Source organism: Dermacentor andersoni, unplaced genomic scaffold (genome assembly GCF_023375885.2).
Source record: "Dermacentor andersoni unplaced genomic scaffold, qqDerAnde1_hic_scaffold ctg00000050.1, whole genome shotgun sequence".
NCBI classification, from domain to species: Eukaryota; Metazoa; Arthropoda; class Arachnida; order Ixodida; family Ixodidae; genus Dermacentor; species Dermacentor andersoni.
In genome coordinates this window covers 14923-86729 of record NW_027314763.1, presented here as the reverse complement: position 1 = coordinate 86729, position 71807 = coordinate 14923, and the positions used below count along the sequence as shown (strand labels likewise).

Genomic DNA, 71807 nt, shown 5'->3' with positions numbered 1-71807 from the left:
TAAAGTAGCCTATCTCACCAGAAGCAGCACGCAACGATGGCACGTGCAGCTGCTCAACTTCTCGTACGTCAGCAAGCTCAAGTACTGCGGCAAGTCGGTGCTGACTCCGCTACGCGAGAAACTAGCGGCAGTCGTGCCCCACGCCAAACTGGACGCGTCTGCCGGTTCCTACAGCTGGCTGATGTACGGTTCGGTCAAGCCTCACGCCGTTCCGCCCAAGGACGATCCGTACCGCCTGGTCGAAATATCGGAGTTTGATCCGGTCGCCGGTACCCATCGGACGCTGCAGTTCGCAGGAGGCGCGCCGCCAATGCGACAAATCAGGCGCCTCTTGTCCATGCATAGAATTCCCAACAACGACTCGGAGTTTGTGTACGACGTGGACATGTGCTGTCGCTACTCGTGCAAGCGCGAGCCCAAGAGGGACAAGAACAAGAACAACAACAACAAGAGGAAGAGGGACAACGACAACAACGTAACAACAACAGCAACAACGGCAACGACCGATAAGGAAGATGATCCGGTGGCAGCATCGGCGGTGGCGGCAGCGGCAAACGGCGTCAATGCCAGTGGTAGTGCCAGTAACAGCAGCAGCAGCACCGCCGGCAACGCCGGTAACGCCGGCAACGCGGTAAAGCGGAAACATCCAGGTGAAGACGCCGACGGTAACGAAGGAGAAGAAGGGGAGCAAGAAAACAACCGCAGCAAGAGAAGAAAGACCGCGGGGACCTCTCGAAAAAACGACCACCACGGCGGTGGCGGGTTGCAGTTGGAGTTTCTTTCGAGCGGCTTGAAATTCGGAAGCAAAGCGAACGATGGCGCCGCGGTAGACGAGCAGCCTCTGCCCCCGATCGAGGTCTTTGATCGTTACGACAGCGAGCACGACGGTGCGGGAAGCGGGGGAGAGGCGGGAGCGACTACAGCAGCAGAAGGAGGAGGAGGAGAAGAAATGCAGTGCACCCTCGAGCGAGAGGAAGAGTTGCGGCGAGAGAAATTGCAGAACCATCTGGTTACGATTGAAGACATTGCTAATATCAATAAGAATAATAAGAATAAGAATAACAATAGCAATAACAACAATGGTAACAATGATGCCAATGCCAATCACTATTATGCCAACTCTCCCCTACCGCTGTCGCCTACAGGAGGAGGGGGAGACGACGACGACGACGACGACGAAGAAGACCAGCAATTTGCGCTGGACGTCTCGTCTGACGAAGAAGAAGAAGACGAAGACGAAGACGACGATGCTGCTGCTGCTGTTGACCAAGTGATCGGCGGTGACGACGACGACGGCGGACCGTCGCCTGCAAAAAAGAGACGCACTGCCAAAGATCCCACGGCCGCGGCCAAAACAAGCGAGGAATACGACGCCATAATCCACCGGTACTACAACGACCTGGGAGAGAGGAGTTATCGGAAAAAGAAAGTGGGACCGATAGTGAACAATTTCGAACAATGCATCCAGTACGCCAAGGCTTACAAAAACGAAGTAAAACGAGCAAACGACCTGTGCGGGAGAGCCTTCGCGATGGGCATCCAGAAACTGGTTTACCAATATCGCTACGGCGCCGATTATCGTCTCTGGTTTTCCCGATTTACGCCGCTCATCGCGTCGAACATGGGCATGGCCGGAATGGACATGTACCGCTCTCTGTGCATGCTACCGGACGCCGGCAGAGCGACCCACGACCCGGGGGTGGCATATCTGCGTTGCATTCAATACCTCTGGGAAAGGAGTCCGCCCAACGACGAGAACGGCAAGCCCAAGCTGGTGGTGCCCCCGCGAGCCATCTACCGACTCAAGTTCGAGCCGCCCTTTCAGTTTTCCGACGAGTCGGAGCGGCTGCTGCACAAGTGGATATATATGACCCAGGCGAGCGTCAATTTTAACTGCACGCCATTTTTTGTGAAATACATCTTCCGCATGGTGACTGAGGGCCAGTGCGTCGTCGTGCTCGACACGACTAACGATCGCTACGACACGCTCCGCTACAACCCGAGCCGCGGCATCTACCAACAGGAGGCCATGACCAACATGATCGTGCCCCTTCAGAACGCCATTTTTAAGGTGATTCTCAGTAACATGCACTGCAAGGACCCTTACGGCCCCCTGGACATGATGTTCAAGCTGTATGACTCGCTGGGTAACCTCATTAACATACAGAAACTCATAAAAATGGATTTGAGCAGCGCCGGCATCGGGGACCACCAGTCCAAGCCGTCGGGCGACCGCTACCTCGTCTTTCCCAACAGTACGACGTACGATCTGCGCGAGGCAAAGTTTGTGCCCTGGGACCCGAGCCAGATATGCATGTACCGGGCAGAGATCGATCCGTCGCTCGGGCTGGGCGAGTACATCGACCACTACTCGGTCGAGGTTCATCCGCTGCGAGGCGGCCGCGAGTACCTGCGCAAGATGCTATTCAGAATAGTCGACTGCGCGCACGCCATCTTCTGCAAGCAGGCGCAATTCAAGCAGGAGTACGTGTCCAAGAGCTTCCACCGCGATCACGTCAAGAAGACGATCACTAAGTTGTTCTCCGCCGAGGAGATGCGACGCGCCGTGAACGACGACGAGCTGTTCGAAGAACAGTACATGACCGCCTGTCGCTACCTCTCGGTACGGCACATGATAACTAGCAAGCCCGACGCTTTCAACTTGATCTATAACGATCTGGTGGTATGCGGAATAGAGGACGACGACGGCGGTCCGGTGGTGTTCGTGAAAAAGAGAATGACGTACGAAGAGAAAATATGGGCTATTTTCGACGACATCTTCGGCAGCCGCCGAATGTCGGAGATGGTAATGAACTACTTGGCCATCGGGCTCAGCACCGGCTCCCGCAGCCGCGAAATTCTTTACCTGCACGGCGAGGCGGTGAAAGGAAAGAGCGTGTTCATAAACATACTCTCGGCGGCGCTCGGCGGCAGCGGCAGCAAACTCATCGTGAACCTCAACGGGGAATATTTCACCCGCCGGAGCACTCACATGGACGCGACTTTCCGCAATTCCAACTCCGACCTGCGCTTCCTCTTCGTGTCTGAAATGTCGGTTTTGGAAATGACGTCGGCGGGCAAGGCGCTGCTGAAGCGCTTTACGGGCGGAGACATAATCAATCAGCGAGCCCCGTACGCGGCGCTCAACAAAGAGTTTCGGGTGACGGCCAAGATCGTGGCCACTTCGAACGAGATGCCGTATTTTCACCCGGGCGAGACGGCCGAGATCTCTCGCTTCATGATAGTGCCGATGCTATCTTACTTCTACAACTGCAAGAGCGCCCTCCGCAAGCGTCACCTGCTGTACGCGACAAACGACAGGCACGCGCGCAAAATGTTTGGCGCCGAGTACCCGCTGCTCTTTTCCGAGTACGTGGCATTACTCAACACGCGGGCCAACACGATGTTCGACTGCCCGGCCGAGTCGATGGGTGCCGTGAACACGCTGCTGCCGCTGGACACGCCGACGCTGACCGCGCGTCAGGAGCCCGGCATCAAATCCATCCCGGTGTACAGACACATGCTGGGCGACAGCTCGCTCGGCAACGAGGAAGTGATACGCAAGCTGGGCGCCGCGCTCATGCGCATCCTCACGAAAGACGTCATCCCTCGCATGGGCGGCGTGAACGATAGCAACTACAAGCGATGCACGGCCGAGTTTGAAGAATACATCAGAAAGAACACCGCCGTGTTTTCGTCTTACAAGAACGTGATCGCCGCCATGCTGAGTTTCAAGCTGGTCCGGGTCAGGAGCGCCAATGCTTTCGTGGCGGTCGAGGAGCTGCGCGAGCTGGTGAAAAACGACATTGCAAATTTCAAGAAGACCGTGACGACGGACATGTTTGGAATTATGTACATGGACAAAAAAGTTCCCCACGCCATGGTGCACGCGCACGAGTGTCTCAAGAGTGCAGGAGCCTTCGAGCGAGAGCTGGAGCGCATAGGCATCAAAGTGAGTCGGATGCGGTCGCCTTGCGGCGACGCCGGAGCCGGCGGCGGGGTGCCAGTCGTCAGGGGCTTCATGCTGGCAAGCGCTTACGCGGAGGCCATTGCAAAGGAGCAGAAGCGCACGTCGATTTTGGACGCGGTGGTGGACGAGTCGCATCTGAAACGGTACGAGACGCTGTACTCGCTCGAGGGGCTGGACGCGATCGAGCAGCAAGACGCCTACATCAGAAGGAAGTTTTTCAAAAGCACGGCCACTGGGACCAACGAATACGGGGCCGACGTGACGGACAGCGCGCAGCACATTTACTGGGATACGATGAACAAGAAAAAGAGAAAAGTCCGTGCGGCGTTGCTGGCCGGAGGTGGTGAGGAGGAGGGCGACGATGAGGAGGAAGAACGGGAAGAAGAGGAAGAAGGGGAAGAAGAAGAAGAAGAAGGGGAAGATGAGGGGGAAGCGGGTAATGAGTTTGGTGACGAGGAGGAAGGAGAGGAAGGAATGGTGGATTATCAATAGTGTGTAATTATACAAAAAGCGATAATGACGTAGTATGAAATTATAAAAAAAAAATTTGGCTCGGCACATGTATTCATACCTGCGTGACGGGTGGTTGTGTTGTGTGCTACTTTTGGAAGTAACGATAAAAAAGACGACGAAAAAGTACACCGCGAAGAAGCGAGAGGAGCAATAGCAGACCCGTCATGGACGACGAAGTAGTACTAGTAGAACAAAATGCACAATCGTGTGACACTGAATTGCGCGAGGGTGAATTAGAATATGAATTTGACGACTCGGACAACGACGACGACTCATTTGATGACGAAGAAGACGAGGAGTACGAAGAGTCTGATGACGAGGATGATGAAGGGCAAGAAATTGACGAGAACTTTTCATTGATATAAATAATATGAATAAAATAATTCAATATTCGTAAAAAAAATTCGTCAAAAATATGTAGTACCATAGCATTACATGGCACAACAGCGGATAAGTCAGATAGAAGAAGAAGAAGCAGAAGACGTGGAAATGGTAGACGTGTCGGAAAAAGAACACTATTGCACGGTGACCGACTTGCCACCGTCGGTGCAGCAACATTATCACGCGATTATGGCGCAGCAACATGCGCGGCATCCGCCGATGCCGAGCAAGGGGCAGCCGCAACAGCAGCGGGCTTCGCAAGAACAACTGCCGTCACCGCAGCAGCTGGTGCAGATGCTTCGGGATCCGCATTTACGACAGCAGATGCGTCAGCCGCATCCACGCAAGAAAGCCAATAATCAGCCGTACTATTTCCTCAGCTAGATGGTCGACATGTGAAGAGAAAAAAAATACGTTGAGTGCATAGTGTAGTGCTGCCTACTTTGCCCAGTGCCTACTTCGCCCAGTGCCCTTTGGTGCAGTGCAGTGCCTTCGATGGAGTGCCTTATTCGCGCAGTGCAGTGCCCATTCGTGCAGTGTCTTACCTCCTTCCGGTGATTCGGTGTGCTGCTCTACATACAACAATAACAACAGCAACATTAACAATAGCAACCAAGAATGAGTGAAGAGAAGAAACAATTGAAGGAACAAGCAAGGAATGAAATAAAGAAAATAACACCACTCAATGATGACTTTTTATTACAATTTATTATTGTTATTATTATTATTTACTATAACCTTTAGCATTCTTATTCTTCTTTTTTTTCATTCAATCGGTACTTGTCATGTTTCCGTTGTTGCTGCTGCTGCTGCCGATGTCGTTGCCGTTGTCGCTGCAGCGGCAGCTTTCTCATTTATATGTTTTAATTTCATTGCCAACTCACTAGTAAGTTGTTCTGCTGGTGTCTCCTTCTGTTGGCGTCGAGGTGATACATGTTTTAGCTTTTTTTGTCCTATAATCTGTGGCATCATGCCCCCCGGCTGCGGCTGATTTGCGGCTGATGCGAGTCCTGTGATGGCGTCCGATGCGGGTGGCGGCGGCGGCGGTCCTCGAGTCGTATCCAACAAGTGCTGCTGTTGCTGTACCTGCGGAGGCGTAGGAGCTCTTGTCGGAGGAGGAAAGTTTGGCCCTTGCCCCCCGGGTGTTGACGGTGGCTGATGCTGCGGCCCGCCATGCGGCCCGCCGTTACCACCGTTACCACCATTACCACTGCCGCCGGTTCCACTGCCACCGTCGCCGCGCCCGTTCCCGTTACCACTGTCCCCGTTACCGTCGTCACCGTAAGCCGCAGCAGAGGCGGCGGCGGCGGCGGCCCTCTCCTCTCGCTACTGCGCCTCGGGAGAAACGAACATTGTCGTCGGGTCGCGGCGTTAACCGTCGATTATCGTGTAGTACCGCCCGTCGTTGATCACTCCCGCGTTCACGAATTTGGAGTCCCTACTGTAGTCGGTGCAAGACGCGTCCCAGCTAAAGTTGAGCATGTCGTTGATGCGCTGGTTCACCACTATGCTGTTGGCGTTGGCGAAGTCGGAACCGTCGCCCGTGCCGATCTGAATGTATTTCGTGTGATTGTCGATGTACTCGGTGACCTCTGCGATCTGCTCGTAATACGCGCTGCGTTTCAGGTCACTGCGCGCGTTCTTGGCGAGCTCGGTCAGCTTGTGGCGCAAATTGATCAGCCTGTTTCGAATCACGCTCACCACGCGGTCGTACTTGTTCATCATGTCCGAATAAATGGCGCAGTCCGACCGGTCCACGTACATGTTGATCTCGATCTCTTTCGTCGCGTTGTTCACGATGTACAGTTGGTTGGCGCGACTGGTGCCAGAGTTCTTGTCCACCAAATAGTCTGACGTTAGCTCGTAAAGCAGGTCGAACGCGTAATCGATCTCGCTGTTTGTCCACTCGTCCAGCGTCTTGGAAGTCACGATGCAGTCATCGTGCGTCACGTCGAACGCGTTTTCCTGCATGTGAGTGGTGGTCGGCTTTTTGTACGTGTGCAGCGAGTAAAACAAGCGCTCACTGCTGCGTTCCACCGCGTACACGTTCACGTGGTCCAGCACGAACACGCCCACGCCCCACTCGTTGTCGCGCATCGGCCTGGTCGCAGTCACGGCGCGAAACTTTATGTTGTCGAACAGCTCTTCCACCACGTCCCGTCGCTGGTTCGGGTGCGCGCCGCGCTCCATGTAGCGCTTGCTGCGCATCGACGCGTCGTCCAGCTGGTTGCGCAGTTTCTTCATGTACGTCGAGCCCAGCTCGCGCTGCGCCTGCTCGTTGATGAACGACGCGTGGTTGTAGTAAGTGCGCCCGTTCAGAATGTTGCTGCTGCGAAGGCGATCGCGCAGCATCTGGCTGAAGCGCACCATCAGCGTCGGTCGCGGCTCGTTGCTCCAATGGAACTTGTTGCTGCTGCGGCTGCTACCGCCGCCACCGCCTCTCTCTTCGGCCGCCACCGCCTCGCCCACCGAGGTGGCCACCGCGCCGCCGCGGCCGCACAGTCCCATGGCGTTGTTAATGGCAAAGTTGAAGACGTAAGTAATGAAATCTATTATGGAAAAAGCAGTCATGTTAAGGTAAAACTTTAGAGAGTCCACTCCCGTCTGAAACACGGCCATGAACGACTGGATTATGTCGGCGTAAATGTCGTTCTTGGACAGGGTGTTGCTGCGCCGCAGCCAGCCCGTCAGCAGCCGGCGCGCGTCCGCGATCTCGGCCGCGTGAGCCATGCCCTGCAGCATGCCGTACGAGAAGCGCTTGCACACGACCCCGTCGGCCCGTTGGGTCACGGGGACCACTCGCTCGGCGACCACCATGTTGTTGGCCGTCATCTCGTAGCCTCCCGAGACGAAGGCGTGCGAGCCGTCGCGGGTGGTGCCCATGTTGTACAGGGCGATCGGGTGAATGCCCTGGCTCAGCGCGAACTTGAGCAGGTCCAGCGGCCGCCGGTGAACGTACAGGTAGCGGAAGATGGACTCGATGGTCAGGATCTGGTGCTTGTTGGCGAATCCGTAGTGAGGAATCACGTTCTTGATGTCCTCGATGCTGTTGACGATCGCGCGCTCCCGGTCCTCCACCTCGCCGATGGTGGTGCTCTCGCCCGAAAAGATGCGCTGCTGCTCGGACTTGATCGCGTCCTGAACCGCCAGCAGAATTATGTTTTCCGTCATGGCGTCGTCGGACGAGTCCACACTCACGCCGCAAGTGTTGGCCAGCTGCGCCTGCTTGTTCACGGCCATGTCCACGTACGATTGGATCATCTGGTGCACCTCGAAAGGAGGCTCGCGTCGCAAGTCCACTCTTCCGGGGTAGCCGATGCGGTTGCCCGAGGCGTCCGGCCGCACAGTCGCGTAGTTTCCGTCGGCGCTCGCGTAACTGATGAGCGTACGGTTGAGTATCTCGTTCTCGTTGTTGAACAACTCGTCGTCGTTGTCCGCGGTCAGCGCCTCGTTGGTCAGCATGCTGTTTCGGAAGGTGCAGTCCCAGTGCTTGCACAGCTCGTTCACCTGCAGCTCGCGGCTCACGAGCGTGCCTTGGCGCACGTAGGCCGCGTACTCCTCCTTGGTCATGAAATCGCAAGTGTAGTCGCGCCCGTGAACCTCGTGGATGTGTCGCGTGGCCAGCACGTCGGCGTCGGACACGGAGCGCGCCATGTCGTCGCCGCCGTCGACGCCGCCGCCGCCCAGTCGCCGGCCGCACGTGCCGGCCAGCAGCTTGTTGCGCAGCACCGTGGGAAACATGGGCGACCACGACAGCTCGCGGAACTGGGCGCACTTACCCACGCTGTCGTAGCGCCGGTTCCACGTCAGGTTCAGACGCTCCTTGCGTCGCCGCTTGCGCTCGCTGGGCGGCAGGTTGTGCTCGACGTCGATGTCGTAATCGTAGCGCGACGACGCCTCTCGCTGTCGGCCCAGCGCGCCCACCGACTGGCCGCAGCTGCGGTTGAACTTTTCCGCGAAGCGCTGCACGCGATCGTAGCAGTCCGTGACCACGTTGCGCGCGTTAATGTCCATAAGTCCGAATTTGGTCAGCTCGTCCACGTAGACGGCGGCCAGACTCGCGGGCGACGCCACCTCGGGCACAAACACCGAGTCGGGCGAGTCCATGGCGGCGAACGTGTACTGGCGAAACTCGCTCAGGTAAGAGTTGCACTTGTCGTCCAGATCGTACAGCAGCTCCATGGGCACGCAGCCCAGGTCGGCGTTGCCGTTGCGAATCTCGCGACACAGCGAGCGGAACAGGTTGGCCAGTCGATTAAAGAGCGAGTGCCAGAGGAACGCGTTCTCGGCCACGTCGAAGCGGTTGAAGCGAAGGAACGCGTCGAACACCAGCTCCACGTACGTCTGCGCCAGGATGAGGCACGTGTAGCGCTTCTTGACCGACATGGTGCGCGGCTTCTCTCGCGAGTCCGGATAGATGCCCGTCTTGATCACCTTGAGCATGCGTCGAAACATGGTCAGGTTGTCGCAGAACACGTTACCCGCCGCGTTCGTCACCGGGCGGATGCGAGTCATGTCCTGCAGTATGGCCAGCGCCGTGGTGCTGGTGAGCGCGTGCGAGCGTACGAGCGTCTGCACGGTGGTGTACGAGTTTAGGTTGACGAAGTGAATGCTGTACAGGTCTCGCGGATACACGTTGAAATCGTTGATCAGTTTGATGAGACAGTACTTTACAAACTGTCTGTTTTCCGTCTTTATGTTGTTGATGGTGCAAAAGGGCACGGGAAAGACGATGTTGTTTGCGATGGCGGTGCGCGTGATTTCGTGCAGAAACTGTATGCTGTCGTCCATGTCGATCAGGTCGAATCGGTGCAGGTGGAAATTGATCAGGTTGGTGGTCTGGTAGACGCCCACGCGCGGACTCGTCTCCAGCTTGCTCTGCTTGACCGTGTGCAGCGCCGCGTCCAGATCGACTTGGTCCGGGCTGGCGTTGAGAATTTCGATCATGGTCAGCACCGCGTCGGTGGTGGCGCATTTTTTGTACGCCGGGTACACGTCGTTTACGGTGACCCCGAGCACGGCCGTGTCTTCGCCGTCGCCGCCCCCTTCTTCGTCTTCGTCGTCGTTAATTTCCGCTTCCGCGCCGCCGCGGAGGTGTTGCCGCCGCATGGGCGTCGTGTCGATGACGATCTGGCGCGGAGTTTCCAGCGCCTCGGTGATGTTGGGCGTGTTGTTGAGCGCCGAGATCCACTCGAGAAAGTACTTTACCCACGTGAGGTAATTGGAGTCCTTGGGTCTGTACAGGGTGGGAAATTCGTCGTACAGTCGCTCCATAAAGTCCATTTCGGTGCCGGTCTCAATGTATTTTTGCGCCATCGACTGCAGCTGGGTGGCCACGTTGGACACGAACGTGCTTCCGGATATGTAACTCTTGGTCGAGCCTTCGCGCACCCCGCCTCCCCGGGCAAAGTATTCGGTGGCGTTGGCGAAGCTGGTGGGATCTTCGTCGATGTTGAAAAACATTGCCATGCGCATCACGTCTTCGTTTGTGATTTCGGGAAAGTGGTCGCGCTTGCGATCCGACTTGGCAAAGACGCTCTCGCGCGGCGGCGGTATGAGCGCGTCGCTGGGCGAGTAATCGTCGGCGTCCGCAACGTCCTTTGAGGGCAGCGCCTCGCCTGCCGCAGCTGCAGCGGCGGCTTTGTGCGCGTGTATGGCGGCGCCGTGCAGCGCGAAAATGTTGTTGTTGTTGGTGGTCGACTTTGGGTCTTGGCCGTCACCGGCGCGGCGTCTGTTGCTCATGTTGTTGTTGTTGTTGTTAGCGGTGGTAATTATTAATTGTTATTAAATACCCCTACTATATATATTTAATCTTTTACTCTAAGTCAGTCGACTATACTTGAGAAGCAACGAGAAAGCGATAAAAGGATAAAGGACATTTACACACAACAACAACAATACGTTGATACGTCTGCGTGCTGGAGCCCCGTGGTCCCCAACGTCGCCGGCAGCAGGCGCCCGCAGCAACAGCAACAACAGCAGCAGCAGCAGCCCCATAAGAACAATCAGAATAATCCCAATAATCCCAATAATTCTAATAATCAGAATAATCACAATAGTCACAATGCAACAACTGCAACAACAACAACTGCAATCAAACCGCGCATGCCGCACGAGCGGCGCTACGACTCGGTCCAAGTGCAGCTATTCACCGCCGCCAAAAAACGACTGGACGACGGGGGAAGCAGCGACCAAAAGCAGCAACAGCAGCAAGAAAATAATGGGACCGAGCAGAAACAGCAGCAGCAGCACGGCACGATAGTAGTGGTTGGTAACAATGGTAAGAAGGAGCAGCAGGAAAACGGCAGAGGAGGCGGAGGCGACGACGAAACGTGGAGGTTCTTCACCGAGCAGCTCAAAGCGTACCTCGTGTCCAAAGAAGTACCTTTACCAATTCACCAGCTGTTTTCCGATAAGTACCCGTCGCCCACGCTCAATCTGGCGGTCGAAGCGGCACCCAAGATGATCGACCCCAACCACTTTCTGCTGCTGCCGGGCGCGGACGCAAGACGCGTGCCGATCGCAGTATTTTCCGACACCCGGCCCGCGTGGAACAATTTCGAGCGGCTGCCCACGCACCACAACAGGTGCGGCGCGCTCCTGACCGCGTTCGAGAGTTGGGTGCACAACGCCATCGTGCGGCGCATAGACTTTGACTCGTACCGCCGCAGGTGCGCCGTCGGCGGACATCGCGTGGTGCACTTGGAACTGTCTTGCGTGTCGCCCGTGTGGAAGGACAACCTGGCGTCCTACGACGGGACGCTAGAGTACGTCACGGTGTGGACGGTTTTCGCGAAGGAAACCGCCACCTCGGCCGTGTATCTGTACTCGGAGTCGAGCCGAGACGCCGTGCTGAACGACATAAACGCCAGGAGGAGGAAAACGACGCTGCCGCCGCTCGTGGTCGAGAGCGGCGCCGCCGACCGGCGGGGAGACGAGATTTTCTACTACCGCAAGCTGACCACCTCGAACAACATTAGCAACGGCCCGACCCAGCGCAAGCTCACCATGAACCTGCTGTACCTGATCGAGTCTGCGGTCAACGCCGCCGTGAGCGGGGCGTCAAAGGACGTGTACGTGGTGGTTCCCACCGCAGACAACGGCATGATCGTGCGGGTCAAGAGCAATCGGCAGGGAGACGTGGAGGCGTCCGTGCGCTTCTCCGACACGAAGAATTGGATCGAAGTGTAGAAGCAGAACCCTCCTCGCAAGCGAACCTCGCTCATCTTCAACTACACGTTCGCACTGTCCGTGCAGTCTCGCAACGGTCCGTCGTCGGTCGACGTGTCCGCGGTGATACTGATAAACTCCAAGAGCCGACCCGCGTGCAACTCTGTCCGAGCGACGCTGGTGGGCGTGCTGGACGTCGTTTACGGCAAGGAGTTTGCCCGGCGCCCCCAGCAGCAGCAGCAGCAGTTGCAGCCCCAGCAGCAGCAGCACCCGCCACCGAAGCAAGAAGTGATCACTTTGTGCTCGGCGTCGCCAGATGAGGAAGAAGAAAAGGAAGAAGAGGAAGAAGACGATGAGGAGGAGGAGGAAGAAGAAGACGTAGTTTTCAGATCGGTGTGATATAAGGTGTAATATAATAGAAATAGCATTTTGTATGATGTAACACGCTTTGGGTAATGTAACACATTGGATAATGTGACATATTGTATAATGTGACACTACATAATGCCACATTATTATTATGTCACCTGTATATATTAATATTACTATTGTTAATTACATCTAACTTCTTGCATTGTATTTATAATATACGTGCAATTGTGGTGCATATTTGTTTCAATAAAGAATAACAATGAAGACAAACGAAAAATAAGAACTCGGACCACTTTGTCTTTTTTCTCCCCCTCAATCTTTATTTTTTCTTCTCGAAAGGAAAGAAGAGTGAGACACATATACAGATTATGTAATATATACAGCATATGGTAACAAGGAATAATAATATATAATATATATAAAGCATATGGCATAATAAAGAATAAAGAATAGGAATAACAACAATAATGTGGGTGTGGTGATTATATGCGCACACACACTGAACCAACAAAATAAATGCTGATTGATTATTATGAAAACTCTGCACTACACGCACACGCTTATTCGCACTGTTTGCAAAAAAAAACCACACACCCGCACTGCATCACACACACTCAATAAGTGGCGGGTCCAGCAGCCGCCGTCGTCGAGGTAATGACGGGCGTAGGCGCACCAGAGGCAGAAGTAGGCGGCGCACTAGAAGCTGAGGCAGACGCCGTCGCCGAAATGCTACCGATCACTCGGCCGCCGTTAAATCGCAGGTAGCGCTGCCACGCGGAGGCAGGATAATTCTCCACGAGCTTGGTTATGATCGTCTTGTCGCGGGAAAGGGCGCTCGGATGATCGAGCGCCGGGTGAATGCTCGTCTCGAACATTCTCAGAGCCTCGTCGTAATCCGACACCAGGTCGTCGCCGTCTCCGCGACCGCAGGCGATCGCTTCCTCGTGCCGACGCTCGTACTCGCGCATGGAGAGAATGACGCGACAGCCCTTTTGGCGCAGGTCCTGCATGATGGCGTCGACGGTCGCCGCGGGGTCCAGCGTCAGGTGTTCTCTGTCGAGGGGGCGATAGTGCATGTGTTCGTTCTGGAAACGCACTGTTCGTCGGGTGATGGCCTCGAGCCACCACGGCCGCGGCTGCAAATCGACGAGGGGGAGGCGGCTGCCGCTGCTGCTCCCGCGGCTGCCGATGCTGCTGCAGCCGTTGATGTTACTGCTGCTGCCACTGCCACTACTACTACCGGCACCGCCGCTGCCCATTAGTCGATCGTACGTTTCCGCGTCGGGCAGCGACGCCAGCACCGTGCCTACGAAGTGTTTGAAGTTATCACTGTACAAGTTGAGCTCGTTATCAGAAAACGGCTGGGGCACGGGGCTGTGACTGGAGTCGGGCGACGGAACGTTGCCCCAATATTCTCGGCAGTAGGCGGCCACGGCTTCGTGTTTGTCTTTCCTGGCGATCAGGTTGATTTCTCGTTCCAGGTAAGGAACTACGAGATTACAGACCAGAAATTTGGGCGCACGCACGTAATTGCAATCTGTGCGGTACTCGTCCTTCTTGAGTTTGACCAGCATGCATATGTTGTCTCGCTTGACCTCCGACGTCGGCAGCCGATAGAATCCCTCTCCCGCGTCGAGATTGCGGACATCGGGAAAGTACATTCTGAACAGGGTTCTGAGTGTGTCCTCCTCTTGTTGTACTTTTTCCGGAATCATTAACACTTCCCACGACGCCTCCGAGTGATGCCCAAGTTGGTCATAGACCATGTACGCTTCCGCCAGTGCCTTTGCGGCCATTCTCTTTGCGTTGGTCTCCAACACCTGCTTTGTTTCATCAGTTGCACCCTCTACTGGGAGCAAGCGCACCGCTGTCGCCAGCTGTTCGGGTAACTCAGAACTCGTCATTATCTGACAACACATATCATTTACTTGTCTGTCTAGGTCGTACCTGTACAACAGTTCCAGCAGGTGTCGACGCGTGCGCACGTCGTGGAACGCGTGATACGCTTGCAGTCGCATGGCTTCGCGGGCAAGCTCGGATCTTTTCTTGGTCTTGAAGCTTAGTGGTAGTTCAGCGAGCATACGACAGCACCATCTCTTTAACATGCCGTTCGACGTTGGTAGGTGTTGCAGTTCGTGCGGCTGATCGGCTCCGTATAGAGGAACCATCGGCGTGTCACTCGATATGCACGATGTCCCACTTGTTTGTCAGCTTCGAGAAAGGCGGCACCAAATTCATTTTTGTGATGCAGTTCGACAGTTTGTAATCAAAAGAGGACACCTTCAGTCCGTACCTGCGTCTGGCCGAGGTGGCATCTGCGCCTTCAAACATGGCGTTGCACGTTGATACGGGCAATACGCTGTGCACTGCCACGTTGTAGGTCAGCGAGAGGAACTTCACTCGTTCGTCCCGCACCGTGAGCTGCCTGTCGAGCCACGCGGCGTGGTTGGGGGACAGTCCCGCTGCCTCCGATACGGTCAACCACCGACACTCGAGGTCGGAGTAGACCCGATCGTCTTCGGTTCCGGTGATGAGCGTAATCTCCATGGGTAGATACAGGACGAAGTACGTGGTGGAATCTCTTTCTTGTGCGACGACATACAGCGCCAGGGCGTCCACTTTTTCAGGACTAGAACTGCCATTTACACTTACGGTTGGGGATGCTTGATTATTCAATTGGTATGTTACATTGGCTCCTCCTGGCTTCGTGTTCTTGATCGTGAATGTACTGCCTGCAGAGTAGTCGAATGGCCCAGCCGGATGGCAGTAGAGATCCAACTTTGAATAATCAAGCGGCGCCACAAATGCATCCAATGTGGTTGATGTAAAAATACGATTTCTTACCGCTTGGATTGTTTCCAATTCCTGTGCGTCTCCTAGGTTTAGCAATTCAAAACGATTGAGTATCACTTCAACTTTATGTCGAACACAAGGGATGAACGACGTTGCTCGATTGGTGTAATGTCCATCGAAGGCCTCTTTGAATGTAGTGAAATTCCCATCAGTATAGTACGTCTTTACTGCCTCATTCCAGGTATCACATTCGTCGGCCATCTTTTTTTTTTGTAACCACTGCGGTTACATCTAAGATTCTCGAGAGAAAAAGCACACCCTTAGCGGGTTCTTAGCGATGCCGAGTGTCTCTATCGCGGGCGCCGTATATAAGGAGAGCACCAAGGCAAGTTTTTTCGTTCTCTCTTTGCTTTCTAGGCGGAGAGATGAACAGAATTGAGGAGAACGAATTCCATAGGACGAGACTGAATGAGGGGCGTGTTTTTTTTCGCGCGGGAAAATGAGCCCGCAGAAATGAGTCACAACTTCCAACATCCGTTAAAAGCAAACAACACCAAGAGAAAAGGAACAACGGAAGAAAGAGTAATTGGGATATCTTCTTATTATCATTGTTTTACGCACCACCACACGTCATTCTCTTGCTATGTTCACCATTCTTAACCCACTCTCCTCAATTCTTATTTATATCTTTATTCTTTATTCTTCATCTTCTTTCTTTTTCCTTTATATATATCATATATCATATCGTACTATTTCTCTATTTATTTCATTCTCATTGTTCAACTCAAAACACGCTAGCTTTCGTCAGACCCAGCTCGTACGCGTTGGTGGGGCTGCGACCCGGCGAGTACACGAACGTTTTGTTGGCGCGATGGTTGTTGTTTGCATGATAGCGACGCAATATCTCGTCCCGCCTCTTGGGATCGTCAATTACCGCGTCCGTCAGCAGTTCGTGGTCGTAATCCGAGACCAAAGTGCGGCGCCGCGCGATGCCTCCTACGACGGGAGCGGGCGTCCACCCGCGAGGAACGCACGCGGCGTAGTCTCGCACGCGAAACAGGGACGGCACCTTTACGAATGCCTCCCAATCGGTTTCGTGATCGTACCCCTCGCGCACGGTGATTAATCGCCGCTGATTGGAAAATGACAGCAATACAATGGATCTCTCGAGCACACCGTGTTGGATGCAGTGAGTGTACGCGGGAAGGAAAAGAAAACAATCGCACGTGGTCTGGCCTTCGCCGTCCTCGCAGAGTCGCATTACAGACCCCCATTTCGCAGGGATCCATTTACCTTCTGCTAGATATTTCTTTATTCTTTCACCCACCTCTTCTTTGGTGGTCACCACGGAGGGAGCGATTACAATTAGAGCGTGCGTGCCGTCAGGATCGACTAAAGGGTCGACGCGAAAAAATGCGGGGAGGTAAGTTCCAGTACCGTAAGGGGATATTAATTTTGTTACGTTATCTTCCTCAGTGGACTTAACGTTGATTAATTCTGACGTTTTGCCACCGAAAAACAGTAACAAATATTCCTTGATGCTACGACCCATCTCGTTCGACGACCATCCCATGAGGATGGCAAGGGCATTGCTATCAGGTATCCGTTGATTCGCCTCATTTCGCGGTTGCGGTTGCGTTGTCATTGGGAAATGTTTAAGCGCGTACGCTTCCATCTTGCTTATGCCGTCGTCTCGAAAGGTCTCTGCCTTAATTTGAGATGCATTGTTTCTCCAAGCAGTTACGAATGCATCTTCTTCAGGTGGGGATGGAGGCTCACTAGGACCTGGAATACCTATAATGCATTGCATCTGCATGTAATTGTACTGCTTCTTGTACACTTTTTCCGCCACGTACGTCGCCATCGCCTGGTTGCGCTCCTTGAACACGTCTCGCACCAGTCGCTGCGCGCACAGCTCGGGTAGCAGGCGAGCGAGCGCCAGTCGAGACGGGGTATCGCGCAATATCATATCTGTCAGCACCGAGACCGAAGGTTTCCTTTTCCTCGTGGCGTTTGCCGTCCTTCTTTTTTCACACTCAGCCGCTTCTTCTTCGTTGCCGTGATGGTAGTAGGTCGGAGGCACCACCACGGGCGAAGTGCCGTCGATGCACGACACGTACCGCATCGCTCCGGTCACGGGACATCCCTCGCCGGTGCGAGCGGCCATGTCCAGACCCAAATCGTTGCGCAGCCAATAAAGTCTTTTCATATTTTATTCTACTCTTCTATTACTCTAATGTGATTCCTATTTTTTAAGAAAATACACAAATACACACATACATATTTACATATTTACATATTCACACATTCAAATATTCACATATTCAAATATTCAAATATTCAAATACTATTCACATAATATATACGCGGCGCCCCCCTTTTGTTATACGTGTGCTCCTTTGTCATTGTCTAGTGGCTTCCAAGACAATGAAGAGAAAAAAATATGCACTCTCTCTTCTCTGCATACCTTGCGTAAAAAAAGAAACAATCAAAGAAATAGAAATAAATGGAAGAAAGAAAGAAATAAAGAGAACAGCCGCGAATCACATGCAAATCACTGCATTTATTGTAGCAGTAAAGAAAAACATGCGTGAGAACATTGCGTTCGTTTCGAAGCATCGAGGCAGCGGCATCGGAATTCAAACGGCGGCGCGCAGTGTTGTTGAACCGACCCTGCGCGTCACCGCCGTCGCCGTCTCCCTTCTTTTTTTCCACTTATTTTTTGATTATTTGCCTTAGTTGCTTCTCGTGCCTGTCGTGCTCCGCCGCCTGCTAAGTCGCGATGACGCGTCTGTAAGCGTTGCCGGCCTTATTCATCACTTGATTTGCGGCCCGTCGCATTGTAGTGACAAAGTTCCTTCGTTGCCGCATCGGTGGCCTAGCGAAGCCCACCGCCCTCCTGTTGTTCGTAATGTTACCGGTGTTAGCAGTGGCAGTACCACCTGCGGCGCCAGCGAACTTCCTATTACTATTACTGTTATTACCACCACCACCATTCTTATTCTTATTGTAGTTTGGATCTTTGAGTGTTATCACGGTTTCGCACGCGGCCAGCATGAAAGTCACGGCCGCGGTCACCAAGATGGGTCCGGTGGGGCCAACGGAATGCGAGGGATACGTAATATGCGATGGAGTCGCCGTCGTGGGCGACGATGGCGGCAGCGGAGGCACGTACGTCGTGCCTCTGCGGGGGACTCCCGTAATGGCGCTCGCGGGCAGCAAGCGGCCGCGGAGGGCTTCCCTCTGGGTGCGATCCAGGATTCCTCGGCTGCGGCGATGACCGTCGTCGTCGAACGAGTAGTCCTCTTCGTTCGGTCTCATCGCGAACAGGTCTGGCTTGTAGCGCAGGGCGCGGCGCGACCGGACCCCGCCGCCCGTCGCCAAATCGTCGATGTTGTGCGCCAGCGTGTCTCTTGCGGGCGCATCGAGGTGGGTGCCGTGCAGCGTGACGGACTCGGACATTAGCGCGCGCACCGTTGCCTTTGACAGTGGCGGAGGAGGAGTAGTAGTCGACTGCTGCGTCGCCGTACCTTCTTGACGTCGCGGCGTCCCCGATCCAGTTGAGGAATTTAGGAGCAATCCGAACTGGGAAGACCATATCGACGGTCGCGCGTTGAAAGTCACGCAGTCAGACGAGATAGTGCGAACCGATAGAAACGAATCGTCCGCTCCGGTTATTCCCGCCTTTCTTATAAACGCCCTCAGCGTAGCGGCTTCCGACGTCCGCTCCTCCTCTCTGGCAGGGGGGCGCTGCAACCAACTCTCGACGCTTCCGCTCCGGCGGGTGGCGGCCGCCCGCACGAACGCTTCGTTGAGCGCGCGAACAAACAGCGCGTCGTCGCGCACCTTCTTGCGGTCGGCGTCGCTGTCCGACCCCTCGAGCCCGCGCGACAGGTGATCGAACGTGCGATACAGGGCGCTTTCGCCCCGCTCGCTTCCGGGCACTATCATGCTTGCGCACAGCACCGGAGCCAGGTTTTTCATCCAGTACTGCGCCATCATCGTGGCCAGTTCCTCTCGCTCTCGCGCATTTGTGGGTAGAGGAAATTGCTGTTGTTCCGGCTGCGACAGGGCTGGCAGCAGAGCCGGCAGGCGTTCCAGGGCCAGGCTCTTGACGACGTTCATGGCCGCCTCGTCGCGCTCGTCTTCGTAAAACACGGCCGAAAGTATCAGGACGTCCCGGCGCTAATCGCACCTGCTGCCGCCGCTCGTCAGCACCAGCGGAAGCACGTGCGTGGTCAGACTGGCGAGCGTCGAGTACAGCACCGCCTGAGTTCCCAGCATGGGATTGTCAACGTCGAAGGCGGCCATCGGTCCGGTGAATAGCGATTCCAAATCGTCGGGAAACGCCGACATCGAGGGCTCGTTGTCCAGCATGCACTTGGCCAGCAGCGTGAGCACGGCCGAGTTTCTGAAGGGGCGCGTCGGATCGGGGCGACGCGTCTTGCTGAGCGGCTTGGTCTGCATGTCCATCGGGTCCGCCAGCAAGTGCTCGCTGGCCTCGACCAGTCGCAAGTAGGACTTGGAATAAGCCACCTTTTCTCGCGTTCGCAAGACGTCCGCGATCGCCCCGTACTCTGTGCTGGGGCCCGGCACCGTCTTTTTGGAGAACACGTATTTAAGTAGCAACTCGTCTAAGGATTTAGTAGTGTCGCCTTTCGTAAAGAATATTTCCTTGCGCTCGTAATTGAAACTGATTGTAACGGTAGGCGGTGAGGTGGTAACGCTACCAAATTCTAGCTTTGCTATCGACTTAAACAGCGGAATATCGGTAACTGGGATTGCGGCGCCCGTCTGTGCATTGAAAAACGGATACAATTCGGCGGTGTGTAGCGTACCCGCAGAGTCGTCCGCCGAATTACCGTGGCGGTAAGAGGCGCCCCAATAACGATCCGCAAACGATCCGAAAAACACGATTTCTATCACGGCTTCCAACGACGACGCATCCGATTCGGTATGCGCCGCTAATCTCTCGATGTAATGAATGCCTCTGTCTTGCGAATACGTCACGTCTCTGTGAAAGTGTGGGTGTTGGTTCGGATGACCGGCGGGCAACGCACCGGGACGGGTGCCCGGCGGACCGATCGGATGCGACAATTGTGTAACATGTTCGTGTCCGGCCAATCTACTCTGGCAATGTTACTGGTGCCGTTTCTCTCATTGTTAATTTTTTAATACTATGAAGAACTACACTCTTTCAGTTGTAGAATAAAGTGAAATAATAAAAACTTAAGATCCCCACGTTCTTCCTCCCCTATCCATTTTTTAATTACATTTGCCGCCGCCAAAAAAACACGCCTTTTTTTCATTTATAGACATACGTATACTCACTCTGTAAATCCGTAACCTCCGTAGTACATCATGTATCTTTCGTCGTTACTACTGGCTCTCAAGGAGTCACTCGTGACGAAAATGCTCTACTATTTCTACACTCCTCAACTGTCTCCCTACTATCGCAACCGTCCTCCTGGCGCTCTCATAGACCTGTTGACCGCGGCGATTGCGAGCTGCATCGAGGCCGAATCACGGGATGTCGCTGCTCGGAAAGGAGGATGTTGCAAACGACGCCGCCTCGACGTTGAAAAATCTAAAGACCAAGAAGAACAAAAAGAAAAAGAAGAAAATGAAGAAAATGAGGAAAACGAGGAGGAGGAAACAGAAGAGGAAGACGACGACGGAAACTGCGACGTAGACAACGACAACGACACGATCACTTCCGACGACGTTGCCGGGTGCATGTACAACGCAAACCATTCGCTCACGGTGACTGACGAACGCTTTCTGGCGGTCCTATTCGAGCAGAGTTTGCTCACCGCCACGCGGATGATCTACCGTTGCATCGGTCGCTACCCCAACAACGAGCACTTGACCAAACTGTGCAACGTGGTCTCGGCGTACGTTACCGATCTCAAAGACAAGGCCGACGCCGTCGACGATCCAACGACCATGTCTCCGTCGCAGCGACTGATCGTCGTCCGGTTCAAGTCGCTGTTGACCATGCTCTGCCAGTGCCGAATCCGCAGAAGCGACGTGGAAAAGAGCGACGGTGCCGAAAACGACAGCAACGACCAGACCCTGAAAAAACGCAAGTGCAGTTATTCCGCATCGCGTCGGCATTCCAAGTGAAGCCAGCTTGCAGGGAGACACCCAAAGTTGGCTCTCCCGCATCGAGACCCTCCCGAAGGCGAAGTTATCTTGCGGTTTGTGAACGAAATGCAATTATTCAAGTGTAAGAATAAGAATACGAATAAGAATAGGGCAACAACAACAACATTTTTAGGTGAATAAAATACATTGTGTCATTTATTATTATTATTATTTATCCTCTTATTTTTTCCATTGTTCACACACAACAACACAAATTAATCTTGTTCCATCTTGTCTTCCTTTCGTCCCACTTCTTTTTCTTTCTCTTCATCCTCGTCGTCTCCTTCGTCGCCAGTTGTTCCTGACGTTGCTCCTTTTTCTTCTGCCGCTTCTTCTGCTGCTACTTCCTCGTCATCGTCGTCCCCTTCGACCACTGCGCCCTTCTTACCCCTACCCCTCCTGCTCTTGCGTTTGCGATGCTTCTTGTCGTAACCAGAAGTCACGGACAGGCACGCCGCCTCGGCCACGAGGTGACCGACCCGTCTGGTCGTCGTCGTTCGCTCGTCGTTGGAACCCACGTACAGTCTGGCGGGCGGCCCCGCTCCGGCGCCGACCAGCGCCGACGGATTCTGCATCAATCGCCGGCACATGTCCTTCACGTGGGCGAGGTTGTTGGGGTACATCGCGTTCAGGATCGACCCATCGTCGTAGCAAGAGTTGTTCATCGTGGCACCCACGCCGAAGCACGGCCCGTAACGAACGATCCAGCCTTGCGGCGCACTCGCGCTCGGAGGCATCTTCACGGCTCCCACAAACTTCAGGCCAGCCGCGTAGTGCTCGACCTCCCCTCCCGCTTCTTCGAGGGGCTCGCCGCCCTTGTCGATCAGCATGTTGGCGATCCGGCTGTAGCACGCCGTCAGAATGCGCTTGATCAAGCGAACGCCGTCGATGTACTGGTACTCTCGCACGAACGTCTGCGCGTGCACGCTCCGGTGGTCCACCTGAACGCATTCGCGCAGACTGTTGTTGCGCACGTTGGCGTACGTGACCACCGGCACCGGACACCAGTTGCGAGGCAGCTCCACGTAGCACACGACCTACCTCTGCGACCGACGGCCCCGGCCGTTGACCAGCGCGAGCACTCTTTTGGGCCCCGCCGGCGGTGTTCGCAGCGGTTGCGGTGCGTATGACGCAGTCGTAATCACCGTCACAGTAACAGCAGCGGCAGCAGCAGACGAGCCTTCTTCTCTTGCCTCTGCTTTTGCCTCTACTCCTGTCTCTCCTCCTGCCTCTCCTTCGGCTGCTCCTCCTTCTCCGGCTGCTCCTTCAGCTGCCTTTTTTCTTTCGTCAAAGGTTTGGCGTCGCACCCAGACCTTCTTCATGGCGTCGTTGCGGCGCCAGCCGTTGTAGAGCGGATCGCTCTTGACCCACGGCTCGCTTCGAATCTCCCCGTCCGACGCGTTCAGCATGGCTCTTGCCACTATCGAGTTCTCCGAGTTGACGACGCACTTGAGCTCGTTTCTAACGTCTCGCATGATGCAGTCGTCCGCATTCGAACGAGCGCCCGAAGCCACCACTTGAAACAGCGCCACGTACGGTCCTTGCAGAAACACGTGTTCTGCCACGTCGTTCCATTTCTGCATGCCCATGGTGCGTCTGTAAAAAACCATGTCCAGTCGCAGTGACTTGATCATTTGGTCTTTTCCGCTGGCGCGCGACCCTTCATCCCCGTCCTCCATGGCACTAACACGACGTTCAACGACGTTAAGGTACGTTAAACGACTGAATGAGGGGCGGCCTGGCGAGTGCGATGATACGAACCGCCGTACCCTTCTTATATATATACTACAGTTTGGGAAAGGGGGAGGGAAGAAAGGTAAATAGTGTACAAAAGAAAAAAGAGTAAATGGGTGGGATGAGTAAATGGTGGGTGGGGGGGGGGTGAGAAAACTACCTAACTTAAACTATCGGTAGCGGCGACGACGATTATCGAATGCGGTTGCGTTGTTATTGCGCACGTCATCGTCTTCCTTGCGCTTTTTCGGCGGTAATGGAGGGGGTAGGTAGTTGTTGTTGAGACGGTCGTCGTCTCTACCTCTTCCTGCTCCTCTGGCGTGTCGGTTGTTGTTATTGCCGCCCCACCTTTTGTCGTTGTCGTCACCAGCGACGCCGCACATGTTCGTTCGTCCCGCACTCCTTTTTTATGTAAACGGGCGACATAAAAAACAGAAGTGCTTTATTTTCAAAATGAAAAGAGGACAAAGCAACGACGTATAGAGGACAAAGCAACGACGTATTATTAAAAAAAGACCATCATGGCCCCCCAACGAGAGTCTATCAAGACTTTACTGCAAAAGGTAATGGGCAACATGAAGAAGGGCGGCGTTTCGTTACTCACTCCGAACGACGCGCGTAGAATTTCCATGTTGTTCGGCGGCAAACCGCTCGGCAAACGCATCACGTCGCCGATACAGATGATGAGGCTGGACAACTTGAAAAACACGCGATACGTGGGTGCCGCGGCGAAGGTCGGTAAGAAGAGAAAGCCGACGGCACCCAAGAAGCGAAAGCTTGCGGTCAAGAAGAAGAAGAAGACGAAGTGGCAGCAGCGACGATGAAATTTTAAGGATAAAGCAGAATATTAGGCAGAAGGAAGGAGAAGGAAGGAGAAGAAAGGGGAAAATAACAATCACCAACAACAATACCATACCAACAACAATACCAACAACCATACTAACAACAATACCATACCAACAATAAAGAAACGTTCACACATATGTATGTACTTTTTTCATCAACATCACTCTTCTTTATTCACAATCATTTTTTCACTTGGTGTCATCGGTCGGTCGTTAATTTTTTTAATCAATTCTACTCCATTCCTCCGCCGCTGCCGCCGCACTTGCACGCGGTCGGGCTCATTCGGGACGGCGCCGGCATCGTACACGAGTACCACGAGCAAGGAGGAATCATGCCCCCCCCCGTTGTGGCTGCTGCTGCTGCTGCGTTTGTTTCGCTGCAGTCGCTTGACTCTGCGCAAAATGGATATCACCGCCAGCAGGATGAAGCAGATCGACAGGAAGCTGACGGAGCCGACGGCGATCATAGTCACGGCGGGCACCCATTTGGCGCTGCCGATTTCGGGTCGCCCGCGAAAGACGGGTGACCACCAGAACTCCTCTCCCTCGTTGTTGTTAGGTCCCGTCATTACTCTTTCTCCTACTCCTACTCCTTCGTATTCCGGGCCCAGAGGTGGGGCGGCAGTTGCGACGGCCAGCGTCACAAATAATAGCATTACGCACGCGGTCTTCATCATCGTGATAATCGTAATCTATAATAAGAAATTCCATTTATTCAATTTATTCAATTTATTCATCCATTGTGGGATCGGCCATTGTTGTTTTTTCTCACACCCTTGTGTAGGTGCGCTATTTCTTTATTATTTCTTTATTTATTTTTATTTTCTATACATACTGCGTGATTTTTTAAACTTCTTGTATTTAACTTCTTGTATTCTCCCCCACTCCCCATCGCGATATTTCTAACGAGTCAAATGCATCACACACACATTAAAAAAGAAAAAGGTCAGGAGAGATGAGCAGTAGTGGTACCGCTACAGACGACGACGGCGCCGCGTTAGTGCCGTATCGGCGAGGTGCGGTCGTCGGTGGTGCGACGCCCAAGTGGCATCGCGATGCGCAGCAGACCGTGCGCACGTTCTTACGTAGATACGGACTCGCCATGCCGACCGAAGCCCAAGTGACAGCGAACGACGAGAGCGGGAGCTTGGTGGTGCAATCGCCCGACACGTTCATCAATTACAGACGCTTAGACGACGATTACATGCGAGGAGAATCCATAGAAGTTTGCAAGATGGACGAACGCGGTAACAACGTGACCATACGCGAGTTTCGCGCCGCCACCAACACCGTTTCTTTCGGAATTGTGCCAAGTGACCCCGACATGAAGGTTGCTGCGTATAGAACGGTGGCCAAGCTACTGAAAAATGTTACTGCTGTTGACGACGACGAGTGTTTGTTTTCACTGATCATTTTTTTCAAAAGTACCCCGGCGTGGTGACAACCTTCACCTTCGATTTTAATAGTACTGTTATATACAGTTTCCCTGCGACATGTATTTAAGAAAATCTTTACCCGATTTAACCACGACGAATGAGCGACTTTATTACCACGTAGATATCGTCGAATGGTTTTGTCGCATTGTGGCAGCATCGCGAAAACGAAACTGTGTGTTATTTCTTCAAGCAAATGCATTGCGTGTTTTGTTTCGTTGTCATCGCCATCTAATGGCGTTATATATGACATATGTGCCAGCAATATCGACAAGTGCATTTCATCATTAATAATTGTATCCCGCGGAGGAGTTAACAAACTATCGTACAGTTGATCTAATGTGCAAATGTGTCGAATGTTACTACTATCGGGGTCAACGGTTGAGATTGACACACATATATTCACGATACGATCACCATCATTAGCACAGTAATAGTGATTCCCACCACCCCATTTTTTGAAGTTGATTCTTCCAGGTGTATTAAATGAATGCGTTAATAAAATGCACACGTTAGTGCCAAAAAATAATTTTCACGTATGACATTAAATCGAACGTCCGGCCTTACAACGCCGTCCACATACGTTTTATCTAACTTTTCATGGCATAACGCAAGCGATTCAGATGTTCTTTGGTATCCAGTATCGTCATAGTGTAATATTTCTCGCAGTGTTTCCCAATAATCAGTTAATAGAGAGAACACGCTGTAGTCATAAGCCATTATTTTTTTATAACCAGCCTTTTCATGAGTCACGGTCATTACATTCGGTCAAAATCCCACATTCCATTTTTTCTAACACATTGTCTACCTCTTCTTCATATTTCTTTTTACCTTTGTCATACGTAACTTTGGATGCATTAATTCTTTCTTGATATTCTTGTTGGGCTTTTTCTATGGCAACCCTATTCTTTTCTTTAGGGCCGTTAAATTCTTCACTTTTATCTGTACTTTTCGCCGCACATTGTTGTACCAATTGATCGAAACGTTGCAATAGTTCTGTATAATTCCATTTGGGCTTTTGGCGGCAATTAGGTTGGGTTTGAATATATCCGCTATCTGCTACAACGGATACGTTTATAACACTATCGTAACACCATATATCTGAACCTGTGTCGCCATGAGGAAACATTCTCAAAATCTCCGGTACCCCTCCTACGTGGTGCGATTGCTTGCGAGGCGCCCACATATTCAATAATCCGAAAATAAAATTAGACCCATTGGCAACTTCGGCTAGAATGCGAAAGCACAAACAATCTATACCTCGTACGATATTATCTGTGGTATCACGCGAACCGTGTAGTAGCGGTTGATAAATGAAAAACGCGCAAGTGGAATTAATTTCGCGAACGCGCTCTACAATGGCAGTGTGTTCGTCCCTCCGTACGTAATCGGATGGTGTTGCTAATAACAGCGCCTGTATGGTACATGGGATCGGCTTGCTAGCCACGTCTCCAACCAAATAATTTTTAGTGTTCGGTTCGCGTGCTATCCACGATGCATTGGCATACGGTAAATTATCTAACATGAGATTGACGTGCAGTAAGTATTTCGATAACAATGGTTCAGTGAATGTCGATCCGCGTGCAAATGATTTGTACGTTTCCAAATACCTCTCTAGTATTCGATTGTCTCTGGACCACTCTGGAGGCATGTGGGTCACGCGGAATGCATTCAGCGTACCGATATCAGTAGCTGTTTCGTGTCTACCATTTTCTCCACAGTACTTGCAGTAAAACGAAGTGACCCTCATTGCATTAACTGCCGCGGAGTCATGTGGACTCTCGTAATCCTTTTCACTGACACCACGAATAAAGTCAAAGAAATTCGCGTAACGATCGGCCGTCGTAGCAAATCTCGGAATCGGAGGAGCGTTGGTCACGACTCTCACCTCGATAACTCTCTTTGGTGGAACAGCGAAATCTTCGTATATTTTTTGCACGTACTTGGCGTGACCCAGTGCCAATAAAGCACGCAAATATACCGCATGTGGAAAGTGATGCCACCCCACCCAACCTCGGCATTTTACATTTTCCGCTCGACAGAAGAATCGAGACACCGCATCTGCGTCGCTCGTTTTGAACCACCACTTCGCTTCTTCTAGCGCCTCTTGCCACACGGTGTCTCGACCGCGACACGAGTTAAAAAACGCTAGTGAACCCAAGCCCCAAGTAAATCGTCTACCGTTGTTGCTGTCGTCTTCATCGTCTTCTTCACGTTCATTCCTCTTTGGTGGTGGCGTCATTGCTAACATGGCGTCGAGCGTTTTGCGGCGCCTGCACCAATCGCGATCCCATCGTCCGTAATTGTAACATGCCCAACTTCGATGCAGGGTGGCCTCCCAGTCGTGTTCAGAATACACCAGAGCAGAAGGGAACGACTCCATTCGATTAAATGTACAATTCTCAATCCCAAAAGCGTAGCCGCCCAGGGCCACGTAGTAATACTCCGCGTACTCCTCGTCGCTCGCGCATCGAATAAGTCTCGCGTCGGCGGGCACCACTCGAACGTGGTCGTAAAGCACCGCGTTCCACACCGCCGACTCCAGCGTGCACTCGCTACCGTCTTCCAGCGTGACGTCGCACGCCCTACCTCCTCCGTGACGGGAAGCCGCCGGCAGGTATCGATAGGACGCGATGCGCGCCAATTTAGCGAGGTCCGGTGGCACCGGGCGCTCGTCGGGACCGGCGAGCAGCAAATGCGCCGTCGCGAGCAGATCGTACTCGGTCATCTCGCTCAAAAAAAGTGGACGCGTTTGCAAAAAAAGGAACTTGGACACCTATATTCGCGCAATATTCTCGCGAAAAAAACCAGCTACTTGGCTATTTTTTATGTACGACGATATCGTACTATCGCGAATTGCCCGATTGTTACGCAGTAGTCCTGTTTGACGATCCGTTCTTTTCTGTCTTCTGTTTTGCCTTTCTCTCGTTTTTTAAAAAAAGAAGAGAGAGACATGGACGCCGCTAACGTAGAACCCGTCGTTGCCGCCACCGTGGCCAGCGCCACCGAAGCCGCTCGGCCCGCCGCCCGCCGACCGCAACGAGCCCCTCAGCAGCAGCCGCAGCACCGGGAACCCCAACAACCCGCCCCCCAGCAGCAGCCGCAGCAGGAGGAGGAGGTAACGCCGCCGCCGGCGCCACAGCAACAACAACAACCCGCGGCCGCCGCTGCCGCCACCGAGGAGTTGGAAACTGTGGACGGAGGCAAACTGTCCAAGCGAGGAAAGGTGATCGCAAACCTATTCCGCAACTTCGAGACCGTGAGGGACGCCACCGTGTACGCGCGCCGTTCCATTCCCTTGAACGAGTGCACCTACATGCAAAAGACCATCGCCGCCCGGGGCGAGAGCATCGGAAATCCCTTCATGGCCCATCTGTTTAAGCACATGATCGAGATGACCGTGCTGTACGCTTCCTCCCGCAAGAGCCTGCCCGACGCGCGCCTGCTCAAGGACTGGCAAAACAACCTCATTTCCACGTGGCCCAACGACCAGTACCAGGCTTCCAAGCGCCACTCGTCCACCATCGACGCCCTGGTCAGGGGCAAGGAAGTCAAGCCGACCAACGTGCCCTCGGTCATGGAACTGCCCACCATTTCCTTCCCCAGCGTCGTTCACTCTCTGGACCTGTCCACCCTCACCTACGGCCTGCACCACCACGTGCACGCGCTCCTCATGCATCTGGGCGACACTTTCGCGCTCAACATGCCGTTCCTCCACAACAACATCCAGTACAAGCTCATCATGCGCAAGTTCCGGGAAGACTGAAAGTACCGCGCCGAGCCTGCCTACCGCCACATTCAAGCGGCCTCCTCGAACGGCAGCAAGGGTTCCGAAGACGACGAGGACGAGCCCGACACCAAGAGGTTTCGCGGATGTGCCAGCGCCGGCGGAGACGAAGTAGAGCACGACGTGGCTCAGCAGCTTTGGAAGTTTTAGCTCGTTGAATTATTATGAATAAACATCACCTCTTACTCACTTGTGGCTGCTGTTGTTATTGTTATTTAGATATATATTACTTGCTGCCTTTCCTCATTTGAGGGTGCACGTGCATTATATTCCACCCTCATGCTTTATTTCCTTAAGATTACAGGAACTTTTCAACGCACAGTAAGTAATTACCGCTTATCGAGGAAGGACTGTGTAGAGAGAGAAGAAAGAAGAAGTAGAAGAAAAAAATCACACACACACCACACACCAGTTACCCTAATCCACCGCTGATGGTCTTCGCTGTCTGCTATATTTCATAATTTCTTTATTCATCACTTCACTTAACGCTAATCGTTGTTGCGGCGACCCAAGATGGCAGTAGTCGAGATGCGAGCTTGTCCGTCCACCAGACTGTAGAGAGAAATCGCGAACGGGAGGCATAGAATTCTATGCGCAAAGAAGGCTGACCCAAGATGGCAGTAGTCGAGATGCGAGCTTGTCCGTCCACCAGACTGTAGAGAGAAATCGCGAACGGGAGGCATAGAATTCTATGCGCAAAGAAGACTGACCCAAGATGGCAGTAGTCGAGATGCGAGCTTGTCCGTCCACCAGACTGTAGAGAGAAATCGCGAACGGGAGGCATAGAATTCTATGCGCAAAGAAGACTGACCCAAGATGGCAGTAGTCGAGATGCGAGCTTGTCCGTCCACCAGACTGTAGAGAGAAATCGCGAACGGGAGGCATAGAATTCTATGCGCGAAGAAGACTAAGTAAGGTGGTGTATAGGTTCTCATAAATAGCCCTATCTCCCAAATTAAAAAAAACACTACTATTCAATACTGCATCTCCCGACACAGAGTTCTCCTCCTAGCAGTATCAAATGCAGAGACTAAGTAAGGAGCTATATATTTGTAAAGAGACTAAGTAATTGCTAGCCAAAAAAAATACTAATGTGTTGCATTATCTCTCGCGATGGAGAGTCTTGTTTGTGTCTAGCGATGCGTCTCCAAGGCAGCGCCCTCTCTCGAGGTGTAGTGCAAGTTCAAAGTCAATGCTCCAAGGCAGCGCCCTCTCTCGAGGTGTGGTGCAAGTTCAAAGTCAGTGACTGACTCGCAACTCTGAAATACAAACTCCCCACCCTCCTTCTCTCTGTCGTACAAGTCGGCATATCAGCCAACCGCACAGAGAAAAAAGACGACGTAGACGTAAGTAACGGGAAATAATAAAATTCTTTTTATTTCTTCTCATTAATACTACCAACTATGCGGTCGTCGTTGCATCTTGACGGCCGTTCGTCTCTTCTCTTCCCTTGATTTCTTCCAGAGAGAGAGACGTTGATTAATGGAAAAAAAAGAGAAACACGTCTCTTCTCCTTTTTCTCCAAGAAGCGAAAAGGCCCACCACAGTGCCACCACAACGTCCTTTTCGCTTCTTGGCGAAAAAAAGAAGAGAAGGCTCCTTTTTTTCGCTCCTGACCCCCCTAAGGGACCAATACATTAGAGCTAAGCTAATCCCGGCTACCCACTACCCCTTTTCATCTTTTAATTTAAGTCCTAACTAACTAGCCATCACTCGCAGCTGGAATGGACTGCCTAACCGTGTCGTCGCGTTGCCAGTGAGCAAAAGTTACCTTCCGCCTCGATCGAGGGGGCCCATTGGCAAGCCGACTAAAAAAAATGGGTGGTTAGCACAATCCAGACTGCAACGAGATTACACGGAACTCCCCTAGTTTTACGTTACGAGCGGACAAAAGTCAAGCTTCTCTCACAAGAGGGCGCATTCCCGAGGGCCCCCGCCTGAGAATTACCTTTATTCGGTTTAACAGTGACGAGTCGGAGCCTTTGCGTTTTCCACAGTGATAAATATATCGAATGAGCGTTAAAATTTCAGCGGGTCAACCAACTGTTTGCGAGCATGATCCAAGTGTGCTGCTGGCAACCTTCCGGGGAGCAAACTGCACGGGATGTCGTGTGTACAATACCCGGGCCGGTTGTTTAGCTTACGCATTTGCCGACCACGGATAGTCACCTAGTCCATGCGTACAGATACACACCTTCACAGTTGAGAGACACTCACCAACGCCCAGGTCGAGCAACCTACTTAATGCCATGTCGCAGGCGAGTTTGCTCGACCCTTGCCGCTACGACACCGCAAACAATTATTTGCCCCCCAAAAAAATTCCAATAGTGGAAACGCACGAGGTCTTACCCGGGGACGTCTCTGCCTCCGCAACGGGAACATATTGCTCACCCGTATCTCGGCGGGGGCACTCGAGAAATGCTTTAAAAACACGGTACCCTCTTTACGAGAAGCTCTAGCCTACGACATTCGCCAAATGACCGTCAACATCTCGCCTCCTCGGTACTCTGTGTGACACGACTGTTCAGCGCACACCCAACACCGATTGAGGGCACAAGGCTTTCCCCACCGGGCAGATGGTATTGCCAGTAACATGCCGTGTCTGCATTTCTGGAGGGGATAGACCTACCAGGGCTCCCCGCTGATGCCGGACTGCGCAATGAGTCAGAACCAACAAGGAGGCAGAACCCCCAAGAGGTAGAGCCCACGCGAGCCGGGGGAGGGCTGGATAGAGTCTCCAACAGGCAACGATGCTTCCGTCCAATTGACTACTTGCGGACCCTACTAATGCCTACCAAAAATCCCTATCGACTAGGACAAAAAAGAGAAATCAACCAAAAACCTAACCGACAAGCCTAAATTTTGTAACGCGGGTCCAAATATAAAAAAATCCCCCTACTTTTCGCAATCGTTCGGGGTACAACGTGAGTACGTTTTGCCAGTGATATGGGTGGCCACTTCCAAAAACACTCGGACAGCATCCCAAGAGACTTGACGCCGCGTCTCAGGTGTACCGATATAGAGTCGGCCGAGGCGTGCATAGACACACGCGCCATATCACTCGCCGACCGGGCAACGAAGAAGTAAAGACAGAGAAAGTGTGAAGCAGACCCCGACTGAGCGCCACAGGAGTGTGCCTCGCTCTTTCGAGTTGGAGGACCCGGCCGCTTCGTCGCGGTGGGAACGCCGCCCTAAACGAGTGAGAAGAACTCGCCGCATGGCACTTGTCCCACACCATTGAAGTGATGGTAAAGGCCGACGAGGACCCACCCGCGAACGACGAACCCCCTGAGTCACCTGACACCGTGACTACAAAACGACGTGTGTGCTCGGGATTGTAACACCTAACAGTACCATGTACTAGTTATGTGCCAAACACACTCCCATGCATCACCGACTCCGCACTGAAGGCGACGGCGGCTATTGCCTGCCGGCCGAGTGTTCGAGGAAGCCCTGCCGATCAACCAGACCCATTTGAGCCACAAAAGAGTCGTCACGCGCACCTTACTGGGCATGGTACTTTTCGGGGGTTTAGGATCGGCACCGTACCAAAAATAAAACCAAGCTAATCAGCCAATTGGTTCCCGGCGTCTAACGCCAAATTTTGCCTGTGTCGCAGCAGTATACTTATTTTGATCTCGAAAGATCAACTACTGCTGCTCATAACGATACACCTCCACTAGCTTCGTGAGTATTAAAACATACGCACGAAGTTCATTAAAGCTTCGGAACTAAAAAAACAGGGGGAGAAATCCCTCGAAAAAATAAAACAGCTAAATGGTTGAGAAATTAAGGCGGAGGTAAAGGGACCTACTGTGAATCCTAAGGGACGCGGAGGAGGACTTTTCTTTCTTTTCCACACAGTCCACCACGCAACACAATTCTAAAGAGAATAGATAGATTGGATCGTCTATTGTTACGTACACATTGCCTTCTACCCGTGTATAGAATGCCCGTACGGCCGCACCACAGGGTATAAGTAGGTATCGGCATCGACCAACTCAGTGAACGTAACAAACAAGAGCACCTTATGTTCTCCAGCTCCCGAAGGCCAGTTAAGGCCAACATCGGTAGAGAGAAGGTTACTCGAGTCGACGTGTAAATCACGTTTAGATGAAAACAGCCTCCTACACCCAGAAAACACCAATTCCTCGCCTTATGGTGTTAACAGGTACGGGAAAGCAGTCTCCAGCCAAGACGCAACCCTTCGCCGTTGGAATCGGTAATACCAACCCATTCGGAATATTGCACCAAGCGCAGACGTATACCCGGGTGCTTAAGCTGTAATAGCGAGCTCGAAGGCAATGAACTACGTAGCAATCTACGATCCAGAAGATAGAAAAAACAGCCCTGTCCCGCGTGAGAGGTGACAACAGTTGTGTGACCAATGCGCTAACGCAAACGTTATCTCCTTCAAAGGTTGCTAGCGCGGCGCGCCTGGCTACTTTGACCGACCCCCCCAACCCACCGCGTCCCACCACAGGCGACGCGCGAAAGTGTGCGCACACTTATCCGTTAACTTTACTTTACAGGCAAAATACTACCCCCTAGCTGGAAATAACGTTTGTTTTATCTCAATGGGTTAACGCGGTTGGTCACACAAACGGCCTCCAAACATCGAGACAAAAAAATCCGATACAAAAAAGACGAAAGACCTAACGGGCCGAATAACTTGTCATTCGCATTATTCTCTCGTTCTGACTATTGCTATCCTGACCGATACATCTATCCTGACGCGAAGTCCCGATCCCCAAGCTCGTTCCTACTTTACGCACGTTTCCATTTACTTTTGACAATGATCAGTGAACGTGCTTCCTCGCTACTACAATCGAGTAATCACCAACCGACGGCATGCCTTAGACCGTCGACTACCCTGCGAGAAAAGATTAGCTTGTCGATTGATGATCGCTCGATTGGATTTTACCGCGCCTACTTTGTGTCGCAAAATGGAGACATAGCTCGATTGGAACCAAGGAATTCCTTTCCTATTAAAAGCTGGCGCGCCACTCGCAACATGCGCAATGCGAGTGCCGACTTGCTAGCTGAGGCGCCCAAACACTCCTGGCCTTACAGCACCAACCGAGTGTCTCCACTTCACGCGGACCATTCGTCCCCGAGTGAGTGAATTTCGTTCCCAAACCCCCCTTCGAATCAGCTACGCGCTTAACGATATCATAAAGTCTCGTTCCTGAACTCAACAGCTCGTTCCTAACATTCTAAAGCGGTAAATAGCCAATTTTGCGTTACTTATTTTTGCCTACCGGCTAGGACGGAATGCAAGGCAAAAAAAGGAAGACGTGGATGTCGCTAACGCAAAAAACGGCATTTGCTCATAGTCTATCCTTTCTTTTCTCCGTCTTACAAGTTCCCAGAAGCTAACCCCATAAAATTTTGAACAAAGAAAAATGGCAAACCTACATAGGTTCTGTACGACAATCTAACTGATCTATCAAGAAAAAAGTCGCTACCCAGTTCTGACCCACGAGAGAAGAATGCGTAAGTAATGACAAGTGCGACGGGCAGCAAAACGGGGAGAGTCCAATGGGTTGTTTGCCCGACATAGAGTACAGAGCGCAGCATAACCTGGTCGATCACTTACATCGTGGTGGTGTGGAGTCCTCCTCCTGTTGGCGGTCCCGGCGATGGTGTGTTCTCGAGGGCGAGCGCCGCTCCTTATATACCCCGCGGAGCATCCGGTGGGGCGAGGGCATAGAGAAAGAGCGAGCGCGCGATCCAATCGGCGCGCTCCACGCTAGTGCAACGTTCTCAGAACTTGCGCAATCCCAGTTAACCAATGGGAACGCAGTGGGGAAAGGGCGCTCGCCTCGGCAATAGCCAATCAGCATTAACATCCGCCATGGACCTTCTAGAATGTTCTCGCACATTCGAAAGAACTTTCTAGATCGGCACCGGAAGTGCGTAAAATGGCACGTAACTCCAAATCTCAAGAGAACATAGACACCATAACGTAAACTTTTGTCTCGCGACCAACTTGGTTTTTTCCGATTACTCTCGAATTCTCTCCAATTATTGAGATTCGAGACCAGACACAATATTGCTAGGTGCCGTTTACCTCGGATGCCCACTTACCGGAGCTCCATTTTTTCCTCTCTCGACTTACGATCTCTCGTAATTTTGTTCTCGAGAACACACAACCACAGAACTTAATCGGGCAACCAAACGGGTTTATTTTTTGTGTCGACCCGCCATGCCACATGGTCAGTTTTCTCCATGACGCTGCGTGTGTGAGCAAATTCGACTGAAGTGGTTCGCACGACGTTTCGACGTTTTTGTATTGCTCCTCGTAGTCAGAGTGAAATGTGTTAACAGGCACGCAGCTGACATAGCAGCAGCAGCATCAGCAACAATAGCAGTGAAACTTTTTTTTCTCCAGTGTATCAACGTCTTTTTTCTCCAGTGTAATACATTATCCTTTTCATCCAGTCCAGTTACATCGCCTCATGGTCTCTTTTTTTTCTTCAGTGTAATACATCGTCTCTTTTTTTTCTCCAGTGTAATACATCGTCTCTTTTTGTATAAGCAGTCTCTTGAGGAGCCGCGGTTTTCCCGCCAACTACTGTAGCCAAAAAGCAGGCGCGTGCACACACACAACATCTGTTTTTTTTGCGGTCGCTGCTCTCTTTCTAAGCGCGTGGTTGCGCGCGTTGGTTACGCTCCTCCGTGTGCCGCATCATCTTATCCAATTTACCCCCCGCGGGTCTCTGCTCTTTCGTCTCGCGTAACGCGCATCTGTTTTCACCGGGAGGAGCCTCCTGTCTCTCTCGCAAACAGCGCGACTATGGGCGCGGCCAACGCAAACCCACGCGCATCTGTTTTCTTCCCGTTTCAGCGAGAGCGCGCGAACGCGCGTTTTCTTCCTGGTCTATGTGCCCTGAAGAGGGGGAAGCGCTGCAGCGCACCAGGAGCCGACGGAGTGACGACCCAAATGCTCCGCAACCTGGCCGCCAGCGAGCAGCAGCGCCTGCTCGACTGCTACAATGACATCTGGCGGTCAGGGCAGGTGCCGGAGTCATGGCGCACAGCCATCGTGGCCCCCATCCTGAAGGCCGGAAAGCCGGCTGGAAACGTGAGCTCCTACCGGCCGGTCTCCCTCACTTCCGCCGCCTGCAAGGTGATGGAGGCCATTGCTTTGGTCCGACTGGACTGGGTGGCCCGTGCCCGTGGCTTCCTGGCCGACGAGCAGACGGGGTTCCGGCGGCGCCGGTGCACCGCGGACTCCATCGCGGATGTGGTCTCCACGCTGGAAGAGGCCAAGGCCTGCGGTGACGCCGTGCTCCTGGTGCTTATCGATATCAAGGGGGCCTTCGATGGCCTGCCCCACCCAGTCGTTCAGCAGGCCCTGGACCTACTTGGCATCAACGGGAATCTGCGGCGGTTCATCTCGTCGTTCCTGGAGGAATGCACCCTCAGGGTACGAGTGGGCCAATCGAGGAGCTCCCCTCGGCCGGTGGCAGCGGGCGTCCCACAAGGGTCAGTGGTGAGCCCCTTCCTGTTGAACCTGGCCCTGGCCCGGCTTCCTGCTGCCCTGCCGATCGACCCTGACTATCCGGTGAGCGCCTCCATCTACGCGGACGACATCGCCCTGTGGGTGCGAAGCCCACCACACAACCACCGCAGCGCACGCTCGGCCCTGCAAACAGCTCTCGACACCGCCACTGCTTACCTGAGCAGCATTGGCCTTGCCATCTCGGCAAGGAAGACGGAGGCCATGCTGCTCCACCCAAGAGCAGCCGCCCGCCGCACAGCACCCCGGCTGCACCTGGAAGGCGTCCAGCTACCCTGGAGCACTGCAGTGACGTACCTGGGGCTGCGCATTGATCACCGACTGTCCTGGCTGCCTGCTGTCAAGATCCTGCAGGTGCAGGTCCTCCGGGTCCGCAAGGCAGTCTCCCAGCTTCTTGCCCGAGGACAGGGCTGTACCACTGGGTGGGCATTGCGGCTGTACGACGCAGCAGCTACCTCACGCCTGCGGTACGCCCTCCCACTCGTGGCACTACCACCTGCCCGTCTCAAGAAGCTGGAGCTGCAGCATCGGGCCGCGATTAGGCTCTGCCTGGGCGCTCCCCGCAGTTCCCAAGTCGCTGCAACCTTGGCCGAGGCAGGAGCACGGCCCCTGTCACTCCTCCTCCTGCAGCAGGGGCTACGCCATGTTGACCGCCTCCACCATGGACCAGACGGCAGTGCCCTGCTCTCCAGACTGCGCTCGCGGCCCCATTCACAGATGGGCAGACTCTGTGGGCTGTACGAGGAGGTGATCGGGAGGCCTCCAGCGAACAACGCACAGCTGCCTCCTCCCCAGAGACCACCCATACCCATCACCACAGAGCTGCCCAGCGTTTCCAAACGGCGCTCCCCGACTTGTGCCCTTCAACAGACGGCTGCCTCCCTCCTGCATGAGGACCACGGAGGAAACCTGCAGATCTACGTTGACGGCTCGGTGATGCCAGACACAGGCTCGTCGACTGCGGCCTGCGTGGTGCCCACTTTGCGGAAGCGCAAGCAGTGTCGCCTCCCCGACCATGCGACGTCAACAGCGGCAGAGGTAGCAGGCCTTCACCCGGCTGTAGACTTACTCGCAGAGGAGCTGCCGGTGACCCCAGTGACCATCTACTGCGATTCCAGGGCGGCACTTCTCAGCCTGCAGAGGCCAGAAAGGGCCAGCCTCGGGGTTGCCCTGCTCTCGACAAGGCTGATGGCGCTCCAGGAGGCGGGCTGCTCAGTGTCCCTGCACTGGCTTCCAGCCCACGTAGGGATACTGGGCAACGAGGAAGCAGATGCACTGGCAAAGCGTGCCAACCACTGCGCGGTCCCGCCTAGCCTGGCTGTGACAGCCAATGATTTAACAAGCCACAGGCTTCGGCGCCATCTGCTGGCCTGCCATCCGGACAAGCGGACGTCCTTGGGCTGCCCTCCGCGACCACTTCCACAGCGCGGCCTCGCACGCAGGGAGACCTCCCTCCTTCTGCGACTGAGGATTGGCTGCTGTTGGACGGGTGCTCGCCGCCACCGTCATGGCCTCATCGCCTCTCCAGCCTGTGCCTCCTGTGGGGAGCCCGAGACCCTGGAGCACCTCCTACTGGCCTGCCCTGCTTACCTGCAGCAGCGTGACCGTCTCCTGCAGGAGTTCCGACGCCTGGGGCTTCCTTCTGCACGGCAGGAAGACATCCTCTTCCCTGGTCGTAGCGAGCTACCAGCCCTCCTAAGTGTCGTCGAGTACCTCGACTCGTCGGGGCTCTCGGCGAGACTCTAGGATTTTCTGCAAAGACGGATAGCCTCACGGCTATCCAAACCACTACAGGCTACTCAACCTGCCCCAATCATCTGGCTCCTGCTGGATCACCGGCCCCTGGCCTTTCACCCGATCACCACTCCTACCGGACTAGGACTCTAGATTTTCTGCAAAGACGGGTAGCCTCACGGCTATCCAAACCACTACAGGCTACTCGACCTGCCCCAATCATCTGGCTCCTGCTGGATCACCGCCCCCTGGCCTTTCACCCGATCACCACTCCTACCGGACCCAATGGGCCCTTCCTGCCGGACTGCTCAGCCGCTGCCCATGGCGTCACTTTAACCCTCTACTCTCCTATCTCCTTTGCTCCCACTCTCTGCCCCCCCCCTATTGACGCTGAGCCGTGCTCCCGCAAGGGCTGCAGAAAACAGCGTCAACCTTTCCTTCTCCCTTCAAGAACCACTTCTCTCTCTCTCTTTCCGTTTTCTCTCGGGCGCGCTTTCTTCGCCGCTTCTACGCTCTTTCTCGCGATTTGTTCTCGCGATCTTTCTCGCGGCTTTCTGCCGCCATTTTCTGCATGCACAGTCAGTGAAATTTCAATCATACAGCAGTGAAAAAAAGTTGCGATGTCTCCGGGTGGTACCGGAAATATAGAGGTATGGCAGTGGCAGTGAACTATTGCACGGTTTGGCGCCAAAAGTCGCGACGTCTCCGGGTGGTACCGGAAACATACAGTAACGATGCAGCAACGACACGGTTAAAGACTGACCCCCAGTCAGGGAGGACAACATACAAAATTTTTATTCTTCGGCATCGTAGCACCAACCGTCGAGGATTCGCACTGTCTCAACGTCGTTCAGCTCACCGACCCAACGAAGAAAGTACTTGAGCCAACTGTAATATTCAGCCGCAGACGGACGGCGCACGGCTGGAAACTCGCCGGCGACCGTGTGGCACACCTCCTTCTTCTTCTCGTCAAACTGTACCATCGAATACAGACGCTCGGCCACCTGGCTTGCGACGAGTGAACCGGGCATCAACATCGCACCGGGTGACGGTTCACCTCTAGGTGGCGGGTTGCATGTTAAATATTCCGCGGCGCAGTCCACGACACCGAAGAAGAGCGCCAAGTGTCGCGCGTCATCTTCCGTGAGCGCGGGCAGTTGCTGCTGCTCACCGTCCGCTGCCGTCGTTGTGTTTTCGGGAGAGGCGGCAAACATGCGGTCCACCATGTTCAAGTATTGCTGCTTCGCCTTCCGGCGGTGCATGTATTCGACCCATGCCATCGCCGTGCCGTGGTGTTTAAGCCGCAGATAGTCGCAGTTTTTAACCGTTTGGCGAAGGGCCGCTAACTGCAGATTCGCTGTCGCAGAGCAGTCGCAGTCGCTTGGTGAATAGCTGCTGAATGCAGATTCGCTGCATCGAGGTCCCTTTTGTACAGGCGCACGTACAGGCGCACTCAACGACACTCACTTTACTGCATATTTACTACATATTTACTGCATACTGCATACTTGACCCGTCATGATGTAAATTAAGCAGTGGCGCCACGTTGTCGCGCCTGTCGCGCCTGTCACGATGGCGTGATGGGTGGCTTTTTTTATTATTTAATTATAATTCTTTACTATTACACAATGCTGCATGCGCGACGTAATGCAAATTAGCCGACCGTGGCCGTGACATCTCCCGGTGCATAATCGGATGCAGCGGCGCCGTGTTGTCGCGCCCGATGGCGTGATCCACACGTGGGCACACGTGGCATTGAACCATTCTTCCTCTTCCAATTTTTATTTACTTTTGCCTTATTTCTCTTCTTTACTTTACATTAGCCAAACTGGCGATATCTCCGAGTGGCATACTGGTTGCAGTGGCGCCGTGTTGTCGCGCCCGATGGCGTGATCCACACGTGGACACGTGGCATTGAACCATTCATTTTTCTTCTTATTTTTCTTTATTTTTGCTTTTCTTAACTTGGCAATTATTAGCGATGTCTCTGGGTGGTAACAAACTTTATTATTATATCATTATTTATTTATCTCTCTATTTTTTCATTTCTTTATTTCTTTATTTCTGCATTTTCTACCTTTCCGTTCGCAGTATTCGCGATGTCTCCGAGGGGTGACCCTTCCAAATATGGGGGGGTTCGCGACGGCACGCACGTGAGACCGACCGCTTCCATACCGCGAAATGACGGTCGTGAGTTGCGAAGAAAAGACACACTTCCCCCCCCCGCAGCTCATCCACTTAACAAGATCACGCTCAGTAGCGAATTAGCAGGTGCGTGCGGTACGCAGAGTCGCCGGCGCTCTAATGCCCCAACCACTGGCACGCGCCGAAAGCTTCGGCGCGCGCTGGCAAGCGAACGCGTCGCTTCGCTTCGGCTGCAGGGAAAGGGCGCGCAACCACTGGAGACAAGCTCCGACGCGCGCCGAAGCTCGCTCCTCGGCTGCGGCGCACTGTTGCTGGACGATTCCATCTTCATCCGTCAAAGTCCGGCCTAAAACAGCCTGCTGTAAACTAAGCTTGAAACAATAAGTTAGTGATCTGTATGTGCTTTTAGATATAAAAAACACGTTTGAATAATGAATATACACCTGCCGCAACAGTTTGTTTTTATTTTTGAAGTAACAATAGTGTACAAAATATCGACATCAGCGCTCGCGCGTCGTCTGTCTGCAAGATCGCTTTGCAAACACCTGCACGACGATGCCATATATCAAAAACTGTTGCACTATTTCATTTTTTGGTAGCTTATTGCACGGCCAACTATATAAGAATTAGGCGTGCAATGTATAACTGAAAAAAAATCTGTGCTGGAAATATTGCCACGTAGTAGTGACGGTAAATGAATAGTGCCGGCTCAATCGCAACGATAGCGGCGAGCAATGTCGGCAATCGTAGAAAATCTCATCTGCAGGTCAAGCGCGTCGGTTTGCATACGGCAGTCGTCGAAAGTTACAGCCTATTCGCTGGTGCCCGCGCGCCTTCCAGAAACTACAACACAATTCGTGTCGCGTATGCAATCAGATTAGCAAGGTTCGTCGACAACAGACAGAACCATCGATAACATTCGCGAAACTTCCGATACGTTCAGGCGCATCCTGCACCGAGCGATAACGTTTAACATTTTTTAGCCGGTGAAATACGATAACCGGATACAGATAAAGCATCCGTGTCAATATAATTATGCTTGTTGGTGCATGAGAGAAACGTGAACAAGTGGGTTTTGAGAAAATCAGCAAAACAGAATTGAAACACCTGTAGCACTCAAAAAAAAAAACTACAATAGCTAAAATGTATGTAATTCGTATCTTGTCTCTCCCCAATTCTTGATTCTGCCAAATCTAGCCCATGGAGCATCTCTATTATTCTAGGTTGTTTTTATGCATCAACACCGCATCTGGAGGCCTTCAAATTGAGTGTATTGCTACAAAACATTTTCACAGTGTGAAGGCCATGTTCTATTGTAACTGGTTTCCACATATCAAGTTTGCCTTTCTTTACATTAATGAAATGACATACCGTCAGATAATACAAGCTTGAGAATTAGAAGGTTTTAATAGGAGTCTTTCGTTGCCCTTTGCCAAGTCGTACTATTGAAGCACTTATTCGAATGTATGGGAGCAGCTCATTTGCATAGTATAAGAAATATATAAACAGGTTATTTTCACAATTTATACGCTTCGTCACCACAAAAAAAAATTGCAGTTTATTGTTTTCAGCCTGCTATGATGTTTTGACTGAGAAAGATATATTCAATTTGTTCTGCGAGGCACGCAATAATTGCTGTGGCATTTTATTTTATTGCACAACACTGCATACAGTAGCCAGCCATTATTAAAACTCAGAAGAAATGAATAGCACAATGCATATGATCAGGCACATAGCATATTATTGCACTTTCTTAATTCATGCCAGAACGACGACCACAGGCGTCCTTCTCCAACAAGGTCAGCATCCATCGTGCCTCCTTACCATCGGGCTTCACATCCTCAGCACGTTCAACCTCAGCTTTGTGGTGTTTAAAACAACCTCAAGTGCGTCTTACGGTTCAAGGGATAAGAAAGAAGACCGTCCTGCCTACCTTGGCCTTGAAGCAAGCAGCTCTGGATTGTTTGCACACTTTCTACTTTGATCGAGTCCACATATATACGGATGGTTGTTCCACTCAGACCAGCTCCACCAGCGCAGTGGTTATACCATCACGATCACTAAGCATCCAATACAAGATTTCTCACTTGACAACATCGACCGGTTCGGAGCTTGTTGCCCTCCGAGGTGCCGTTGATTATATTAATAACCAACCGGCTAATCGGTGGGCAATATTCTGCGATTCAAAGGCGGTCTTACAATGCCTTCTGTCATTTCTTCGTCGCGGGTCATGTGAACAACTCGTGTCGGAGATACGAGAAATGCACCATCACATGATCATGAAAGGACACGACGTCGTGTTTCAGTGGCTGCCTGGTCATTGCGGTATCTCCGGCAACGACCTCGCTGACGAAGCTGCAAGGAAAGCCCACGAAGGAGCAACCCTTGTTTCTGTACCTTTATCGCGGACCGACACAGCCCAACACTTAGGCAAGTTAGCACACTCTTTTGACATTGGAAAAGTGGCACACACCTGAATTCACTCAACATCGATTGCATTCCCTCGATCCCTCTATGCAACTGCGGCTGTTACCGGGTCTTCTGCGAAATGAGGAAACAGTGCTGTGCCGCTTACGTTTGGGCGTCGCATTCACCAGTGCATATGCATTTTTGATTGGAATGGCTGATAGCGCCGAGTGCAATGCCTGCGGTGTCGAGGAAACCATAGAACACCTAATGTGCTACTGCCCATCTTTTGAAGATGAAAGGCAAGACCTCTGCAGAGCTCTCAACCAGCTATATGGAAAGCCGTTCACCTTGAACAAGATCTTGGGACCATGGCCTCGCATATCGCAGCTACAAAAGGCCACAAAAGCGCTGCTGCGATATTTGAAAGATACCGGATTGAGTCAGCGTCTGTGATCCAGACTGAGTGACCGCCTGATATCCCCAGTGGACTTAATTGCACGAAAGCTACTGCACTAAAATAGTATACTAGTACATACTTAAAAAGCCCAATTTTATACTACGATAATAGTCAATCATTGAAATATTTATTGTATTGCCCAGGAACAGCTAGAGAGCCTTTGTACTGGTGCACTTAACGAGCACTATGTGAGACAAAATGTAGAGAAAACATGAATGCAGTAGACAAAAAAATGGAAGATAGAGAAACAAATAGGAAAAAAAGGAAACGCGGAAAAGTAAAAGGGAGTTAATCCTACGTGATTATCTACAGATACACAAAACACAGGAAATGAACTCTGAAGTATGTTTTGGAGTCGAGTCTTATTAGCACAATCTTGTAACAAGCCCAGGCAACGAATGTGGAATGCTACCTGGTATACTGTTGCGGCACAAACAAATGCATATGATCAAGAAGCTTTAAGGAATGTATAATGTCATGGACCACCTTATACAGGAACAAAAGGTGCAGGAACAAAGGCTCAACTGTGGTCGCCAGAATGGCAAAAGTGGTGCTTGAAGATAGACATCAATGTATTCTGAATGCGTTCAATGAGGTCAGAATTACTTTTGCTCATTGCACCCCCCTCCTACAGAGGCATACTCTAGTAGTTGGAGGCACACAGCAGAATTTCAGAAACACAACAGGTGAGTGGAAATCATGCAATATACGTCATGCAATTCCAAGAGCGTGAAGGGCATCTTGTGTAATTATCTATGTGAAGAGAAGCTTAGCATTTTGTCGAAGTACACACCAAAATCTTTCATTTCATCGACCCTAAGGAGTGGAGCATCATATAGGGTGTATCAAAATTTCACATGGTGCGTTTTGTGCATATAACTTAATGCAATAGTGTTGGAAGCATTTAAGAGTACTTATTGTTTCTGCACCAGTTCGAGAGTGAGAAAATGTCTTTTTGGAATTCGATGCAGTAGTGAACAATGTTGACAGTCTGAAATAGTCTGAAAGTCTGAAATGTTGGCACACAAAGTCATGCTGTTCATTTAATAAAATGCTCTTAGCACTAACAGAAAGCGAGGAATCCCATATCGATTCAAACACCTGACGCACTGAAGAGGATATCTATAGGTCGGCAGTTAGTAACTGCACATCTAGCACCTGATTTGTGCATGGGCAATGTTCATGCTACCTTCCGAGCGCTAGAAAAGGTACTAGACTTTAGGGAACTATTGAAGATAATAATAATAATGATAATAATAATAATAATAATAATAATAATCTTAGTGGTAACTTGGCACACTAGACTAAAAAGAAGGCTGATGCCTGCATGTTAGAGCATCTGATAACCAGCCATCTAAAGCAGGAATTTGCAGGATGCAGAAGACACTTCCTTCCCCTCCACGTGCACACACACTTGCTCAATAACACAGCACGGCACACACGCACACACTCGACAGGTGCACAACACACAGGAGTGCCAATGAAGTCTGGTTCCAAGGAAGGAGAATCCAAATCGCCAGGGGGGTGGGGAGAAAGCTCTGCTTGCCAGATATAATCATGGAGTTGTGGTGTCGGGCCATACAGGCGTGATGAGGGCTCAGGCTGTGCTGACCACTTGTTCAGACGAACTGAAGAAAGATTAGTGCTGTTCAGAGAGACGTCAAACACCCTGCAGTATAGAGTAGTGCAATGTTGTGTTGGTATTGCAGGGTGTGCTACTTGAGGGGTTTGAGGCAATCCTCGAAGGCTGGCATGAGCTTGTGACAACCGAAAAGACGGGAGTAAAGGGTGCGTATTGTCCGGCGCAGAACAAGCTTAAGTTTGTTAGCGTCGCGAGTTTGGTACGGGAACTATACTGATGAGCAGTACTCAAGTCGTGACAGAATGATAGAAGCGTAGAGTGCTCGGAAAACCTTAGGTCATCAGGGAAGGGAGACACGGGACACAAACCCAAGAAAGGGCCGGTGCTTACATACAGTGCTGGTGACATATCTGGAAAAGTTGAGAGAACAGCTAAATGCTACACCCAGAATGAGAAGGGCCCGAACAGTCTTTATAGAAGTGCCTCCAAGGAAGAAGGTTGGACGTGCAGCAGTTTCGTTGTGGCTGATACGCATGGCAGCACTTCTTACGGTGCTACTACAAAGTTTTATATTGTAGGCCCAGTCGTTCGCCTTTACGGAATGTATTTATTGTAAGCACATATGCTGTTCATCGGCATATTGTTGTTGTGGAAGCGTTAACTTGTTAATCAAACACATTCTGGGCAGATGCATTAGTAACTTGGTTTTGAGTACATCTTTGTCCTGACCACAATTTATAGTATCGCAGCAAGAAACATTTTAGTAGAGGCTGAAGGGATTCCAGCAGTTTAAGCATACTGACTGCACAAAACACTGATGACACCTCTTCACCTTCCCCACAATGCACTCACACCATCTACACTTTCCATAAGCAAAAAGTGAGATAAAAATTCAATTACAGTTTCATTGACTCAGTACTTGCTGCTTCTGAAGCGGGCATCGAAGCAATCGTGGTATACGCTGCTACATGCATAGGTCTTGCATGATGCAGGTCCTGCTATGCACTGCACACAGGGCACACGTTGCAAACAGATAATTTATTTTTGCAGTGCTCAACTATAACGACACACTGACTCAAATATGACTGCGTTGCCACGTATGCTTCAGTGCGTCAGTGTTCTTAATTGCTACACGAGCGATTTATCCCCAACTAGCCCAAAAGACGGTCGCACTTGAAAGAAGTAAGTGAATGAGTACAGTGAACTTGTACTGAACTGGATTCACATGCCGAATAAAAGAGCGCAGTGTCATCTGAAACATGCGGCACGGCTGATTATGTAAGTACTTCCAATAGTTCGGCTACTAGTGTAGTTCGCTTTCGGAAGCTATCTTTACCACTGGAAACAGCGCAGAGCTTGCCCGTTAAACTTGAGTCAACCGACACCACACGAAACACGCCGCGTTTGACCAACCCAACTTCCACACGGTTCATTCACCACATCACAGGTCACACGAAGTCAAGAGTGCCATATTTTAAATCACTGCAGCACCAAACGGACCTGAAAATTCATTTCCTTCGACAGATTTCTATGATGAGTTCGTTCACTCGCCAGTTACGAACTCGATGGACGCGCTAGGCCTACGCGTAACGTAAACAACATCGGCGATAGGCGAGTGTTGATTATCCAGACTTCGGAGCTCGTAAACGTGTTTCCATTCGTTTTGAGCACAAGAACATGCACATACAACAAGCACAGACGTTGCAGCAATCGTGATTCGGTGGGCTGTTTTAGCAGACGATCGTACCGAGCCCGGCGGAACCCAGTGGGCAGGTTGGATTAGTCGGCGTCGTTCGAAGTCGCTTCGGATCCACGTCGCACTGCCACAACTCACGGTCGTCGGTCGGTCGTGTCGTTGTCGGCCTACTATTACAACACTGTCTTTCAGGAGCACTGTCGCGCGCGTCGTGCGTCCAAAAAAACTCGGACGATCGTTGGTGCCGGGCGCCTTCGTACGGTCGGCCATTACAGGCCTAGCAGCCGGAGGCTCCGCAGCCTTCGATTGGTTGACGCCTGCGAGGCGTCGCAGCCTCTCATTGGTGGACGCCGGCGCAGCTTCGCCGCGCGTCGGCAAACTTCTAGCATCGGCAGTAGACATAATCGCTGCGCGACGTTCCGCTTCGCCGAGATCCCGACCGACGCTTTGACGCATTTGACCCTCCGGCGCGCGCCGAAGCTTTCCAGCGCGTGCCAGTGGTTGGGGCATTACACGTGTTTGCGCTGTTGCTACGCGGCTTGCTGCGTGTTCCCGCCAGAGAGGGAGGGCTGCTTAACACGACGTGTTTGCCACTGCGCTATTCTGCTTGCATAGAGACGTCGTCGGTTGCGAGCGTCGGTCGAGCGTGATCTTGTTATGCCCCAACCACTGGCACGCGCTGGAAAGCTTCGGCGCGCGCCGAAGGGTCAAATGCGTCAAAGCGTCGGTCGGGATCTCGGCGAAGCGGAACGTCGCGCAGCGATTATGTCTACTGCCGATGCTAGAAGTTTGCTGACGCGCGGCGAAGCTGCGCCGGCGTCCACCAATGAGAGGCTGCGACGCCTCGCAGGCGTCAACCAATCGAAGGCTGCGGAGCCTCCGGCTGCTAGGCCTGCAATGGCCGACCGTACGAAGGCGCCCGGCACCAACGATCGTCCGAGTCTTTTTGGACGCACGACGCGCGCGACAGTGCTCCTGAAAGACAGTGTTGTAATAGTAGGCCGACAACGACACGACCGATCGACCGACGACCGTGAGTTGTGGCAGTGCGATGTGGATCCGAAGCGACTTCGAACGACGCCGACTAATCCAACCTGCCCACTGGGTTCCGCCGGGCTCGGTACGATCGTCTGCTAAAACAGCCCACCGAATCACGATTGCCGCAACGTCTGTGCTTGTTGTATGTGCATTTTGTTGTGCTCAAAACGAATGGAAACACGTTTACGAGCTCCGAAGTCTGGATAATCAACACTCGCCTATCGCCGATGTTGTTTACGTTACGCGTAGGCCTAGCGCGTCCATCGAGTTCGTAACTGGCGAGTGAACGAACTCACCTGAGAAATCTGTCGAAGGAAATGAATTTTCAGGTCCGTTTGGTGCTGCAGTGATTTAAAATATGGCACTCTTGACTTCGTGTGACCTGTGATGTGGTGAATGAACCGTGTGGAAGTTGGGTTGGTCAAACGCGGCGTGTTTCGTGTGGTGTCGGTTGACTCAAGTTTAACGGGCAAGCTCTGCGCTGTTTCCAGTGGTAAAGATAACTTCCGAAAGCGAACTACACTAGTAGCTGAACTATTGGAAGTACTTACATAATCAGCCGTGCCGCCTGTTTCAGATGACACTGCGCTCTTTTATTCGGCATGTGAATCCAGTTCAGTACAAGTTCACTGTACTCATTCACTCACTTCTTTCAAGTGCGACCGTCTTTTGGGCTAGTTGGGGATAAATCGCTCGTGTAGCAATTAAGAACACTGACGCACTGAAGCATACGTGGCAACGCAGTCATATTTGAGTCAGTGTGTCGTTATAGTTGAGCACTGCAAAAATAAATTATCTGTTTGCAACGTGTGCCCTGTGTGCAGTGCATAGCAGGACCTGCATCATGCAAGACCTATGCATGTAGCAGCGTATACCACGATTGCTTCGATGCCCGCTTCAGAAGCAGCAAGTACTGAGTCAATGAAACTGTAATTGAATTTTTATCTCACTTTTTGCTTATGGAAAGTGTAGATGGTGTGAGTGCATTGTGGGGAAGGTGAAGAGGTGTCATCAGTGTTTTGTGCAGTCAGTATGCTGTTGTAAATCGCACCGCTGGCACGAGTTGTTGGAACCTCAGTGCTGACGCCCGTTGTTGCAAATGGGTCGCAAGCCCCAAGGGTAGCGTTGGCCTGGCGGCCTGGGGCACTGGAAGCATCCGAAGGTCCCGGCAAAGCATGAGTCGACTGGTAACAGAACAACTGGTTTATTCTAACATCGCAAAAGAGCGGGCGGTCAGGTCGACCGAAGTGAGAGACGGGAGAGCACGTAACTCGACAGAAGAAATCGGAGCCTCTCTCCTGGCGTCCGGGGGCAGCTGCTTTTATAGTCTCGCAGCTGAGGGCAAGGAGGAACGTCTCGTCAGATGCGCACGTGACTGGGCACGGACACGCTGAGAGACAAGTTGAGACGAGTGTAGTGACGCATCCGCCGGCCGGGCTCCGGACAGACCTCCTCGCTTCACACTTGGGGAGCTCCTCTCCCCGGCTGCTGCGCTTTGACAAGCGTGGCACACACACACGCACACACGAAGACACGGGGCACTGAAACACGCCTGGACGCGCTTGGCGGGGAGGCGTATCGGCGGCGCTGAACGGGCCAAAATGTCCGCTGCTTGGAACGAAGCCCCGGCGTCCGTTGCATCCGCGCCGGCTATACCGCGCGTCGTAGGCGAAACTAACAGACCGCCCCGCCGGGGGAAGGAGATCCCGATGGTCAGGGGACTGCATCCGCTGTCCGGAGGGATGTCGCTTGATGATGCTCATAACCGAAGTCGGTCGTCCTTCGGCGTTTCTTGAGCGCAGCGCACAGAGAAGGCCTCGTTCTCTCGTTCAGGTTCACACAGGACACTGCAAAGTGACTTCGGGAGAGTTGACATTTTTGTTCTCGTTCCCGGCAAGCGTTAGAACTACGCCGAAACTCAACCGCTCAGTCAGCAAGCACGGCACAACCCTCACTAAGCCCTGCCAGGCTCTTTCCCCTATTATACTACTGCCTAGTTCCTTACAGTAGTTTAGCAGCACTCAGAACGCGTCCACAAATCGGAAAATTGCACTAGAAAGCACATCATCACTTTGAAACACTACACAAAAGCAATATGTTAAAAATCCTGCCTCAGGAAGAAAAACATCAGTAACAAACAATTTTGAGGCTGATTCCCACGTTAGGGGCTTCGACTTAAGCCATCGGCGTTACCGTTGAGACTCCCCTTTTTGTAACGCACCTCAAAGGAATATTGTTGCAAAGCGAGGCTCCAGCGCAGGAGGCGGCCATTTTTGGGAGATATGGTCCGCAGCCATTGGAGAGGGCAGTGATCCGTTTCGAAGCATGCGAAGCGGAGATCGCAGCGAGCGACCGTACACTAGCTCAGCTGGCGAAAACCCCGTAGCCGCATGCGGCGCGGTCTTTAATGCCAACGTCACCCCAGGCAGACACAGCTCCCAGTCAGTTTGTTGTTCAAACCACAATGCTCTCAACACGCGCTTCATGACGGAGTGGAGCTTCTCAACGGAATTCGACTGGGGGTGGTGCACTGAGCTGTGTAACAGCTTTACCCCGCACCTTTCGAGAAAGGCTGTCGTCAAAGCGCTAGTAAACACTGTGCCCTGATCTGATTGGATTTCCGCAGGAAAACCAACTCGCGCAAATATGGACAGTAGTGCATTGACTATCTCAACTGAGCTTAGTTCTTTAAGCGGCACTGCTTCAGGGAACTTTGTCGCTGGGCAGATCACAGTCAAAATGTGTCTGTACCCCGTGGTTGTTACCGGCAGAGGTCCCACTGTATCAATAACGAGCCGTCTGAAAGGCTCCGTAATGATAGGTACCAACTTCAACGGCGCCCTCGATTTGTCCCCTGGTTTGCCCACCCGCTGACAGGTGTCACATGTCTTCACAAAGTGGTCTGCGTCCCGAAAACACCCTGGCCAATAGTACTCTTGCAAGAGACGGTCCTTAGTTTTCTTAACTCCTAGGTGTCCGGACCACGAACCCCCATGCGACAAGCGCAACAGATCCTGACGGTAGCACTGAGGCACGATCAGCTGATCGAACTCCACTCCTCTGCGGTCTAGATACTTTCGGTACAGGACCCCACCTCTTTCCACAAAGCGAGCATTTTTCTTGGCGACACCTTCCTTGACAATGCAGCGTATGTTTTCTAGGCTGCCATCCTTCTTTTGCTCGGCTATCAAAGCCGCCCGGCTGACTTTTAGCAACCTATTAAGTCCGTCTGACGTAGGCGCGATGAGCAAATCTGCAGATAGCTCTTCTAACTTTCCCGCATCGGGAATTTCCTCTCCAGTATCTGGTGCCTTTAACGCTACAGGCTCAATTTTATTCAGTTCGGGCGTGCTCTGAATATCAGCTTGCTGCGCCTCTGACCCTTTTTCATTGTTCGACAACGTCGGTCCCGCAACTACCGCCTTTGCAGCGAGCTCCCGAACCTTCGATCTGGTTAAGGCCTGAACGCTAGCCTCACCAAACAAAAGCCCCTTCTCGCGCGGGAGGTGATCGGACCTGTTCGAAAATAGGTACGGGTACTGGGGGGGCAGCACAGATGACACTGCGGCCTCCGTCTCAAGCGCTCCGAAAGGTCCTTCAATAAGCACTTTTGCTACGGGCAGACACACGCTATGAGCTTCCACTGCTTGCTTGATCCATGCGCACTCGCCCGTGAACATATCGGGTTCTACGTAAGAGGGGTGAACTACATCCATTGTAGCTGCGGAATCGCGAAGCACTCGGCACTCTTTCCCGTTCACGAGGAGGTCTCGCATGTAAGGCTCGAGAAGCTTCATGTTCTCGTCAGTGCTGCATAAAGACAAAAACACGACTTTTGTTTTTGTTTCTGGACACTGCGCCGAAAAGTGACCCGGCTTCTGGCACGTATAACAAACGCGCGCTTGCCTCGTCTCGAACCGCTTTCTGCGTTCGGCTTCGGTTGCCGCCGTCTCCTTACGTTCGGTCGGACACTGCGCGGAAAAGTGACCCGGCTTCTGGCACGTATAACACACGCGCGCTTGCCTCGTCTCGAACCGCTTTCTCATGGGTGTGAACTTCGGCCTCTCAAACTTGGAGCCAAATTCACCCTTTTGACCGTCCTTTGCTCCGCGAGCCCGACGCGTCACAAACTCCTCGGCTAGCTCAGCGGCTCTAGCCACCGTACTAACGTCTGGCCTATCCAAGACCCAGTACCGCACGTTCTCAGGTAACCGACTATAAAACTGTTCTAGCCCGAAACACTGCAGAACTTTCTCGTGGTCACCAAACGCTTTCTCTTCTTTGAGCCACTCCTGCATGTTTGACATAAGCCTGTAGGCAAACTCTGTATATGACTCACTTTTGCCTTTCTCATTTTCCCGAAACTTCCGACGGAACGCCTCCGCTGACAGCCTGTACTTTTTTAGCAGACTCGATTTCACTTTGTCGAAATCCTCTGCCTCCTCTCTCTCCAAGCGAGCGACTACGTCGGCCGCCTCGCCGGGTAACAAAGTGAGCAAGCGCTGTGGCCACGTTTCCCGAGAGAACCCCTGCTTCTCGCACGTTCGCTCAAAGTTAACCAGGAACAAACCAATGTCCTCTCCAAGCTTAAACGGCCGCATCAGGTCAGTCATTTTGAACGATACTCGTTCTCCTGCACCGTGTGCCTGACTTCCATTACGAGCGCGTTCCATCTCTATCTCGAGACGCTTCATTTCCAAAGCGTGTTCGCGCTCTTCTTTTTCTTTCTGCTCTTTTCGTTCGCGCTCCTGTTTCTCTTTTTTCTCTTTAAGTTCGAGCTCATGTCTTTCTTTTTGCTCTTTAAGTTCGCGCTCCTGTCTTTTTGCCCGCTCCTCAATGGTCTCAAGGCATTCCGACAGCTCGTCATCCTCAGCCTCTAACTCAAGAATAGCCCTTAGCAGTTCCGGTTTTCTGAGTTTGTCTGAGACATCCAGACCCAACTCTCTTGCAAGCTCCAGCAATTTCGGTTTGCGCAACGACTTCAAATCCATGGCTGCTCTGAATGCTGCTTTCTCTACTGCCTACTATTGTCTTGCCGCAAACTAACCCGGCAGCAACGACAACCACAATTACCAGCTCTGTTTCTGACACTAACAAAAGCCTGGCAAAACTCAGAAGAAGAAAGTCCCGCACTCACCAAACCTCGCAGCCAAGAATTCAGCGCAGTCGTTCCGCTGCAGGCAACCAGTCATCACACAGGGCTCGTTGCACTGCTCCCGGATGGTCGTTGTGCTGCTCAGCATACAGTCAACCGCATATCTTCGCTGCCGGCCTCCGTTGTCGCGATCTCACCGCTGGCAACCAGCTGTTGGAATCGCACCGCTGGCACGAGTTGTTGGAACCTCAGTGCTGACGCCCGTTGTTGCAAATGGGTCGCAAGCCCCAAGGGTAGCGTTGGCCTGGCGGCCTGGGGCACTGGAAGCATCCGAAGGTCCCGGCAAAGCATGAGTCGACTGGTAACAGAACTGGTTTATTCTAACATCGCAAAAGAGCGGGCGGTCAGGTCGACCGAAGTGAGAGACGGGAGAGCACGTAACTCGACAGAAGAAATCGGAGCCTCTCTCCTGGCGTCCGGGGGCAGCTGCTTTTATAGTCTCGCAGCTGAGGGCAAGGAGGAACGTCTCGTCAGATGCGCACGTGACTGGGCACGGACACGCTGAGAGACAAGTTGAGACGAGTGTAGTGACGCATCCGCCGGCCGGGCGCCGGACAGACCTCCTCGCTTCACACTTGGGGAGCTCCTCTCCCCGGCTGCTGCGCTTTGACAAGCGTGGCACACACACACGCACACACGAAGACACGGGGCACTGAAGCACGCCTGGACGCGCTTGGCGGGGAGGCGTATCGGCGGCGCTGAACGGGCCAAAATGTCCGCTGCTTGGAACGAAGCCCCGGCGTCCGTTGCATCCGCGCCGGCTATACCGCGCGTCGTAGGCGAAACGTAACAATGCTTAAACTGCTGGAATCCCTTCAGCCTCTACTAAAATGTTTCTTGCTGCGATACTATAAATTGTGGTCAGGACAAAGATGTACTCAAAACCAAGTTACTAATGCATCTGCCCAGAATGTGTTTGATTAACAAGTTAACGCTTCCACAACAACAATATGCCGATGCACAGCATATGTGCTTACAATAAATACATTCCGTAAAGGTGAACGACTGGGCCTACAATATCAAACTTTGTAGTAGCACCGTAAAAAGTGCTGCCATGCGTATCAGCCACAACGAAACTGCTGCACGTCCAACCTTCTTCCTTGGAGGCAATTCTATAAAGACTGTTCGGGCCCTTCTCATTCTGGGTGTAGCATTTAGCTGTTCTCTCAACTTTTCCAGATATGTCACCAGCACTGTATGTAAGCACCGGCCCTTTCTTGGGTTTGTGTCCCGTGTCTCCCTTCCCTGATGACCTAAGGTTTTCCGAGCACTCTACGCTTCTATCATTCTGTCACGACTTGAGTACTGCTCATCAGTATAGTTCCCGTACCAAACTCGCGACGCTAACAAACTTAAGCTTGTTCTGCGCCGGACAATACGCACCCTTTACTCCCGTCTTTTCGGTTGCCACAAGCTCATGCCAGCCTTCGAGGATTGCCTCAAACCCCTCAAGTAGCACACCCTGCAATACCAACACAACATTGCACTAATCTCCCCACCCCCCTGGCGATTTGGATTCTCCTTCCTTGGAACCAGACTTCATTGGCACTCCTGTGTGTTGTGCACCTGTCGAGTGTGTGCGTGTGTGCCGTGCTGTGTTATTGAGCAAGTGTGTGTGCACGTGGAGGGGAAGGAAGTGTCTTCTGCATCCTGCAAATTCCTGCTTTAGATGGCTGGTTATCAGATGCTCTAACATGCAGGCATCAGCCTTCTTTTTAGTCTAGTGTGCCAAGTTACCACTAAGATTATTATTATAATTATTATTATTATTATTATCATTATTATTATTATCTTCAATAGTTCCCTAAAGTCTAGTACCTTTTCTAGCGCTCGGAAGGTAGCATGAACATTGCCCATGCACAAATCAGGTGCTAGATGTGCAGTTACTAACTGCCGACCTATAGATATCCTCTTCAGTGCGTCAGGTGTTTGAATCGATATGGGATTCCTCGCTTTCTGTTAGTGCTAAGAGCATTTTATTAAATGAACAGCATGACTTTGTGTGCCAACATTTCAGACTTTCAGACTATTTCAGACTGTCAACAGTGTTCACTACTGCATCGACTTCCAAAAAGACATTTTTTCACTCTCGAACTGGTGCAGAAGCAATAAGTACTCTTAAATGCTTCCAACACTATGGCATTAAGTTATATGCACGAAACGCACCATGTGAAATTTTGATACAGCCTACGTGATGCTCCACTCCTTAGGGTCGATGAAATGAAAGATCTTGGTGTGTACTTCGACAAAATGCTAAGCTTCTCTTCACATAGATAATTACACAAGATGCCCTTCACGCTCTTGGAATTGCATGCCGTATATTGCATGATTTCCACTCACCTGTTGTGTTTCCGAAATTCTGCTGTGTGCCTCCAACTACTAGAGTATGCCTCTGTAGGAGGGGGGTGCAATGAGCAAATGTAATTCTGACCTCATTGAACGCATTCAGAATAAATTGATGTCTATCTTCAAGCACCACTTTTGCCATTCTGGCGACCACAGTTGAGCCTTTGTTCCTGCACCTTTTGTTCCTGTATAAGGTGGTCCATGACATTATAGATTCCTTAAAGCTTCTTGATCATATGCATTTGTTTGTGCCGCAACAGTATACCAGGTAGCATTCCACATTCGTTGCCTGGGCTTGTTACAAGATTGTGCTAATAAGACTCGACTCCAAAACATACTTCAGAGTTCATTTCCTGTGTTTTGTGTATCTGTAGATAATCACGTAGGATTAACTCCCTTTTACTTTTCCGCGTTTCCTTTTTTTCCTATTTGTTTCTCTATCTTCCATTTTTTTGTCTACTGCATTCATGTTTTCTCTACATTTTGTCTCACATAGTGCTCGTTAAGTGCACCAGTACAAAGGCTCTCTAGCTGTTCCTGGGCAATACAATAAATATTTCAATGATTGACTATTATCGTAGTATAAAATTGGGCTTTTTAAGTATGTACTAGTATACTGTTTAGTGCAGTAGCTTTCGTGCAATTAAGTCCACCGGGGATATCAGGCGGTCACTCAGTCTGGATCACAGACGCTGACTCAATCCGGTATCTTTCAAATATCGCAGCAGCGCTTTTGTGGCCTTTTGTAGCTGCGATATGCGAGGCCATGGTCCCAAGATCTTGTTCAAGGTGAGCGGCTTTCCATCTAGCTGATTGAGAGCTCTGCAGAGGTCTTGCCTTTCATCTTCAAAAGATGGGCAGTAGCACATTAGGTGTTCTATGGTTTCCTCGACACCGCAGGCATTGCACTCGGCGCTATCAGCCATTCCAATCAAAAATGCATATGCACTGGTGAATGCGACGCCCAAACGTAAGCGGCACAGCACTGTTTCCTCATTTCGCAGAAGACCTGGTAACAGCCGCAGTTGCATAGAGGGATCGAGGGAATGCAATCGATGTTGAGTGAATTCAGGTGTGTGCCACTTTTCCAATGTCAAAAGAGTGTGCTAACTTGCCTAAGTGTTGGGCTGTGTCGGTCCGCGATAAAGGTACAGAAACAAGGGTTGCTCCTTCGTGGGCTTTCCTTGCAGCTTCGTCAGCGAGGTCGTTGCCGCAGATACCGCAATGACCAGGCAGCCACTGAAACACGACGTCGTGTCCTTTCATGATCATGTGATGGTGATTTTCTCGTATCTCCGACACGAGTTGTTCACATGACCCGCGACGAAGAAATGACAGAAGGCATTGTAAGGCCGCCTTTGAATCGCAGAATATTGCCCACCGATTAGCCGGTTGGTTATTAATATAATCAACGGCACCTCGGAGGACAACAAGCTCCGAACCGGTCGATGTTGTCAAGTGAGAAATCTTGTATTGGATGCTTAGTGATCGTGATGGTATAACCACTGCGCTGGTGGAGCTGGTCTGAGTGGAACAACCATCCGTATATATGTGGACTCGATCAAAGTAGTAAGTGTGCAAACAATCCAGAGCTGCTTGCTTCAAGGCCAAGGTAGCCAGGACGGTCTTCTTTCTTATCCCTGGAACCGTAAGACGCACTTGAGGTTGTTTTAAACACCACAAAGCTGAGGTTGAACGTGCTGAGGATGTGAAGCCCGATGGTAAGGAGGCACGATGGATGCTGACCTTGTTGGAGAAGGACGCCTGTGGTCGTCGTTCTGGCACGAATTAGTAAAGTGCAATAATATGCTATGTGCCTGATCATATGCATTGTGCTATGCATTTCTTCTGAGTTTTAATAATGGCTGGCTACTGTATGCAGTGTTGTGCAATAAAATAATATGCCACAGCAATTATTGCGTGCCTCGGAGAACAAATTGAATATATCTTTCTCAGTCAAAACATCATAGCAGGCTGAAAACAATAAACTGCAATTTTTCTTTTTGTGGTGACGAAGTGTATAAATTGTGAAAATAACCTGTTTATATATTTCTTATACTATGCAAATGAGCTGCTCCCATACATTCAAATAAGTGCTTCAATAGTACGACTTGGCAAAGGGCAACGAAAGACTCCTATTAAAACCCTCTAATTCTCAAGCTTGTATTATCTGACGGTATGTCATTTCATTAATGTAAAGAAAGGCAAACTTGATATGTGGAAACCAGTTACAATAGAACATGGCCTTCACACTGTGAAAATGTTTTGCAGCAATACACTCAATTTGAAGGCCTCCAGATGCGGTGTTGATGCATAAAAACAACCTAGAGTAATAGAGATGCTCCATGGGCTAGATTTGGCAGAATCAAGAATTGGGGGGAGACAAGATACGAATTACATACATTTTAGCTATTGTAGTTTTTTTTTTGAGTGCTACAGGTGTTTCAATTCTGTTTTGCTGATTTTCTCAAAACCCACTTGTTCACGTTTCTCTCATGCACCAACAAGCATAACTATATTGACACGGATGCTTTATCTGTATCCGGTTACCGTATTTCACCGGCTAAAAAATGTTAAACGTTATCGCTCGGTGCAGGATGCGCCTGAACGTATCGGAAGTTTCGCGAATGTTATCGATGGTTCTGTCTGTTGTCGACGAACCTTGCTAATCTGATTGTATACGCGACACGAATTGTGTTGTAGTTTCTGGAAGGCGCGCGGGCACCAGCGAATAGGCTGTAACTTTCGACGACTGCCGTATGCAAACCGACGCGCTTGACCTGCAGATGAAATTTTCTACGATTGCCGACATTGCTCGCCGCTATCGTTGCGATTGAGCCGGCACTATTCATTTACCGTCACTACTACGTGGCAATATTTGCAGCACAGATTTTTTTCAGTTATACATTGCACGCCTAATTCTTATATAGTTGGCCGTGCAATAAGCTACCAAAAAATGAAATGGTGCAACAGTTTTTGATATATGGCATCGTCGTGCAGGTGTTTGCAAAGCGATCTTGCAGACAGACGACGCGCGAGCGCTGATGTCGATATTTTGTACACTATTGTTACTTCAAAAATAAAAACAAACTGTTGCGGCAGGTGTATATTCATTATTCAAACGTGTTTTTTATATCTAAAAGCACATACAGATCACTAACTTATTGTTTCAAGCTTAGTTTACAGCAGGCTGTTTTAGGCCGGACTTTGACGGATGAAGATGGAATCGTCCAGCAACAGTGCGCCGCAGCCGAGGAGCGAGCTTCGGCGCGCGTCGGAGCTTGTCTCCAGTGGTTGCGCGCCCTTTCCCTGCAGCCGAAGCGAAGCGACGCGTTCGCTTGCCAGCGCGCGCCGAAGCTTTCGGCGCGTGCCAGTGGTTGGCGCATTAGAGCGCCGGAGACTCTGCGTACCGCACGCACCTGCTAATTCGCTACTGAGCGTGATCTTCTTAAGTGGATGAGCTGCGGGGGGGGGGGGGGGGAAGTGTGTCTTTTCTTCGCAACTCACGACCGTCATTTCGCGGTATGGAAGCGGTCGGTCGCACGTGCGTGCCGTCGCGAACCCCCCCATATTTGGAAGGGTCACCCCTCGGAGACATCGCGAATACTGCGAACTGAAAGGGGGAAAATGAAGGAATAAAGAAATAAAGAAATGAAAAAATAGAGAGATAAATAAATGATGATATAATAATAAAGTTTGTTACCACCCAGAGACATCGCTAATAATTGCCAAGTTAAGAAAAGCAAAAATAAAGAAAAATAAGAAGAAAAATGAATGGTTCAATGCCACGTGTCCACGTGTGGATCACGCCATCGGGCGCGACAACACGGCGCCACTGCAACCAGTATGCCACTCGGAGATATCGCCAGTTTGGCTAATGTAAAGTAAAGAAGAGAAATAAGGCAAAAGTAAATAAAAAATAGGAAGAGGAAGAATGGTTCAATGCCACGTGTGCCCACGTGTGGATCACGCCATCGGGCGCGACAACACGGCGCCGCTGCATCCGATTATGCACCCGGAGATGTCACGGCCACGGTCGGCTAATTTGCAATACGTCGCGCATGCAGCATTGTGTAATAGTAAAGAATTATAAATAAATAATAAAAAAGCCACCCATCAGGCCATCGTGACAGGCGCGACAACGTGGCGTCACTGCTTAATTTACATCATGACGGGTCAAGTATGCAGTAGGCAGTAAATATGTAGTAAATATGCAGTAAAATGAGTGTCGTTGAGTGCGCTTGTACGTGCGCCTGTACAAAAGGGACCTCGATGCAGCGAATCTGCATTCAGCGGCTATTCACCAAGCGACTGCGACTGCTCTGCGACAGCGAATCTGCAGTTAGCGGCCCTTCGCCAAACGGTTAAAAACTGCGACTATCTGCGGCTTAAACACCACGGCACGGCGACGGCGTGGGTCGAATACATGCACCGCCGGAAGGCGAAGCAGCAATACTTGAACATGGTGGACCGCATGTTTGCCGCCTCTCGCGAAAACACAACGACGGCAGCGGACGGTGAGCAGCAGCAACTGCCCGCGCTCACGGAAGATGACGCGCGACACTTGGCGCTCTTCTTCGGTGTCGTGGACTGCGCCGAGGAATATTTAACATGCAACCCGCCACCTAGAGGTGAACCGTCATCCGGTGCGATGTTTATGCCCGGTTCACTCGTCGCAAGCCAGGTGGCCGAGCGTCTGTATTCGATTGTACAGTTTGACGAGAAGAAGAAGAAGGTGTGCCACACGGTCGCCGGCGAGTTTCCAGCCGTGCGCCGTCCGTCTGCGGCTGAATATTACAGTTGGCTCAAGTACTTTCTTCGTTGGGTCGGTGAGCTGAACGACGTTGAGAGAGTGCGAATCCTCGACGGTTGGTGCTACGATGCCGAAAAATGAAAATTTTGTTTGTTGTCCTCCCTGATTGGGGGTCAGTCATTAACCGTGTCGTTGCTGCATCGTTACTGTATGTTTCCGGTACCACCCGGAGACGTCGCGACTTTTGGCGCCAAACCGTGCAATAGTTCACTGCCACTGCCATACCTCTATATTTCCGGTACCACCCGGAGACATCGCGACTTTTTTTTCGCTGCTGTATGATTGAAATTTCACTGACTGTGCATGCAGAAAATGGCGGCAGAAAGCCGCGAGAAAGATCGCGGAAAAAAGAGTGTAGAAGCGGCGAAGAAAGCGCGCCCGAGAGAAAACGGAAAGAGAGAGAGAGAAGTGGTTCTTGAAGGGAGAAGGAAAGGTTGACGCTGTTTTCTGCAGCCCTTGCGGGAGCACGGCTCAGCGTCAATAGGGGGGGGGGAGAGTGGGAGCAAAGTAGATAGGAGAGTAGAGGGTTAAAGTGACGCCATGGGCAGCGGCTGAGCAGTCCGGCAGGAAGGGCCCATTGGGTCCGGTAGGAGTGGTGATCGGGTGAAAGGCCAGGGGGCGGTGATCCAGCAGGAGCCAGATGATTGGGGCAGGTCGAGTAGCCTGTACTGGTTTTGATAGCCGTGAGGCTATCCGTCTTTGCAGAAAATCCTAGAGTGTCGCCGAGAGCCCTGACGAGTCGAGGTACTCGACGACACTTAGGAGGGCTGGTAGCTCGCTACGACCAGGGAAGAGGATGTCTTCCTGCCGTGCAGAAGGAAGCCCCAGGCGTCGGAACTCCTGCAGGAGACGGTCACGCTGCTGCAGGTAAGCAGGGCAGGCCAGTAGGAGGTGCTCCAGGGTCTCGGGCTCCCCACAGGAGGCACAGGCTGGAGAGGCGATGAGGCCATGACGGTGGCGGCGAGCACCCGTCCAACAGCAGCCAATCCTCAGTCGCAGAAGGAGGGAGGTCTCCCTGCGTGCGAGGCCGCGCTGTGGAAGTGGTCGCGGAGGGCAGCCCAAGGACGTCCGCTTGTCCGGATGGCAGGCCAGCAGATGTCGCCGAAGCCTGTGGCTTGTGAAATCATTGGCTGTCACAGCCAGGCTGGGCGGGACCACGCAGTGGTTGGCACGCTTTGCCAGTGCATCTGCTTCCTCGTTGCCCAGTATCCCTACGTGGGCTGGAAGCCAGTGCAGGGACACTGAGCAGCCCGCCTCCTGGAGCGCCATCAGCCTTGTCGAGAGCAGGGCAACCCCGAGGCTGGCCCTTTCTGGCCTCTGCAGGCTGAGAAGTGCCGCCCTGGAATCGCAGTAGATGGTCACTGGGGTCACCGGCAGCTCCTCTGCGAGTAAGTCTACAGCCAGGTGAAGGCCTGCTACCTCTGCCGCTGTTGACGTCGCATGGTCGGGGAGGCGACACTGCTTGCTCTTCCGCAAAGTGGGCACCACGCAGGCCGCAGTCGACGAGCCTGTGTCTGGCATCACCGAGCCGTCAACGTAGATCTGCAGGTTTCCTCCGTGGTCCTCATGCAGGAGGGAGGCAGCCGTCTGTTGCAGGGCACAAGTCGGGGAGCGCCGTTTGGAAACGCCGGGCAGCTCTGTGGTGATGGGTATGGGTGGTCTCTGGGGAGGAGGCAGCTGTGCGTTGTTCGCTGGAGGCCTCCCGATCACCTCCTCGTACAGCCCACAGAGTCTGCCCATCTGTGAATGGGGCCGCGAGCGCAGTCGGGAGAGCAGGGCACTGCCGTCTGGTCCATGGTGGAGGCGGTCAACATGGCGTAGCCCCTGCTGCAGGAGGAGGAGTGACAGGGGCCATGCTCCTGCCTCGGCCAAGGTTGCAACGACTTGGGAACTGCGGGGAGCGCCCAGGCAGAGCCTAATCGCGGCCCGATGCTGCAGCTCCAGCTTCTTGAGACGGGCAGGTGGTAGTGCCACGAGTGGGAGGGCGTACCGCAGGCGTGAGGTAGCTGCTGCGTCGTACAGCCGCAATGCCCACCCAGTGGTACAGCCCTGTCCTAGGGCAAGAAGCTGGGAGACTGCCTTGCGGACCCGGAGGACCTGCACCTGCAGGATCTTGACAGCAGGCAGCCAGGACAGTCGGTGATCAATGCGCAGCCCCAGGTACGTCACTGCAGTGCTCCAGGGTAGCTGGACGCCTTCCAGGTGCAGCCGGGGTGCTGTGCGGCGGGCGGCTGCTCTTGGGTGGAGCAGCATGGCCTCCGTCTTCCTTGCCGAGATGGCAAGGCCAATGCTGCTCAGGTAAGCAGTGGCGGTGTCGAGAGCTGTTTGCAGGGCCGAGCGTGCGCTGCGGTGGTTGTGTGGTGGGCTTCGCACCCACAGGGCGATGTCGTCCGCGTAGATGGAGGCGCTCACCGGATAGTCGGGGTCGATCGGCAGGGCAGCAGGAAGCCGGGCCAGGGCCAGGTTGAACAGGAAGGGGCTCACCCCTGACCCTTGTGGGACGCCCGCTGCCACCGGCCGAGGGGAGCTCCTCGATTGGCCCACTCGTACCCTGAGGGTGCGTTCCTCCAGGAACGACGAGATGAACCGCCGCAGATTCCTGTTGATGCCAAGTAGGTCCAGGGCCTGCTGAACGAATGGGTGGGGCAGGCCATCGAAGGCCCCCTTGATATTGACACGTGTACTTATCTTTATCGGGCGACCACGTTTCGCCACCTAAGAAATGTAATCGCACAGCGCGGGACGCGCCTGCATGTATCCGAAGTTTCTGGAAAGTTATCGATACTTCTACCCGGCCATCTGTTGTCGCCGAACGTTGTGTTATCTGATTTCATCGTGTAACGCGAATGGTGTAGAACTTTGTGGAAGGCACGCGGGCCCGAACGATTAGTCTGGAACATTCGATGACTGCTGTATAAAAGCCGACACGCTTGACCCGCTGATCAGATTTCCGACGATCGCCGACTGTGTTCGCCGCTTTCGTTGTGCTATAAGTGTAGCCTGTTTTGTGGGCACAGGTTCGCCCAATAAAATCTAGTTTTGCCTTTCACAGTATTGCTACTGTGTTCTTAACGTCACCACCACGTGACATCTGGTGGAGGTGCTTTTCTTTCATGTACCGGACGCCCCCGACAAGCCGTGATCCAAGCCCGGACCGCAAAGAGAACACCAACGTAGTCCCGGAGCATCGAGCAAGCCGCCGTCTTCAACAGCTGCCCCCGGAGCACGGACTTCTACCTGAGAAGACCAAGAAGATCGTGGACAAGGCAACCCCAATGGCAGCCCTAGCGTCCCCCATCGTGCTGCAGCAGCCCAGAGAACCTCCGACGTTCCGCGGATCAACATTCGAGGACCCGGAAACCTGGCTCGAGACGTATGAGAGGGTCGCTACGTTTAACGGTTGGGACAGCGACAACAAGCTGCGGCATGTCTATTTCGCACTGGAAGACGCCGCCAGGACCTGGTTCGAGAATCGAGAAGCCACCTTAACGACGTGGGACCTGTTCCGAAGCGGCTTCTTGCAAACGTTTACAAGCGTCGTGCGAAAAGAGCGAGCCCAAGCACTACTAGAAACCAGAGTGCAGCTGCCAAACGAGACGATCGCGATCTTCACGGAAGAGATGGCCCGTCTTTTCCGGCACGCCGACCCGGAAATGTCAGAAGAGAAAAAAGTCCGCTTCCTGATGCGGGGCGTCAAGCAAGAACTTTTCGCAGGACTTATTCGTAACCCGCCGAAGACCGTAGCTGAGTTTTCAGCAGAGGCATCGACGATCGAGAAAACTCTGGAGATGCACACCCGGCAATATAACCGCCAGGGGCTCACGCCGCAGTACGCCATCCAAGGACAGGATTCCGGCGACCTTCAGGAGACCATCAGGGCCATTGTGCGCGAAGAACTGCGCAAGGTCCTGCCTTCGTCGCAGCCCCAAGTGGCTTCGATCGCCGACATCGTCAAAGAAGAGGTGCACCGATCGCTTGGAGCTCCCGAGCTGTAACCACAATTACCGCAGCCCCAGCCAGAAGCGATGACATACGCCGCCGTCGCACGCCGTCAAGGTCCCCCTCCGCGACCACGGCAGGGCCCTGCAACGACGCAATTCCGTCGTCCGCCGCCGCCGCCGCCAGCACGCCCACCCATCGCCCAGCGCACCTACGCGAGGAAGACGGACATTTGGCGAGCCCCCGACCACCGCCCGCTCTGCTATCACTGCGGAGAAGCCGGCCATATTTATCGCCGATGCCCATATCGGGAGATGGGACTGCGAGGTTTCGCCGTCAACGCTCCGTGCCCGCAGCAAGGTGAACGCCCTCGCGATATCGCCGACTACCTCGCCGCTACTCAGTGGAGCTCTAGACGACCGTCGCGTTCGCCATCACCAGGCCGCTACCTCTCGCCGCAGCGCCGACCATACACTGGCCCAGCCCGGGGCCGGTCAGCGAGCCCATATCCGGAAAACTAAAAGCAGCAACCGATGGAGGTGCGGTTGCTGTTCGTCGAACTGACGAAGATCCTCCGCCGCCGACGAAGACGCCGAAGAAACCATCTCGACGACATAATAACGACACGCCGCCGTCCCGAGGAAGTCAGGAAGCCAAGACTACACCGACGAAAGACGACTTCACGACGCGACGTACCAGCTTCCGTTCAACACGACGCAGCCGTGATCCGACGCCAAGACCCAACTGCAACGCAAGACAAAGAACCACTGACCTCGACGTGCTTCTAGATGGCCACGCAGTCACCGCCTTAGTCGACACAGGCGCCGATTACTCAGTCATGAGTGGACACATCGCCATCCAGTTGAAGAAGGTTAAGACTGCATGGGAAGGCCCTCAAATTCGGACCGCTGGAGGACACCTGATTACGCCGACAGGAATGTGCACGGCAAGAATTACCATCCACGACCGGACTTACCCTGTCACCTTCGTTATCCTCCAACAGTGTTCACGAGACGTCATTCTCGGCATGGACTTCCTCAACCAACACGGCGCAGTCATCGACCTGAAGTCGAAGTCAATAACGCTGTCGGAAGATAATGCGATACCGCCGGAGAGCCCTCGTAGTCACCACGCCTTGAGTGTGCTCGAAGATCAAGTGAGCATCCCGCCTCGCTCCAGCATCGTTATTTCGGTCGGCACCGAAGCACCCGCTGACGTAGAAGGCGTCATCGAAGGCGACCAACGTCTACTGCTAGACCGTGAAATTTGCGTCGCAAGAGGGATCGCTCGACTGCACGGAGGACACACGAAAGTGTTGCTGACAAACTTCAGCCAGGAGTTCAAGCACATCAACAAGGGCACGACGATCGCATACATCGAGGAAATTATGGAAAACAGCAATGCGTTTGTCCTCTCGGATTCTGCCGCATCTACCCCGACGACCGTAGTTCCCGAGTCAGACTTCGACATAAATCCAAGTCTCCCCACGATTAAGCAACAACAGCTCAGAAGTTTACTTCGACGATACAAAGAGTGCTTTTCGACGTCATCGAGGATTCGACAAACCCCAGTCGCAAAGCATCGCATAATAACCGAAGAGGGCGCTCGACCTCTCCGCCAGAGCCCATACCGAGTTTCGACGCGAGAACGTGAAGTTATAAGGCACCAAGTCGACGAAATGCTGCGCGACGACATCATCCAGCCGTCCAAAAGCCCGTGGGCATCTCCTGTAGTCTTGGTGAAAAAAAAGGACGGAACCCTGCGTTTCTGCGTCGATTATCGTCGTCTGAACAAGATCACGAAGAAGGACGTATACCCCCTCCCACGAATAGACGACGCACTGGATCGGCTCTGCAACGCTAAATACTTCTCGTCAATGGACCTCAAGTCTGGCTATTGGCAAATAGAAGTCGACGAAAGAGATCGCGAAAAGACGGCCTTCGTCACCCCAGACGGCCTCTACGAGTTCAAGGTTATGCCATTCGGACTGTGCTCGGCTCCTGCAACGTTCCAGCGCGTGATGGACACAGTTTTAGCAGGATTGAAGTGGCAGACCTGTCTCGTTTACTTGGATGACGTCGTCGTCTTCGCCGGAAATTTCGACGATCACCTGAGGCGGCTTGCGACAGTACTAGAGGCCATCAAGTCATCAGGGCTCACTCTGAAGCCGGAAAAGTGTCGATTCGCTTACGATGAGCTTTTGTTCCTAGGCCACGTCATCAGCAAATCAGGAGTACGCCCCGACCCACAGAAGACAGCTGCCATCGCAAAGTTCCCGCAGCCAACCGACAAGAAGGCAGTGCGCAGATTCCTTGGCATGTGTGCCTACTATAGGCGCTTTGTCAAGGACTTTTCACGCCTCGCGGAGCCGCTAACACATCTAACCAAATGTGATGTCGAGTTCAAGTGGGAAACGCCGCAGGCCAAGGCATTTCAAGAACTCAAACGACGCATGCAGTCGCCGCCGGTACTTGCACACTTCGACGAGGACGCCGATACCGAAATCCACACTGACGCCAGTAGCCTAGGCCTCGGTGCCGTCCTAGTCCAGAGGAAAGAAGGACTTGAACGGGTGATATCGTATGCTAGCCGGTCGCTGTCAAAAGCGGAAAGCAATTATTCTACGACTGAAAAGGAATGCCTCGCCATCATTTGGGCTACAGCTAAATTCCGCCCTTACCTCTATGGCAGGCCATTCAAAGTCGTCAGCGACCACCACGCGTTGAGTTGGCTAGCTAACTTAAAGGACCCTTCAGGACGGCTGGCGCGGTGGAGCCTCAGACTACAAGAATACGACATCACTGTAACATACAAGTCCGGAAGAAAACACTCGGATGCCGATTGCCTATCACGCGCCCCCATTGACCCACCGCCGCAAGATGACGAGGATGACGACGCCTTCCTTGGCATAATAAGCGCGGAAGACTTCGGCGAACAACAACGAGGGGACCCGGAGCTAAAAGGCCTAGTCCAGTATTTGGAAGGGCACACCGATGTTGTCCCTAGGGCATTTAAGCGTGGATTATCTTCGTTCACGCTTCAAAACAACCTACTCGTGAAGAAGAACTTCTCACCAGTCCGCGCCAGCTACCTTCTTGTTGTACCGTCAGCGCTGCGTCCAGAGATACTGCACGCCCTACACGACGATCCAACCGCTGGGCACCTCGGATTCTCCCGGACGCTGTCGAGAATACAGGAAAGGTATTACTGGCCGCGTCTGACCACCGACGTCGCCCGTTACGTCAAGACATGCCGAGACTGTCAACGACGCATGACACCACCGACAAGGCCAGCAGGATTACTACAGCCGATCGAACCTCCTCGCCGACCATTCCAGCAGATTGGGATGGATTTGTTGGGGCCGTTTCCGATGTCAACATCCGGGAATAAGTGGATCGTCGTGGCGACGGACTATCTCACCCGCTTTGCTGAAACTAAAGCCCTACCAAAAGGCAGCGCAGCCGAAGTGGCGAAATTTTTCGTCGAGAACATCCTGCTGCGACATGGTGCTCCAGAAGTCCTAATCACCGACAGGGGAACGGCTTTTACAGCAGAGCTCACCCAGGCCATTCTGCAGTACAGCCAGACAAGCCACAGGAGGACAACTGCCTACCATCCGCAGACGAATGGTCTCACGGAGCGCCTCAACAAGACCCTCGCCGACATGCTAGCAATGTACGTCGACGTCGAGCACAAGACGTGGGACGTGGTCCTGCCGTATGTAACCTTCGCTTACAACACGGCGGTGCAAGAAACAACACAGATCACGCCGTTTAAGCTGGTTTACGGCAGGAACCCGACGACGACGCTCGACGCCATGCTGCCCCACGTCACTGACGAAGAGAATGTTGACGTCGCTAGCTATCTCCAGCGCGCCGAAGAAGCCCGACAGCTCGCCCGCCTGCGGATCAAGAACCAACAGAGGACCGACAGCCGACACTACAACCTCCGACGACGCTTTGTCGAGTACCAGCCCGGTGACCGTGTTTGGGTTTGGACCCCTATACGCCGACGAGGACTGAGCGAGAAGCTCTTGCGTCGCTATTTCGGACCGTACAAAATCATCCGACGTATTGGCGCACTGGACTATGAGGTCGTGCCAGACGGCATTTCGCTGTCACAGCGGCGCCGCTCACGACCTGAAATTGTCCACGTTGTGCGACTCAAGCCGTACCACCAGCGTTGACGAACTTTCGGACTTCGCGTAACTGACCTTTGGACTTGATTTCTTTTCGTTGTTTTGTTACTTATGTTTAATAAGGGTCCTTTTGTGTTTCGCTCTCTTATATTTGTAGCATCGGGTCGATGCTTTTTAAGAGGGGGGTATTGACACGTGTACTTATCTTTATCGGGCGACCACGTTTCGCCACCTAAGAAATGTAATCGCACAGCGCGGGACGCGCCTGCATGTATCCGAAGTTTCTGGAAAGTTATCGATACTTCTACCCGGCTATCTGTTGTCGCCGAACGTTGTGTTATCTGATTTCATCGTGTAACGCGAATGGTGTAGAACTTTGTGGAAGGCACGCGGGCCCGAACGATTAGTCTGGAACATTCGATGACTGCTGTATAAAAGCCGACACGCTTGACCCGCTGATCAGATTTCCGACGATCGCCGACTGTGTTCGCCGCTTTCGTTGTGCTATAAGTGTAGCCTGTTTTGTGGGCACAGGTTCGCCCAATAAAATCTAGTTTTGCCTTTCACAGTATTGCTACTGTGTTCTTAACGTCACCACCACGTGACAATATCGATAAGCACCAGGAGCACGGCGTCACCGCAGGCCTTGGCCTCTTCCAGCGTGGAGACCACATCCGCGATGGAGTCCGCGGTGCACCGGCGCCGCCGGAACCCCGTCTGCTCGTCGGCCAGGAAGCCACGGGCACGGGCCACCCAGTCCAGTCGGACCAAAGCAATGGCCTCCATCACCTTGCAGGCGGCGGAAGTGAGGGAGACCGGCCGGTAGGAGCTCACGTTTCCAGCCGGCTTTCCGGCCTTCAGGATGGGGGCCACGATGGCTGTGCGCCATGAGTCCGGCACCTGCCCTGACCGCCAGATGTCATTGTAGCAGTCGAGCAGGCGCTGCTGCTCGCTGGCGGCCAGGTTGCGGAGCATTTGGGTCGTCACACCGTCGGCTCCTGGTGCGCTGCGGCGCTTCCCCCTCTTCAGGGCACATAGACCAGGAAGAAAACGCGCGTTCGCGCGCTCTCGCTGAAACGGGAAGAAAACAGATGCGCGTGGGTTTGCGTTGGCCGCGCCCATAGTCGCGCTGTTTGCGAGAGAGACAGGAGGCTCCTCCTGGTGAAAACAGATGCGCGTTACGCGAGACGAAAGAGCAGAGACCCGCGGGGGGTAAATTGTATTGCTGTCGCGTGCTGCGGAACGATTTCGAGATGTTTTAGATCTTACTTTGTGAAATTTACGCCATGTTCGTTGATACAAGGTCGTCAGGGAAGCCTTTCGGTGCATCGGTAACTACTGTAGGCAGAAATATGTCTTGGGGGCGCAAAAATGTGACACGCATAATCAGCCGCGGTGTACGAGCATTATCAGTCGCGGTGCGTGTATGTGTGTTTTACTATTTTGCTTATATCGATTTTATTTCAACAAAGAAAACCCGCGTCTCTGTATTACCAACATTAAATGGTAAATCAGCTCACTGTCTGATGGATTGGCATAGGCAGTAAAACATAAAACATAAGAGCGCATGCTCGTGCACGGCCAACCTAAGGCAACCACGAAACATCTGAGCGGGAGGCGCTATCAAATATTTTTGATACACTGGCATCGTTCTTACGCATTTCAAGTCTAGTATGCTTGAAATTACCATATGTCTACGCTAGCCTTGCTGCATGAGGCCCATGGCGCTGCTCAACACAGCGATCCACTGCGGTTGGTCGAGCCAGCACGATACACATACAAGCTGTGTGCTTCGGCATTGCCTTTCTGGCCTGTATACAGCCGTAATATATGAGAGGGTTCGCATAAAAAGAATGCGATGGCTATTTTTGAGCGCAAGATTTCCGTAATACGTGTGAGTGCGTCGTATAGAACTGAACGAACACAACCAAAAAAAAAATTCGGTTATCATCCTCTTTCTCTAAAAAGCTAGAGAAAACGGGCTAACGCCGCACAACGTTTGTAAATATATAACCGCTGATGCCGTATGCTTGGACCATGCGCTATACAAAACAAAGATATCTGTAATCCAGCACCTACGTTGCTTAGGACGCTCGCGCAGTTCGTAAACGGTCGCTTTGCTGGACAAGCTTAATTCAGACTGTAAGGTATGCTGCTATTACTAGCCAAAACTATTTTATTAATGGGTGGAAACCTCATCCATCCAACCAAGTAGTCACGCAATGTAACTGCAGTGAACAGTCAGAACGCTTGTCAAACAGCACAGCTCCTATCGTAGTAGAACAGTACCCATGCTGTTACGATCGTCGCGTATGTTTTATGGCTCCTAAACCGCAGCTTCGAAATAGAGGATAATACTGCAATAAGGTCACATTAGTGATTGGAACATTTAGAAATACACAATTGATCTCCGAGGCTGATTGTAGGCTCAAATATGCGAGCAACCCCCCCCCCTCATCGCGCTGCGTGTTCCGCACACCTCAACGCCAGCAGAAATTCCGGCCATGACGCCTTAAACCGCTCCAGCACGCCTCACAGAACCGTTTACCACGTAGAAGACGCACGTCATACTAAATAGACCGCACGACCGCCAAACAAACGCCAGAACCTACCACCGGGCGTATACCTGCCATGCAAAAGACCGCTTTCACCCAAGCCAGTATGGCGCTGCTCATAGGCGGCGCCACTGCGTTCACAATATGGCGGCGCCTACGAAAAAACGGTCTATAAGGAGCGGCGCTCGCCCTCGAGAACACACCATCGCCGGGACCGCCAACAGGAGGAGGACTCCACACCACCACGATGTAAGTTATCGACCAGGTTATGCTGCGCTCTGTACTCTAGGTCGGGCAAACAACCCATTGGACTCTCCCCGTTTTGCTGCCCGTCCCACTTGTCATTACTTACGCATTCTTCTCTCGTGGGTTAGAACTTGGGTAGCGACTTTTTTCTTGATAGATCAGTTAGATTGTCGTACAGAACCTATGTAGGTTTGCCATTTTTCTTTGTTCAAAATTTTATGGGGTTAGCTTCTGGGAACTTGTAAGACGGAAAAAAAGAAAGGATAGACGATGAGCAAATGTCGTTTTTTGCGTTAGCGACATCCACGTCTTCCTTTCTTTGCCTTGCATTCCGTCTGTAGCCGGCAGACAAAATAATGAACGCATAATTGGCTATTTACCGCTCTAGATTGTTAGGAATGAGCTGTTGAGTTCAGGAACGAGACTTTATGATATCGTTAAGCGCGTAGCTGATTCGAAGGGGGGTTTGGGGAACGAAATTCACTCACTCGGGGACGAATGGTCCGCGTGAAGTGGAGACACTCGATCGGTGCTGTAAGGCCAGGAGTGTTTGTGGCGCCTCAGCTAGCAAGTCGGCACTCGCATTGCGCATGTTGCGAGTGGCGCGCCAGCTTTAATAGGAAAGGAATTCCTTGGTGCCAATCGAGCTATGTCTCCATTTCGCGACACAAAGTAGGCGCGGCAAAAAATTCCAATCGAGCGATCATCAATCGACAACCTAATCTTTTCTCGCAGGGCAGTCGACGGTCTAAGGCATGCCGTCGGTTGATGATTACTCGATTGTAGTAGCGAGGAAGCACGTTCACTGATCATTGATTGTCAAAAGTAAATGGAAACGTGCGTAAAGTAGGAAGAACGAGCTTGGGGATCGGGACTTCGCGTCA

General features: G+C 52.4%; 2 protein-coding genes across 2 annotated transcripts; one reads left to right on the top strand and one right to left on the bottom strand.

Moving 5' to 3' along the window:
* Positions 1 to 36091: 36091 nt before the first annotated feature.
* LOC126545628 (uncharacterized) lies at positions 36092 to 38549 on the top strand. Its single transcript, XM_050193586.1, has 2 exons — positions 36092 to 38379; positions 38465 to 38549. Exons 1-2 carry the CDS (start codon positions 36092 to 36094, stop codon positions 38547 to 38549), a joined length of 2373 nt encoding a protein of 790 aa, XP_050049543.1.
* Positions 38550 to 60756: 22207 nt separating this feature from the next.
* Positions 60757 to 69097, bottom strand: LOC126545535 (uncharacterized). The gene is made up of 2 exons (XM_050193485.1): positions 68744 to 69097; positions 60757 to 62670 (listed from the first exon to the last, which is right to left on the bottom strand). Exons 1-2 carry the CDS (start codon positions 69095 to 69097, stop codon positions 60757 to 60759), a joined length of 2268 nt encoding a protein of 755 aa, XP_050049442.1.
* Positions 69098 to 71807: the final 2710 nt, after the last annotated feature.

What these genes read in the sequence shown, in the direction of transcription:
- LOC126545535 (XM_050193485.1), bottom strand. Translation starts at nt 69,097, where the DNA reads ATGCTCCGCAACCTGGCCGCCAGCGAGCAGCAGCGCCTGCTCGACTGC. An exon ending in GCGGTGACGCCGTGCTCCTG is followed by an intron (nt 62,671 to 68,743) that starts GTGCTTATCGAT and finishes TTCGTTCAGCAG; the next exon opens with GCCCTGGACCTACTTGGCAT.
- LOC126545628 (XM_050193586.1), top strand. Translation starts at nt 36,092, where the DNA reads ATGCTCCGCAACCTGGCCGCCAGCGAGCAGCAGCGCCTGCTCGACTGC. An exon ending in GCCCTCCTAAGTGTCGTCGA is followed by an intron (nt 38,380 to 38,464) that starts GTACCTCGACTC and finishes AAACCACTACAG; the next exon opens with GCTACTCAACCTGCCCCAAT.